This window comes from Macaca mulatta, chromosome X (genome assembly GCF_049350105.2).
Source record: "Macaca mulatta isolate MMU2019108-1 chromosome X, T2T-MMU8v2.0, whole genome shotgun sequence".
In the NCBI taxonomy this organism is placed as follows: Eukaryota; Metazoa; Chordata; class Mammalia; order Primates; family Cercopithecidae; genus Macaca; species Macaca mulatta.
In genome coordinates this window covers 127238007-127310095 of record NC_133426.1, presented here as the reverse complement: position 1 = coordinate 127310095, position 72089 = coordinate 127238007, and the positions used below count along the sequence as shown (strand labels likewise).

Genomic DNA, 72089 nt, shown 5'->3' with positions numbered 1-72089 from the left:
AAAACAGAATGATCTTTGCATAATTTTTTGATAAATATTATTAAATTTAATGTTGTTGATTTAATCTAAAAAGTTGCATCTTCTGAGATAATAAGATATCCACATATTTAACTCTAAAGTTTATAGCCTATTAAACCAGGCAAACACCTGATTAAATACATGGATAACCAAGTTTATAGCCTATTAAATCAGGTAATAGGCAATAAACTTGGTTAGTAAAAAAAACTTGAAATAAATACCTAGCTCCATCTAATATCTTAGTTTTCATAGGCAATCTATATATAATTGTTAAATTAGATAACTTTAAATGAAATAAATGTTTATAAATGGACTTTTCATGTAATTTAAAATCTTAAAGTTATGTTGTTTTAAATTGAAATATAATACTCATTAAATGTCTGGATCATTTACAATTAAGAAGGGAAATTTTATGTTATAATGAAACATGTTTCTAAAAATTATAAAATTGTTCTCATCTATAAAATACAAATGTATGACAGATAACTCCAAATTTCTTACTTCCTAGGTTTTCACTAAAATTTAAAGTTACCAAGTGTTGAAAATTCTAATTAATATATATAATTCTGTATGTAAAGTGTGCCAAAAAGAGATGTTTTTAAATGAAAAAAATATGACAGGAATAAAAATGTTCATTATTGAGAGAAAGAAAATTTTGTATAAGAAAAAATCTTGTGGTAAATATTTTTGTGTGGAAATTAAATGACTGGTTATTTAAGGAAGAGGAAATATGAGACAGAGCAATCTGACCATGTTTTCAAAGTTCTGAGTAACATCCTAGTAAGATTTGTGTAAAGAAAATTTATAAAAAGAATTTTGTATGTGATCAAGTTGGCTATAATTAAGATAATGTATAAAGTCTTTCTTTTTTTTTTTTTTTTTTTTTTTGAGACAGAGTCTCACTCTGTCTCCCAGGCTGGAGTGCAGTAGCATGTCCGCTCACTGCAAGCTCTGCCTCCCAGGTTCACGCCATTCTCCTGCCTCAGCCTCCCGAGTAGCTGGGACTACAGGTGCTGGCCACTATGCCCGGCTAATTTTTTTGTATTTTCAGTAGAGACAGGGTTTCACCGAGTTAGCCAGGATGGTCTCGATCTCCTGACCTCATGATCTGCCCGCCTCAACCTCCCAGTGCTGGGATTACAGGCATGAGCCACCACGCCCGGCCTGAAAATATGCATAAAATGCCTGACTTCAAGTATCCCCAGCCCTATAATAAATAAATAAATATTGTCACTTCCTGGAATGCTTGGGGACCTTAAGACTGTAAACAAAATCTAAAATCTGCATTGGTTTGGCTTCTTAGCCTCCAGACGCTTGTAAATCTGAGATTCCTATATGATTAATATAGGAAAAAGTTATGTTTCCAAAGAAAAACTATAATATACTTATTATTAGATTAAAACACTGTACATTGTTTTTGAGTTTTTGTTATATATCTATAGATTAGACTACATCCTAAATTTTTCTGGGTTACTCCAATCCAACATTCTTCCAAAGCATTACTGAAACGTAAACTGTTCTGTTTCTAAAGCCCTATAAGCTGAAATTAGATAAATTTTAAGGTGCTTGTCTTGTGCCTGATTTATAGGCCACACAAAAGGTTCACCAAGCTGCCAGAAGCCATATCAAGAGACATTCAAACTGAAAACAAGGATAAGAGGTTGATATTTTCCATGCTGTAAACAACTTTTCTTAAGACATCAGAACAAGACTCCATATCATAATGAGACTCTTACGCCTCTTAATGATGCCTATTTGACTTGGCAGAATAATTCTGTAGTTAAGATTTCACAGTCAGTAACCAATATAGGTAACTTGACAAAATCCAATCTAAGAAATCTTTTGAGTCCACCTAGTGGGTAACTGACAATATCGCTAACACAACTTTTTGTTCAAATTGTGCTGGTGACTCCTTTTGCAAAGCTTGCATTCTCTGCTTTAATTCAACCCAATCATAAAATACCACAGGTCTCAATGGGTCTCACCCAGTTTCCCCAGTGGTCTACTGATTTTTTAGTTTGTTGTCCTCGGACTTGATGCTTAGTTCAAAATCACTGTACAAACTAAATTTTTTATATTGTTAATTGTTTACATTACGATTTTTAAACTTCATTCTCATTGCCTGACTAATCTGTGTAAAGCCAATTCTCCTAACAGGATAATGTTAGCTCAACACTTCAAGATGTTTGCTGATGCCTATAGAAACTGATAAGATGGAATTCAGTGCTGGACTCCAAACAAACCTACCCTGAGACTTTTTCTTCTGGCTTCTTTGTTACTTAAATACGTCCAAGATCCCTGACATACACCTCCCATACCTTCCCCCTGACATGGGATAGAGACAATCAGGATAGGCCCATCCCAGAGCCAAGGGACGATTAAAACTAACTGCAAAATTGTTGATCATCAATGTTTTCACAGAAAGATCTTGATCAAAAGGGGGAAATGTGAAAGTCAATTATACAAATTGGGTCATTCTTATCATACCCAACTAAAACAGAGTTGAGAAGTCTGGGGAAGAAAGCACTCAGGGCACATAACATTGTTTGAAAAATATAATTATCTGCAAGTTGGCTGTTGAAACTGCCTGCTGTAACTTGAAACCAGTTTTATCTAACGGCTGCTGAAAAACCTTCTGCAACGTAAGACTTGGTTTGCTCATTGCCATCACTCCCAATCACAGCTTGTCAGCTCCCCCAAACCTTACCAATTGCAATGAACTTTCTTGAAGAGCAATATATAACATTGATCCTTTTTATAAAACCTCTAACCTTCTCTTTGTTCTTCAGATATACCAAAGACCATCCAATTTGTGAGTGTGCCCCAAATTGCAATTATTTCTCCCAAATAAAATGTTTTAATTTCTCCATATTTTATTTGACTGTGACACAACCAATGGGTCAAGTAAGGAACCACAAGGGAAATCAGAGAATACTTTTATAGAAATGAAAATGAAAACACAGCACACCAAAAACTTGTAGAAGGAAGTAAAAGCAGTGCTATATATAGCTCTAAATGTTACAATAGAATACATTACAATAGAAGCTGTATCTCAAAATCAGTTACCTAACGTTACATATTAAAGACTAGAAAAGTAAAAGTAAACTAAACCTAAAGCTAGTAGAATAAAGGAAATAAAGTTTGGAGAAGAAATAAATGAAGTAGAGAACAGAAAACAAAACAGAATCACTGAAACCAAAAAGTTGGTTCATTGAAAAAAGATCAACAAAACTGGTAAGCCTGTACCCAGATTATGGAAAAAAGAGAAGATGCAAATAACTAAAATCAGAAATGGAAGTGTGGTATTACTCCAAAACTTGCAGAAATCAAAAGGATTATAAAAGATTATGAACAATTTTATCTCTATAAATTGTCAAAGTAATAAAATGACCAAAAAGAAACAGAAAATCTGAATAGATCTATAACAAGTAAGGAAATAGAACTGTTAATCAAAAACCTCTCAGTGAAGAAAAGCTCAGAATCAATAGCTTCACTGGTAAATGCTGCCAAACATTTAAAGAATTAACAGTATCAGTATGCTCTTTACTCAAATATTATTGATCTTCTTTCAATTGTAAGAATGCTCAAAGTTCTTCTCTGTCATTCATTCCAATTCCTAGAATTCTCTTCTCAGATTTTTCAATATCTTATTTATATCTTATTTAAATATCTTGCATCTCATTCTTATCCTCAAACTTCAACTTAACTGTTTTTCCTTCATAGAGGCCTCCCCAAATCATGCTACCTAGTAATTTCCCTCTATTTTTTATCATAGGATGGTATTTATTTCAGAATGCTTATCCTGAAATTAACCTTATTTCTTTACCTTTTTGATCCTCTGTCTCCACCTTCCACACCCACTAGATTGAAATCCCATGAATGAAGAGTTCTTGTTCATCTAGTTTTCAGTAATATAACCACAGCCCAGCAAGGTACCTGACACAGAGTAGGCACTAAATACACTTAGTGAATTAATAAATAATGGAAAAAAACACTTTATAGAGCCTTATATCTAATTCAGTGACTGAAAATTTGGCACAGAAAATAACTAGGTTTCATGTTGCTATTTTGGCAAACTAAAATATACTTATCTGATCTCTTCCATCTTTCCCTACTGCAATCTTTTAAAAATATTTATCTTTAAATATTTTCCTAAAAACTTAAGACAAAGAATATTTTTTTAAACTATGGCTACATACAGTCATGTGATGCATAATGATGTTTTGGTCAACAGCAGGCCACATACATAACTCCATTGTAATAAGATTAGAATAGAGCTGAAAACTTCCTATTGCCTAGTGACTTGTAGCCATTATAATGTCATAGTACAATGCATTACTCATGTGTTTTTGGTGATATTGATGTAACTAAACCTATTGTGCTGCCAGTTATATAAAAGTATAGCACACACAATTATGTACAGTATGTAGTACCTGATAATTATAATAAAAAGCTAGGTTCTTTATGGATTTACCATAGTATACTTTTCATTATTATATTACAGTGTACTCCTTATACATATAAAAAATAAAATTTAACTGTAAAAAAAGCCTCAAGTAGGTCTTTCAGGAGGTATTCCTGAAGACGGTATTGTTACAGATGATAGCTCCATGCATTATATTGCCCATGAAGGCCTTCCAATGGGACGAGATGTAGAGGTAAAAGACAATGATATCTATGAGCCTGACCCTGTGTAGGCCTAGGCTAATATGGGTATTTGTCTCTTAGTTAACAAAAAAGTTTGAAAAGTATTTTAAAAAAGATTATAAAATAAGGATATAAAGAAATAAAATATTTGTGTGCAGCTGTAAAATGTGTTTGTGTTTTAAGCTGTTGTTACAAAAGAGTCAAAAGTTTAAAAAATTAAAAAGTTGGCTGGTGGCTGAGCATGGTGACTCACACCTGTAATCCCAGCACTTTGGGTGGCCATGGCAGGCAGATCACTTGAGGCAAGGAGTTTGAGGCCAGCCTGGCCAACATAGTGAAAACCTGTCTCTACTAAAATACAAAAATTAGCTGGGCATGATGGTGCACACCTGTAATCCCAGATACTCGCAAGGCTAAGGCAGGAGAATCTCTTAAACCCGGCAAGTGGAAGTTGCAGTGAGCCAAGATTGTGCCACTGTACTCCAGCCTGGGTGACAGAGTGAGACACTGTTTCAAAAAAAAAAAATTTAAGTTAATAAAATAAAAAAGTTATAGTAAGCTAAGTTTATTATTGAAGAAAGAAAAATATTGTACATTTGCTGTAAAAAATTAAAATAACAAATTTAGTGTAGCCTAAGTGTACAGTGTTTATAAAGTTTATAGTAGGGTGTAGTAATGTCCTAGGCCTTCACATTCACTCACTACTCACTGACCCACCCAAAGCAATGTCTAGTCCTGCAAGCTCCATCCATAGTAAATATCCCATATAGAAATACCATTTTTAAAATTTTTTATACTGCATTTTTACTGTACCTTACCTATCTAGACACACAAGTATCTATTTAGATACACAAATACCATTGTGTTACAACTGCCTATAAAGAAGTCAGTACATTAGCAAGCTGTACACGTTTGTAGCCTAGGAAAAATAGACTTGTACCACATAGCCTAGGTATGTAGTAGGCTATACAATCTATGTGTAAGTACACTCTGATGTTCACACAATAATGACAAATGCCTAATGATGCATTTCTCAAAACATATCCACATCATTAAGTGATGCATGACTGTACTATCCTCTGGCATTATTTTTCAGATAACCATCATATCCCCTTTAAGAAGGCTAAAAAATGATAAATATGCAATGTATTTTTGGATGTTAAGTTACAATGATAAGCAAAAGTCATTCCAGATGGTATTAATAAGTAGCAGTAAATAGGAATCAGTATTCCCTTAAGGGAGATTCTGAATAGTAAGATACTGATATACATAAGTACAGGCATATCAGCTCCAGATATATATTCTCAGTCTACAGTCTCACAAGAGACCCATATCAGAATGAGATGAGAGGGAAGGGTGACACCTTCATCTCAACCACATTTTCTATTTGGTTTGCCTGATTTTTTTTTACACCAGGTTAAATCCCTAAAATTATTACCTACCAATGGCCAGACTTTCTGGACAAATAAGTTCCTCACAATCCCACAAGTTTTCATAATAAAAATGAGCCCAAAATTTTGTTGAGGCACTTGTACTGCAATGAAGCACCTGAAAACTGAGACACTATCCAACTATATACTTATTCAGAGGTCAGAAGGGGAGAAAACAAGGGCCAATAAATACTGTCAGCAGCTGAGATCCATCCACATAACTACATGTGTTCTCCTGAAAAAATGTTTGTTATTTTAGCTAACGTGTATTGAATGCCTATAACGGGTCAGCTTTTTCTAGGGATTCATAATTTTAATTGCAGCTAAATCTCACAATAACTCTATGAGACAGGTGCTGCCAAGATGCTCAATTTACCACTGAAGAAACCAAGCCTCTGAAAAATTAGATAATTTGCCCCAAGTCTCACAAATAGTTAAATGACAAAGCTAGAAATTGAAGTCATGCAGTCTGATTCCAAGATTACAGTTCTTAACAGTTATAATGCTCAAGGGAAACAATTAAGTGAAAAAAAATGTATTGAGGAATACCATCGCAAACTCATTTATCTGTTTTAAATCACGTAATTTATAAGTCAGTTTATTAAGCCAAATATTAGACTCTCCTTATTCGTTGCCATTTAAATCTGAGAGTTCTCTCCATGGACTTTGACAGTATTAACTAAAGGATATGTGTACTGTATATCGTACACAATTAACATTTACTCAATAGGCTCAGTTAATTTGCATAACTCTAGGTAGGCTTCCTCTGTCTCTAGTCTTCTGACCTGAGTCTTCTGTCCCATTTCCAACTGAGAGTCCTGAGCAACAGAAGTTAAGAGCTGGTGGCAAAAGCTATCACTTCATGTTGAAAGAGAAGGGAGGAAAATTCCACAAACAATAGTGATTACTTTTCCAGAAAAGTGGCAAGTCATTTACCCATAGGTTACCTTGATGTAATCATAAATTCTGCCACTGAAGACATTATTTCAGTAACTTTTGTTGCCTTAGACTAAAATTTACTATCTATTGACTTCATGGCTAATCACTATCTCTGTCTCCACTCTAATGAAAGCCACTTCAGGGTAAGTATAAGAGCTAAGGATTCATTTGTTGCAAGAATAAATCAGATGCTACAGGCTCCCAACTTCTGTTTCTATTTCCACCTTGGTGTAAATGCCATCTCTTTTCTCCTCAGATAATCAGATGAGCCATTAATGGGCACTATCTAAGGAGGAACCAGAGAAAGATTCAACGGAAGGTCTCTTCTGCAAGTATAAGGGAACCCCGTTTATCTTAAGCAGTTCTGCTTTACTTCAGAGAGATAAAAGAACTTCCACTTCCAAGGAGGTCAGGGATAGCATGAAGTAAGAGGCAAAAATGATCTTGTGTTCACTACCTAGTAATAAAAGTATTCCCATGTTTTAACATAACTGTTCTGAAGTTATTCCAAAATAGCTGCATCAAAATGTCTCCAGTGCCTAAAATGGTAATATTTAAAAGAGGGAGGAGTAGATGCACTGCTTTACATTTCTCCCAACTACAATTAACAACTCTAGACATTATATACAAAAAAAACATGTGAAGATTCTAAAAGGTGGGAAAAAAGGGGAATGAGCAACTAGGGGACTTGGGACCTAAGGAATGTCATGGTATTAAATTCTGTGGTTTTATTCTTGCCTCATATATTTTTTAATTGGGTTATATAGAAGCCTGTAACCAGGAAACACCAATGAGTGCAGACTTAAAATGTTTCAAGAAAAACCTGCTCTGTCGAGCCAAAGGACCAGGAAAATGGCAGCCTGAGACAGAAAACTTTTAGAAAATAATCACCCTACTTCAGTGTCTTAGTTTATGTTTGCTACTACAACAGAATACCACATACTGGGTAATTTATAATAAACAGAAATTTATTGACTCACCGTTCTGGAAGCTGAGAAGTCTGAGATCAAGGTGCTGCCATCTGGTGAGGGCCTTCTTCTTGCATAATAATATGGCAGAAGGCATCACATAGTGGAAGGGCAAAGAGAAGATGACAGAGTGAGCAAGACTGAGCAAGAGAGTGAGCAAGAGGGGGCAAACCCGTTCCCATGATAATGGCATTACTCCATTCATGAGAGTGGAACCCCCATGACCTAAACACCTTTTAAAGGTCCCACTTCCCCTCATGCCTGTAATCTCAGAATTTGGGAAGGCCAAGGTGAGTGGATCACTTGAGCCCAGAAGTTCGAGACCAGTCTGGGCAACAAAGAGAGACTCTGTCTCTACAAAAATTAAAATAATTAGCTGGGTGTGGTGGCATGCACCTGCAGTCCAAGCTACTTGGGAAGCTGAGGCAGGAGGATCATTTGAACCTGGGAGTTCGAGGCTATGGTGAGCTATGATCACACAACTGCACTCCAGCCTGGGTGACAGAAAGAGACACCATCTCAAAAGAAAAAAAGGGTCCCATTTCCCAATGTGATCACAATCGAAATTAAATTTCAACATGAGTTTTGAAAGGGACAAACATTTAAACCATAGCATTCAGTCAAACACCATGGAAAAAAAATAAAAACCTATGGTCTCATCCCAACCCATGACAGCACAGGCCAAGTGGTAAACCTAGACTCCTACCTTCACAAAGTTGTAACAAGGCACCTCTTCCCCTCTCCCTCTCCACTGCCATGGTGGTGACAAAGAAGGCTGAATGGGTAGCCAGAACTTTCATTTTAACCTGGCTTAGTGGTAAGGAGGCCCTCTTCAAGGGTGATAGTGGAGGCCACGTGAAAAAGCATAGCAAAGCACCCTTTTCCCTCCCAGCCAGTATCTGCAGAGTACTACTGGGGACTTGAAATTCCATCCTTGCCCGGAAGTAATGAGGGTCTCCCCTTTCTAAGATGTCAAAGGAGACCTAGTGGGAAATAGGGATGGAACTTTCATTCACAACTAACAGTAATGAGGCAGTATACCATTCATTGTGCTGGTGTAGTAAATAGTCATTATCTACTCAATGATAAATACTGTATGCTTTAAAGAATAATCTTGGGTGTGGCTGGCAAGATGGCCGAATAAAAACAGCTCCAGTCTGCAGTTCCCAGAGAGATCAACGCAGAAAGCGGGTAATTTCTGCATTTCCAACTGAGGTACCCGGCTCATCTCACTGGGACTGGTAAGACAGTGTGTGCAACCCACAGAGGGTGAGCTGAAGCAGGGTGGGGTGTCACCTCACTCAGGAAGCACAGGAGGTTGGGAAACTCCCTCCCGTAGCCAAGGGAAGCAGTGAGGGACTGTGCTGTGAGGAATGGTGCATTCCAGCCCAGATACTACACTTTTCCCATGGTCTATGCAACCCCCAGACCAGGAGATTCCCTCGGGTGCCTACATCACCAGGGCCCTGGGTTTCAAACACAAAACTGGGTGGCTGTTTGGGCAGAAACCGAGCTGGCTGCACGAGTATTTTTTCAGACTCCAGTGGCGACTGGAACACCAGCGGGACAGAACCATTCACTCCCCTGGAAAGGGTGTTGTGGCCAGGGAGTCAAGTGGTCTAGCTCAGAGGATCTCACCCCTATGGAGGACAGCAAGCTAAGATCCACTGGCTTAAAATTCTTGCTGCCAGCACAGCAGTCTGAAGTGGACCTGGGATGCTCGAGCGTGGTGGGAGGAGGGACATCCACCATTACTGAGGCTTGAGTAGGCAGTTTTACCTCACAGTGTAAACAAAGCTGCCTTGAAGTTTGATCTAGACAGAGTCCACTGCAGCTCAGTAAAGCTGCTGTAGCCAGACTGCCCCTCTAGATTCCTCCTTTCTGGACAGGGCATCTCTGAAAGAAAGGCAGCAGCCCCAGTCAGGGACTTATAGATAAAACTCCCATCTCTCTGGGACAGAGCACCTGGGGGAAGGGGTGGCTGTAGGCACAGCTTCAGCAGACTTACATGTTCCTGCCTGCTGCCTCTGAAGACAGCAGTGAATCTCCCAGCACAGCGCTCAAGCTCTGCTAAGGGACAGACTGCCTCCTCAAGTGGGTCCCTGACCCCTGTGCCTCCTGACTGAGAGACACCTCCCAGCAAGGGTCGACAGACACCTCATACAGTAGAGCTCGGGCTGGCATGTGGCAGGTGCCGCTCTGGGACACCTGCTTCCAGAGAAAGTAACAGGCAGCAATCTTTGCTGGTCTGCAGCCTCTGCTTATGATACCCAGGCAAACAGGGTCGGGAGTGGACCTCCAGCAAACTCCAGCAGACCTGGAGAAGAGGGACCTGACTGTTAGAAGGAAAACTAACAAACAGAAAGGAATAGCATCAATATCAACAAAAGGACGTCCACGCCAAAACCCCATCTGAAGGTTACCAACATCAAAGACCAAAGGTAGATAAATCTATGAAGATGAGGAAAAACCAGTCCAAAAAGGCTGAAAACTCCAAAAACCAAAACACCTCTTCTCCTACAAAGGATCACAACTCCTCGCCAACAAGGGAACAAACTGGACAGAGAGTGAGTGTGACGAATTGACAGAAGTAGGCTTCAGAAGGTGGGTAATAACAAACTCCTCCGAGCTAAAGGAGCATGTTCTAACCCAATGCAAGGAAGCTAAGAACCTTGATAAAAGGCTAGAGGAATTGCTAACTAGAATAACTAGTTTAGAGAAGAACATAAATGACCTGATGGACCTGAAAAACACAGCACAAGAACTTTGTGAAGCATACACAAGTTATCAATAGCCGAATCAATCAAGTGGAAGAAAGGATATCAGAGATTAAAGATTAACTTAATGAAATAAAGCATGAAGACAAGATTAGAGAAAAAAGAACGAAAAGGAATGAACAAAACTTCCAAGAAATATGGGACTATGTGAAAAGACCAAATCTACGTGAATCTAAAGTGAAGACTTTAACTCACACGATGTAAGAAGACAGGAAGTTGGCTTACATGTGAATTATCTGACCTCCAAAAGTTGCAATTTGGCATGAGGTAATCACAAAACAAAACAAACACATTTAACGCTAGTATAAACCCCTCTATTCTTATATATACTGGCCCATTTTAATTGTTGTCAAATGAAAACAATTTATTTCCTCTGAAGTTACTTTATCAATCTAAAAACAGAGATGTCTAAGGAAATTACCAATACTTTACAGAAATTCAAAACAACCTTAATCTTACTAACCCATTGGAGGCTCATCCAATTCATAAACATGATCTTGCAACTTAACATTTGGTTTTGCACCTTGTACACCTTGAACAGTTAACCAATGTAGAGAAAACAGTCATCTAATAAGTGTTTATTTACTATGTTCCAGGCACTATTCTAGGTGTTTGGGTCAGTATCAGTGGAAACAGACAGTAATTCCTTTCCTTATGGCATCTAGAGTGGTGGTAGTAGGGATACAGGATAAAAACAAAGATAAAATTAGTTAAATTAGTACAAGGGCTAGAAAGGAAATAAAACAGGGTAGTGACATAATAGTGATTGGGGTGGAGGTAGGTGACAGTTTTAGTCAAGGTGGTCAGGGACAAACCCCATGAGAGCCCTTTGACTAAAACCTGAATGCCAAGGAGGCAGCCATTGGACAACCTGGGAGGAAGACCTATGAAAATAACTAAGAACATAAAAATGAGGGTGAAAACTTGCAGTAATACTTCTGGAAATGTCTTCTATACAAAGGGAAAGCAGGCAAAGGGGTTTCAGGACAAAGGGCAAACTCAGTGAATGATTCAATTACTAGATTCTGGAGTATTTGCCCTGCAGCTTCTAGTGGACAGCCCGGCCCTTTCAGGCCAAAGGGCAAACTCTTTAGAGAAGCATTAATTATTAATTGCCCCATCTGCTTTATTTTTCTATTTCTTTTATTCTTAATTTTTTAGGTACATAGTAGGTGTATTTATTTATGGGATACATGAGATGTTTTGGTACACATATGCAATGTGAAATAAGCATGTCATGGAGAATGGGGTATCCATCCCCTGCCCCATCTGCTTTAAAGGCCCATCTGCCACTCTGCCCAATGCTCCACCCATTTCATTGCCTTGGACCAATACGCACACACCCCTGCCATTATCCATGCAGCTTCCTTTACTTGCAATGACTTCCCCCCAATCTTTATTGCTGGTTGAACTCCTAGTTTCAGGACTCAGCTGAAATACCTCTTCTTGAGCACCTTCCCAGGCACCAACCCACTTTCCCCTCCATCCCCTCAACTTTAGCTAATCGTTCTCTCTCCTGAGATCCCATAGTACCTTGTGTTCATCCCTGTTATAGTTCTTGACACCTTGTGTCATCATCATCCAAATGTTCGTCTTCCCCTCTAGACCATGAACTAGATAGATCAAGCCATGGACCTTAAGCACCAATGCGTCCCCAGCCCTTGATATAACTCCAGACCTATAGTAGGTGCTCAACATATGCTCACCGGATGATTGAATGACTAGGGTCTGAAGTATTTGTCCTACAGCTTCAAGTGGACAGCCCAGCTCTTCATGACCTAGGAAGACACTTCTGTGGTTTTTGGTTTTGGTTTTTTGTTAACATGCTCCTCTAAAGTGACTAGTAATGGTCCTATTGAAAGTTGTGAAGCAAAAATGGATGGACATCGACAGAAAGAAGGGAAAAGAAAAAAAGTAGGAATACTATAAGTGTACAAAAACCATCTACCTGACTATATTTGTTTTCACTAAGAAAGAGTGGAGCCAGTCCTGGTGATAGCATTGTAGCAAGAACAGGGGTGCCCCACTGGACACCTTCCTCACCACAAGACTTCCATCAAATTCCCTATGTCTATTTTCTTGCCAGAGGCAATATCACTTCCTTCCCCAAATCCAAAGCTTAGAATATGTGGAAGTTTTGAACAAAGTGGGGATTTGCTCTAGATTACATGCTATCGGAAAGTCGGTGCAGTTCTGATTAGTATTTCAATAAATCTTATTTATAGAGAGGGGATATTAGAGCCAGGATAAAGCTGTAATTGGTAAAGAAGTGGTACTCATTTTAATCAAGAGAAGCTAAGTTTAATATTTTGTTTGGTATTTCGTGACTTCATTTTTCTCTGCTTGAATGAAATTATAAAGTAGCCTTGCTTTGTCTCTATTTATCATGGACACAGAGTGATCCTGTCTGATGTTGGTGTTCTATGCTATTGTTTATATCCAGTAGGAGAATAAGATGGCTTAGCTGTGAGTGCCAGGCCAGCTCTGAATGTCAGGTGCTGCTTTTTTACCTCCATTCTCAGTATACAATCCTTTCTCCCAAATAGACTGTGAGATTCTTGTGGCCAGAGGTGGTGGCACCTGCTTCTCTGTCCCCGGCAAGGTCTTACACAAGGCATTTAATGTAGGTGTTCAGTAAATATTTGCTGATTGATTCAGAGTCAGGAGGACAGGCTTGCCTGAATTTCAGAGACCCTCAACTCATAACCATTTATTTATTTGGGTAATTAACCTTGTGCTGTCAAATTACCCCTGAAGCTGTATGTACAATAAGCATGCCTGTCTCAATTTCAGATTAAATGTCAGAGGATGTTGGTTCTACTCCTGGCTCCTCCATTGAGTAGTATGACTTTGGAAAGCCAGTTAACTACTCCAGGCCTTAATTTTTCCACTTGAAAAAGAATAAACTTGGACTCAATAGCTAAAGACCATTTCATGCTCTGAGATTTAGGGAAAATGAGTTTTTTCTCTTGCATTTTTTCTACCTTTAGAGAAAGTGCTAAAGAGTACATGGCCACACATCAGTATACAGGGGAAGAGTTACTCAATAAGTGGTGGTATAGGTGAGCTGTTCAAAATAAAAATCATCTGAGACTTTAATCTCACACTATGCATTAAGGAGCTAAAGGTAAACATTAAGAAGATCCCCAAAAAGAAAATATAAAATAAAATTCTCCATACAAGAAGGCTTACAAATTTACAATGAAGTCAAAATGATTAAAAATAAAATATTGTTAGACTTTTGGAACACATAAATGAAAAACTAAATACTTGGAAACATTAATCAACTTAGAAGGTAAAATCAATCTGGGAAATATTTTCAACAAATAGTTAATATTGTAAATATAATCCCATCTCATTCCATCTACCTATCTCACTCAAATCTTGACTGAAGTCAGGGTATTAGCCAGGGGAGTATATAACACCATGTAGCTAGGAAAAAACTAATTCCTCTAAATCCAAATTAGAGGGTTCTCTGAAGGCCTGAGAGACTACAGTCACCCCTAGTTACCCATGGGGAACTTATTCCAAGACCTCCTGCAGATACCAAAATCTGCAGATGCCCAAGTTCCAGATATAAAATGGCATAGTATTTGCATATAACCTATGTACATTATCATGTATATTTTAAATCATCTCTAGATTATTTGTAATACCTAATACAATGTAAATGCTATCTAAATAGTTGTAATACTATATTGTTTAGGGAATAATGACATGAAGAAAGTCTGTATATGTTCAGTGCACATGCAATTTCTGAATATTTTTGATCCACAGTTAGTTGAATCCACACATGCAGAATCCATGGATACAGAGGGCCAAATATACCTGATAGCTTCACTCCAATAATTTAAGAACAGTGAAAAATTATTTTTGATGTAATCATATACATGTATAGTACTTTACAGTATGAAAAGGGTTTTCATCCCATTATTTTATTTGATTCTCAGATTAACCTTGGGAGGTAGCTAGAGAATCATTATCCTAATTTCACAAATGATAAAACTGAGGCATAGAAATAAGTAACTTTCGCAACTTCACATCAGGAAGCAAATATTAAAACCAACTCTAGACCTCACATTGGGATTCTGCCTAGGTTTTGCTGTTTTAATAGTAAGTATTTTGTATTAGAAATTTTCCACATTGCCTTCCAGATTTAAACCAATGACTTATGACAGCACGATGCCCCTTTTTTAGGTGAAACTAGAGAAAAACAGAAGCACGGAAATTTGATGAGGTGATGAAAGCTACAAAAACTACCTACTCGCCTTGAAAAGATTGAATGGTATTAGTATTCTTGAATTTAATACATGAAATATGCTACCTACAACTTTTTTCAAAGAGTAGTTGTAATGTGACCCAAAAAATTCATACAATGAATATAAAATAACAGTTGATTTCTCCAAAATGTTCAGAAATAATTACTACTTGAACCTTCATTAAGTAGGTCTTGAAATCAACAAAAAGTCCTGGGTTATTGCTTGAAATAGCCTAGGAAGCCTGTCCGTTGGGTGTTTTTATTTCTTTATCTTTTTTTTGAGACTGAGTCTCGCTCTGTCACCCACGCTAGAGTGCTGTGGCAACATCTCAGTTCCCTGCAAACTCCGCCTCCCGGGTTCCAGCAATTCTCCTGCCTCACCCTCCCGAGTAGCTGGGACTACAGGCGTACACCACCACACCCAGCTAATTTTTTGTTATTTTAGTAGAGACAGGGTTTTACCATGTTGGTCAGGCTGGTCTCAAACTACTGACCTCAGGTGATCTGCCTGCCTCGGGCTCCCAAAGTGCTGGATTACAGGCGTGAGCCACCGCGCCCAGGCCCATTTGGTGTTCTTTATGCTTACATCATATGAGATAAAGTGGTCCTTTTTAAAAAGGATCTTTTTTTGATTCAATATTTGGAGGTTTGAAGTGAATTTGGCAGGATTCATTAAACACCGTGACAGTGTCTGTCATTTACCACCTCAGCATTCAGTGATGACTGCATCCATGTCAACTCTGCACGTTCTTTTCTAAGTAGGTTTAACTACATTAAATGATTGAAATTCTTATGTCTCTTGTTGGGAGGTTTTCACAACTGCTAAGGTCTGAACTAGGTAACAGTTTCATGACACTATCTCTACTGGCATGAGCCATTACTAGGTGGAAATAAGTGAACTCTGTGAACATATTGCATTTCCCATGCTCCAGAATGCCTCCACATTGGACTACTATAGTGTTGCTAATAATCCTAAAATTAAAGGCCAGGACTTGTTCAGACATAAAGGGTAGGCCTGGACACTAAGGCCTCAAAGAAAAGTTAGAGCTCAGAGGGGCACAGGAGTTCAGGACTGTAAATGCAGCACTTTGGGAGGCCAAGGCAGGTGGATCACAAGGTCATGAGATCAAGACCATCCTGACCAAAGTGGTGAAACCCTGTCTCTACTAAAAATAGAAAAACTAGCCGGGCGTGGTAGCCCATGCCTGCAGTCCCAGCTACTGAGGAGGCTGAGGCAGGAGAATCACTGGAACCCAGGAGGTGGGGATTGCAGTGAGCCGAGGGCATGCCACTGTACTCCAGCCTGGGTGACCGATCAAGACTCCGGTCCCAAAAAAAAAAAAAAAACTCTGGATTCTTGAGTTGTCCTAGAGCTAAAGGGCCTTGATCATTCATTGGACACAGAACATGTCAATCTGAAGTTTTCAGCAAATGGGCTTAGAGCTCGCTGAGAGCCACTCATTGACGCTTCCGGTCCCGCCCCCTGTCGCCTGCCAACCGGAATCTTTCCCGCCTTGTCTAAGTCCTCTCAGGCCAGCCTTGGTGGGAGGCTCCTGGGATTCGCTCCTTGCCCTTCCCACCGTAGGGTGTCCTCTGAGACAGACTCTTATTCCCTCAATAAGGAGACAGACTCTTACTCCCTCAGCAGCCAAACCCTCGCCTCCCCTCAGCCGTAGCCACCTCAGTGGCCACCATCTTCACCGCAGTCACCTCAGCCTGCTCGCAACCGCAGTTGAGGTACTGACCGGTGTCATGTCTGCCACAGGGGACCGACACCCGACCGAAGGGGACCAGGAGGCCCCGGTAAGCCAGGAGGGAGCGCAGGCCGAGGCGGCCGGAGCTTGTAACCCGGAGGGCGGCGACTCCGGCCCCCACAGTAGCGACATGGTGCCTGCGACCGAGGTGGTCGGAGTCGCAGGGCCCATGGAAGGCCTCAGGGAGGAGGAGGGTGAGCAGGCAGCAGGCCTGGCCACAGTCCCCGGGGGCGGGAGCGCAGAAGAGGACCCGGACGTCGGGTCCACGGCAGAGGAAGAGGAGGAGGAGGAGGAGGAAGAGAGGAACGTGGCGGGCAACCTCGACCTGGCGGAGGTCACCCGTCGCTTCCCTGCGGCGGGCATTCGCTTTGTGTTCCTGGATCTGGTCCACTCCCTTCTCCGCCGCCTCTATCACAACGACCACATCCTGATAGCGACCCGTCACCACAGCCGCCTGATGGTGGGGCCCCGTGCTGCTGCACCCAACCGCAGGGTCGAGCCCTCCCTGCTGCTGCTGCTCCAGAGGCTGGGCGCGGGGGCCGCAGCCCTGGAAGGCCAGGGCCTGGGCCTGATCCAGGAGGCCGCGTCGGTCCCAGAGCCTGCAGTGCCAGGCTACCTGGCCGAGATGGCCAGGGAGCCCACAGAGGAGGCCGCAGAGGAGCCGGTGGAGGAGGCCACAGAGGAGGAGGCTGCGGAGAAGGCCACAGAGGAACCGGCCACAGAGAACCTGGCCGCAGAGGAGACCACAGAGGAGGAGGCTGCAGAGGAGGCCACAGAGGAGGAGGCTGCAGAGGAGACCACAGAGGAGGAGGCTGCAGAGGAGACCACAGAGGAGAAGCCCACAGAGGAGGCCACAGAGGAACCAGCCACAGAGAAACCGGCTGCAGAGGAGGCCACGGCCCCTGAGGGTGAGGAACGGGCTAGCGGCAGCAGTGGGGAGGCGGGGACCCGTGTGTCCAAGGGCTCTGGGCAGGGCCGTGGTGCGGACACAGCTGGTGAAGTGGGTGGCGAACGCCAGGGCCATGGAACTGTTGTGAAAACCAGTAGGAAGGTGCCCAGCTGTTCCTTCCTTAGTTAACTCTATCTTGCTTCTCCTGAGGGTGGGGTACGGGATGCCGCTGCTAGTTGTAAATTGGGCTGTATTTTCTGTGAATGTCTGGTCCCAAGTGTGTATTTTTCTTCACTAAAGAAGTCACTAAATCTCAGCCTGAAAAGTGGGATGAAGAGGCCCAAGATGATGCAGGCGAGGAAGAGAAAGAACAAGAAAAAGAGAAGGATGCAGAAAACAAGGTGAAGAACTCCAAGGGGACCTAGATGCAGCAGAGGGGAAGCCGAGAAAATCCAGGTATCTGTGTATAGCTTTGAGAATCACTCGACTATTCCTGGCATTTACCTGTTGCTGACAGTTTTATTTAACAACAAAAAAGATTCCCAGTAAATTAATTAAGAAAATGTTTAAAAGTAGTTTAAAAATTCAATTTAGCTTATGTAAAATATTACTAGAATATTCATGTATCTAGTAATATGAACTGCAGTGTGCTCTGAAATATACTTCATGGCTACTCATTTGTTCATGTTTGAGGTGTTTTGTCTTCTAGCTGCAAGACTACTAACAAGTGGTAAATGTATCAGACCTACTACCAAGACCAATATTTGTGTAGAAAACAGTTGCCAGACACAGCCACTAACTTGGCTGGGCCACACACATTAGTGGGGCCGTCATTACTTGACTACAGAAATGCACGATCCCATAGTAACTAGGAGACAACTCAATGCCTTTTACAAAGTGACAACTAGCAAAAAGCTAAGAATTTCAAGTAGGAACACATTTAATGACTAATACCTAAATATTTACTTAGCTATATATTTTTGTATTTTATGTCACAGTCAGATGAAAAGAATGTGTGTTTATCACTGAACTGGTAAATAAGTCTTAAGGTATATCTGTCTTTGAGTATATTTAAATGGTTAACATTTTTCTTTCTTATTTATTTATTTATTTGCGTTTTCACAGCCGTGCATTTCTTAATAGCTTCTTTCCCACATGGTAGATAGGAAACCAAGGGTCTGGGACGGTAAGGGAGGTTCATTTGTGGAACCAGCACAGGCTGTTGAAGCTTGAGAGATTTATTTAAATCTCAGAATGGCCCCTCATGTAGAAAGAAAAGCAACAAGCTTTTGTAGTGCTAGGCACACAAGGTTGGTGTGACCCTTTGACTGAAACCTCCAGTTCCACAAGCACCCTGATATCCAAGCTTGTGAGTTACAAAAGGAAAAGGTAGTTTTCTCTACTTGTTTAGCGTATAGCACACAAATCTTGCAGATATACACAGAGCTGGCCATTTTCTTCTATTTAGAAAGTCACTGGTGCTGGTTAATGTTGTGCTGTTGTTTATTTTCTCTCATTTCATCCTGCAGTTGGGAAGAATAGAAAGAAGTCTCTGTTGTTCATTGTTTTCATTTTCTTTTGCAGATGCCTGTGGGAATTTTAACACACGTCATTACAAAGTTGGTTACATCAAAAGTGATATCCAGTGACATCTAACTTTCATGCATGTATTTGACAGTGTTTGTTCAAGTTAAAAATAAAAGTTTGTTTTAAATGAATAAACCGAAACATGGGAAGATTTCTCAATAAATAATGCTAACTCAAATCTCTCCTTTACCTCTTTGTTTTGGCCCACCATACCTTCATTGAAAGGTATTACTTTCCACCATTTGGTAAGATTGTTTGAAATTCTTTTACTGCAGCCAAAAATCAAGTAAAATGTCAAGTTTAAAACCATTTTTGGAAAGAGAGAGATGGGGCTCCTCTTTAGATCTGTGTGTTGTGGCCACTGAGCACTTGTCATATGGCTAGCCTGATTTAATACGTGCTGTAAGTGTGAAAAAATTATTCCATGTCTTACTATTATTATTACTATTTTTTTTTTTTAAATGAGACTGAGTCTCGCTCTGTCACCCAGGCTGGAGTGCTGTGGCACCATCTCGGTTCACTGCAACCTCCACCTCCCGGGTTCCAGCAATTCTGCTGCCTCACCCTCCTGAGTAGCTGGGACTACAGGCGTGCACCACCACACCCAGCTAATTTTTTGTGTTTTTAGTAGAGACAGGGTTTTACCATGTTGGTCAGGCTGGTCTCAAACTACTGACCTCAGGTGATCTGCCTGCCTCGGCCTCCCAAAGTGCTGGATTACAGGCATGAGCCACCACGCCCAGGCCCTATTGGTGTTTTTTCTGCTTAGCTCTTTTGAGTCCCTTTAAAACAGTATCTATTTTTTTTCATTATTTGGAGGTTTGAAGTGAATTTGGCAGGATTCATTAAACACCTTCCAGTGTCTGTCATTTACCACATCAGCACTCGGTGATGACTGCATCCATTTCAATTCTGCACATTCTTTTCTAAGTAGCATTGACTACATTAAATCATTGAAATTCTACGTCTCTTCTTGGGAGGTTTTCACAACTGCTTAGGTCTGAACTAGGTAACATTTTTATGACACTATCTCTACTGGCATGAGCCATTACTAGGTGGAAATAAGTGGACTCTGTGAACATCTTGCAGTTCCCATACTCCAGGGTGCCTCCACATTGGACTACTATAGTGTTGCTAATCCTAAAATTAAAAGCGCAAGACTTGTGTGGACCAAAAGGGTAGCCCTGGACACTAAGGCCTCAAAGAAAAGGTAGAGTTCGGCCGTGGACGGTGGCTCAGGCCTATAACCCCAGCACTTTGGGAGGCCAAGGCAGGTGGATCACAAGGTCATGAGATCAAGACCATCCTGGCCAATGTGGTGAAACGCTGTCTCTACTAAAACTAGAAAAACTAGCGGAGGGTGGTAGCCTGTGCCTGTAGTCCCAGCTACTGAGGAGGCTGAGGCAGGAGAATCACTGCAACCCAGGAGGCGGGGACTGCAGTGAGCCGAGATCGTGGCACTGCACTCCAGCCTGGGTGACCGAGCAAGAATCCGGTCCCAAAAAAAAAAAAAAAAAAAAAAAACAACCCTGGATTCTGAGATGTCCTAGAGCTAAAGGGCCTTGATCATTCATTGGACACAGAATATGTCAATCTGAAGTTTTCGGCAAATGGGCTTACAGCTCGCTGAGAGCCCATCATTGATGCTTCCCGTCCCGCCCCCTGTTGCCTGCCAACCGGAATCTTTCCCGCCTTGTCTAAGTCCTCTCAGGCCAGCCTTGGTGGGAGGCTCCTGGGATTCGCTCCTTGCCCTTCCCACCGTAGGGTGTCCTCTGAGACAGACTCTTATTCCCTCAATAAGGAGACAGACTCTTACTCCCTCAGCGGCCAAACCCTTGCCTCCCCTCAGCCGTAGCCACCTCAGTGGCCACCATCTTCACCGCGGTCACCAGCCTGCTCGCCACCCCAGTTGAGGTACTGACCGGTGTCATGTCTGCCACAGGGGACCGACACCCGACCGAAGGGGACCAGGAGGCCCCGGTAAGCCAGGAGGGAGCGCAGGCCGAGGTGGCCGGAGCTGGTAACCCGGAGGGTGGCGACTCCGGCCCCCACAGTAGCGACATGGTGCCTGCGACCGAGGTGGTCGGAGTCGCAGGGCCCATGGAAGGCCTCAGGGAGGAGGAGGGTGAGCAGGCGGCAGGCCTGGCCACAGTCCCCGGGGGCGGGAGCACCGAGGAGGACCCGGACATCGGGCCCGCGGCGGAGGAAGAGGAGGAGGAGGAGGAGGAAGAGAGGAACGTGGCGGGCAACCTCGACCTGGCGGAGGTCACCCGTCGCTTCCCTGCGGCGGGCATTCGCTTTGTGTTCCTGGATCTGGTCCACTCCCTTCTCCGCCGCCTCTATCACAACGACCACATCCTGATAGCGACCCGTCACCACAGCCGCCTGATGGTGGGGCCCCGTGCTGCTGCACCCAACCGCAGGGTCGAGCCCTCCCTGCTGCTGCTGCTCCAGAGGCTGGGCGCGGGGGCCGCAGCCCTGGAAGGCCAGGGCCTGGGCCTGATCCAGGAGGCCGCGTCGGTCCCAGAGCCTGCAGTGCCAGGCTACCTGGCCGAGATGGCCAGGGAGCCCACAGAGGAGGCCGCAGAGGAGCCGGTGGAGGAGGCCACAGAGGAGGAGGCTGCAGAGGAGGCCACAGAGGAGGAGGCCACAGAGGAGAAGCCCGCAGAGGAGGCCACAGAGGAACCGGCCGCAGAGGAGGCCACGGCCCCTGAGGGTGAGGAACGGGCTAGCGGCAGCAGTGGGGAGGCGGGGACCCGTGTGTCCAAGGGCTCTGGGCAGGGCCGTGGTGTGGACACAGCTGGTGAAGCGGGTGGTGAAGGGATAGTCGGGGCCTCGGGTGATGAAGCAGCAGTCGGGGCCCTCCTGAAACTTAAGGCCGAATGTTTCCCAATGAGTCGAAACCCAATTCTCTAACGACCGCTATGGTTTTGAGAAAACTTGCCGCCCTCTACCAACCTGTATTTGATAGGAGATCTGAGATCATCGATGCCATTTGTGAGCCCACAGATGAATGGCCGGGCAGACAGGGGTTCAGGAGGGAGCTCCGCAGGAAACAGAGGGGATACCGGCACGAAGAGAACAGGCAAATGGCAGGCACCCTTTTGGATTCATGGCTTTTCAAAGTGCAAAGATTCATAGAAAGATGATCCCTCAAATGAGGAAGTGATACAGGAGCCCTTGGTAAAACTGACACAATTTAGGGAGGTGAGGTACCAATGAGCTTCACCATAAAATTTGTTTTTTGAGGCAAACAAATATTTTCCCAACAAAGTTCTGACCAAAACACCGTAGAATGAGACCAGACCCGATGATTCAGTTCTCTTCTCCAAAAACGAGAAATAATCAGCAGCTTTGGGTGGGAGATTTACTAGAAAAAAGGGAGATAGTGTCCCTGTGGAAATGATCAAGCGGGAGCAACGCCAGGGCCATGGAACTGTTGTGAAAACCAGTAGGAAGGTGCCCAGCTGTTCCTTCCTTAGTTAACTCTATCTTGCTTCTCCTGAGGGTGGGGTACGGGATGCCGCTGCTAGTTGTAAATTGGGCTGTATTTTCTGTGAATGTCTGGTCCCAAGTGTGTATTTTTCTTCACTAAAGAAGTCACTAAATCTCAGCCTGAAAAGTGGGATGAAGAGGCCCAAGATGCTGCAGGCGAGGAAGAGAAAGAACAAGAAAAAGAGAAGGATGCAGAAAACAAGGTGAAGAACTCCAAGGGGACCTAGATGCAGCAGAGGGGAAGCCGAGAAAATCCAGGTATCTGTGTATAGCTTTGAGAATCACTCGACTATTCCTGGCATTTACCTGTTGCTGACAGTTTTATTTAACAACAAAAAAGATTCCCAGTAAATTAATTAAGAAAATGTTTAAAAGTAGTTTAAAAATTCAATTTAGCTTATGTAAAATATTACTAGAATATTCATGTATCTAGTAATATGAACTGCAGTGTGCTCTGAAATATACTTCATGGCTACTCATTTGTTCATGTTTGAGGTGTTTTGTCTAAGTGGTAAATGTATCAGACCTACTACCAAGACCAATATTTGTGTAGAAAACAGTCGCCAGACACAGCCACTAACTTGGCTGGGCCACACACATTAGTGGGGCCGTCATTACTTGACCACAGAAATGCAGGATACCATAGTAACTAGGAGACAACTCAATGCCTTTTACAAAGTGACAACTAGCAAAAAGCCAAGAATTTCAAGTAGGAACACATTTAATGACTAATACCTAAATATTTACTTAGCTATATATTTTTGTATTTTATGTCACAGTCAGATGAAAAGAATGTGTGTTTATCACTGAACTGGTAAATAAGTCTTAAGGTATATCTGTCTTTGAGTATATTTAAATGGTTAACATTTTTCTTTCTTATTTATTTATTTATTTGCATTTTCACAGCCGTGTGTTTCATAATAGCTTCTTTCCCGCATGGTAGATATGGAAACCAAGGGTCTGGGAGGGTAAGGGAGTATCATTTATGGAACGAGCACAGGCTGTTGAAGCTTGAGAGATTTATTTAAATCTCAGAATGGCCCCTCATGTAGAAAGAAAAGCAACAAACTTTTGTAGTGCTAGGCACACAAGGTTGGTGTGACCCTTTGACTGAAACCTCCAGTTTCACAAGGACCCTGATATCCAAGCTTGTGAGTTACAAAAGGAAAAGGTAGTTTTCTCTACTTGTTTAGCATTTAGCACACAAATCTTGCAGATATACACAGAGCTGGCCATTTTCTTCTATTTAGAAAGTCACTGGTGCTGGTTAATGTTGTGCTATTGTTTATTTTCTCTCATTTCATCCTGCAGTTGGGAAGAATAGAAAGAAGTCTCTGTTGTTCATTGTTTTTATTTTCTTTTGCAGATGCCTGTGGGAATTTTAACACACGTCATTGCAAAGTTGGTTACATCTAAAGTGATATCCAGTGACATCTAACTTTCATGCATGTATTTGACAGTGTTTGTTCAAGTTAAAAATAAAAGTTTGTTTTAAATGAATAAACCGAAACATGGGAAGATTTCTCAATAAATAATGCTAACTCAAATCTCTCCTTTACCTCTTTGTTTTGGCCCACCATACCTTCATTGAAAGGTATTACTTTCCACCATTTGGTAAGATTGTTTGAAATTCTTTTACTGCAGCCAAAAATCAAGTAAAATGTCAAGTTTAAAACCATTTTTGGAAAGAGAGAGATGGGGCTCCTCTTTAGATCTGTGTGTTGTGGCCACTGAGCACTTGTCATATGGCTAGCCTGATTTAATACGTGCTGTAAGTGCGAAAAAATTATTGCATTTATTATTATTATTATTATTATTATTTTTGAGACTGAGTCTCGCTCCGTCACCCAGGCTGGAGTGCTGTGGCACCATCTCGGTTCACTGCAACCTCCACCTCCTGGGTTCCAGCAATTCTGCTGCCTCACCCTCCTGAGTAGCTGGGACTACAGGCGTGCACCACCACACCCAGCTAATTTTTTGTGTTTTTAGTAGAGACAGGGTTTTACCATGTTGGTCAGGCTGGTCTCAAACTACTGACCTCAGGTGATCTGCCTGCCTCGGCCTCCCAAAGTGCTGGATTACAGGCATGAGCCAGTACTCCCAGGCCCTTTTGGTGTTTTTACTGCTTAGCTCTTTTGAGTCCCTTTAAAACAGTATCTATTTTTTTTCATTATTTGGAGGTTTAAAGTGAATATGGCAGGATTCATTAAACACCTTCCAGTGTCTGTCATTTACCACATCAGCACTCGGTGATGACTGCATCCATTTCAACTCTGCACATTCTTTTCTAAGTAGCATTGACTACATTAAATCATTGAAATTCTACGTCTCTTCTTGGGAGGTTTTCACAACTGCTTAGGTCTGAACTAGGTAACATTTTTATGACACTATCTCTACTGGCATGAGCCATTACTAGGTGGAAATAAGTGGACTCTGTGAACATCTTGCAGTTCCCATACTCCAGGGTGCCTCCACATTGGACTACTATAGTGTTGCTAATCCTAAAATTAAAAGCGCAAGACTTGTGTGGACCAAAAGGGTAGCCCTGGACACTAAGGCCTCAAAGAAAAGGTAGAGTTCGGCCGTGGACGGTGGCTCAGGTCTGTAACCCCAGCACTTTGGGAGGCCAAGGCAGGTGGATCACAAGGTCATGAGATCGAGACCATCCTGGCCAATGTGGTGAAACGCTGTCTCTACTAAAACTAGAAAAACTAGCGGAGGGTGGTAGCCTGTGCCTGTAGTCCCAGCTACTGAGGAGGCTGAGGCAGGAGAATCACTGCAACCCAGGAGGCGGGGATTGCAGTGAGCCGAGATCGTGGCACTGCACTCCAGCCTGGGTGACCGATCAAGACTCGGGTCCCAAAAAAAAAAAAAAAAAACCCTGGATTCTGAGTTATCCTAGAGCTAAAGGGCCTTGATCATTCATTGGACACAGAACATGTCAATCTGAAGTTTTCAGCAAATGGGCTTAGAGCTCACTGAGAGCCCTTCATTGACGTTTCCGGTCCCGCCCCCTGTCGCTTGCCAACCGGAATCTTTCCCGCCTTGTCTAAGTCCTCTCAGGCCAGCCTTGGTGGGAGGCTCCTGGGATTCGCTCCTTGCCCTTCCCACCGTAGGGTGTCCTCTGAGACAGACTCTTATTCCCTCAATAAGGAGACAGACTCTTACTCCCTCAGCGGCCAAACCCTCGCCTCCCCTCAGCGGTAGCCACCTCAGTGGCCACCGTCTTCACCGCGGTCACCACAGCCTGCTTGCCACCCCAGTTGAGGTACTGACTGGTGTCATGTCTGCCACAGGGGACCGACACCCGACCGAAGGGGACCAGGAGGCCCCGGTGAGCCAGGAGGGAGCGCAGGCCGAGGCAGCCGGAGCTGGTAACCCGGAGGGCGGCGACTCCGGCCCCCACAGTAGCGACATGGTGCCTGCGACCGAGGTGGTCGGAGTCGCAGGGCCCATGGAAGGCCTCAGGGAGGAGGAGGGTGAGCAGGCGGCAGGCCTGGCCACAGTCGCCGGGGGCGGGAGCGCTGAGGAGGACCCGGACATCGGGCCCGCGGCGGAGGAAGAGGAGGAGGAGGAGGAGGAAGAAGAAGAGAGGAACGTGGCGGGCAACCTCGACCTGGCGGAGGTCACCCGTCGCTTCCCTGCGGCGGGCATTCGCTTTGTGTTCCTGGATCTGGTCCACTCCCTTCTCCGCCGCCTCTATCACAACGACCACATCCTGATAGCGACCCGTCACCACAGCCGCCTGATGGTGGGGCCCCGTGCTGCTGCACCCAACCGCAGGGTCGAGCCCTCCCTGCTGCTGCTGCTCCAGAGGCTGGGCGCGGGGGCCGCAGCCCTGGAAGGCCAGGGCCTGGGCCTGATCCAGGAGGCCGCGTCGGTCCCAGAGCCTGCAGTGCCAGGCTACCTGGCCGAGATGGCCAGGGAGCCCACAGAGGAGGCCGCAGAGGAGCCGGTGGAGGAGGCCACAGAGGAGGAGGCTGCAGAGGAGGCCACAGAGGAGAAGCCCGCAGAGGAGGCCACAGAGGAACCGGCCGCAGAGGAGGCCACGGCCCCTGAGGGTGAGGAACGGGCTAGCGGCAGCAGTGGGGAGGCGGGGACCCGTGTGTCCAAGGGCTCTGGGCAGGGCCGTGGTGTGGACACAGCTGGTGAAGCGGGTGGTGAAGGGATAGTCGGGGTCTCGGGTGATGAAGCAGCAGTCGGGGCCCTCCTGAAACTTAAGGCCGAATGTTTCCCAATGAGTCGAAACCCAATTCTCTAACGACCGCTATGGTTTTGAGAAAACTTGCCGCCCTCTACCAACCTGTATTTGATAGGAGATCTGAGATCATCGATGCCATTTGTGAGCGCGCAGATGAATGGCCTGGTAGATAGGGGTTCAGGAGGGAGCTCCGCAGGAAACAGAAGGGATACCGGCACGAAGAGAACAGGCAAATGGCAGGCATCCTTTTGGATTCATGGCTTTTCAAAGTGCAAAGATTCATAGAAAGATGATCCCTCAAATGAGGAAGTGATACAGGAGCCCTTGGTAAAACTGACACAATTTAGGGAGGTGAGGTACCAATGAGCTTCACCATAAAATTTGTTTTTTGAGGCAAACAAATATTTTCCCAACAAAGTTCTGACCAAAACACCGTAGAATGAGACCAGACCTGATGATTCAGATCTCTTCTCCAAAAACGAGAAATAATCAGCAGCTTTGGGTGGGAGATTTACTAGAAAAAAGGGAGATAGTGTCCCTGTGGAAATGATCAAGCGGGAGCAACGCCAGGGCCATGGAACTGTTGTGAAAACCAGTAGGAAGGTGCCCAGCTGTTCCTTCCTTAGTTAACTCTATCCTGCTTCTCCTGAGGGTGGGGTACGGGATGCCGCTGCTAGTTGTATATTGGGCTGTATTTTCTGTGAATGTCTGGTCCCAAGTGTGTATTTTTCTTCACTAAAGAAGTCACTAAATCTCAGCCTGAAAAGTGGGATGAAGAGGCCCAAGATGCTGCAGGCGAGGAAGAGAAAGAACAAGAAAATGAGAAGGATGCAGAAAACAAGGCGAAGAACTCCAAGGGGACCTAGATGCAGCAGAGGGGAAGCCGAGAAAATCCAGGTATCTGTGTATAGCTTTGAGAATCACTCAACTATTCCTGGCATTTACCTGTTGCTGACAGTTTTATTTAACAACAAAAAAGATTCCCAGTAAATTAATTAAGAAAATGTTTAAAAGTAGTTTAAAAATTCAATTTAGCTTATGTAAAATATTACTAGAATATTCATGTATCTAGTAATATGAACTGCAGTGTGTTCTGAAATATACTTCATGGCTACTCATTTGTTCATGTTTGAGGTGTTTTGTCTTCTAGCTGCAAGACTACTAACAAGTGGTAAGTGTATCAGACCTACTACCAAGACCAATATTTGTGTAGAAAACAGTCGCCAGACACAGCCACTAACTTGGCTGGGCCACACGCATTAGTTGGGCTGTCATTACTTGACCACAGAAATGCAGGCTCCCATAGTAACTAGGAGACAATGCATTTTACAAAGTGACTACTTACAACTAGCAAAAAGCTAAGAATTTCAAGTAGGAACACATTTAATGACTAATACATAAATATTTACTTAGCTATATATTTTTGTATTTTATGTCACAGTCAGATGAAAAGAATGTGTGTTTATCACTGAATTGGTAATTAAGTCTTAAAGTATATCTGTCTTTGAGTATATTTAAGTGTTTAACATTTTTCTTTCTTATTTATTTATTTATTTGCATTTTCACAGCCATGTATTTCATAATAGCTTCTTTCCCGCATGGTAGATATGGAAACCAAGGGTCTGGGAGGGTAAGGGAGGTTCATTTATGGAACGAGCACAGGCTGTTGAAGCTTGAGAGATTTATTTAAATCTCAGAATGGCCCCTCATGTAGAAAGAAAAGCAACAAGCTTTTGTAGTGCTAGGCACACAAGGTTGGTGTGACCCTTTGACTGAAACCTCCAGTTCCACAAGCACCCTGATATCCAAGCTTGTGAGTTACAAAAGGAAAAGGTAGTTTTCTCTACTTGTTTAGCATATAGCACACAAATCTTGCAGATATACACAGAGCTGGCCATTTTCTTCTATTTAGAAAGTCACTGGTGCTGGTTAATGTTGTGCTGTTGTTTATTTTCTCTCATTTCATCCTGCAGTTGGGAAGAATAGAAAGAAGTCTCTGTTGTTCATTGTTTTCATTTTCTTTTGCAGATGCCTGTGGGAATTTTAACACACGTCATTGCAAAGTTGGTTACATCTAAAGTGATATCCAGTGACATCTAACTTTCATGCATGTATTTGACAGTGTTTGTTCAAGTTAAAAATAAAAGTTTGTTTTAAATGAATAAACCGAAACATGGGAAGATTTCTCAATAAATAATGCTAACTCAAATCTCTCCTTTACCTCTTTGTTTTGGCCCACCATACCTTCATTGAAAGGTATTACTTTCCACCATTTGGTAAGATTGTTTGAAATTCTTTTACTGCAGCCAAAAATCAAGTAAAATGTCAAGTTTAAAACAATTTTTGGAAAGAGAGAGATGGGGCACATCTTTAGATCTGTGTGTTGTGGCTACCGAGCACTTTTAATGTGGCTAGTCTGATTTAATATGTACTGTAAGTATGAAATAATATTGTATATTTTACTTTTTTTTTTTTTTCGAGACTGAGTCTCGCTGTGTTACCCAGGCTGGAGTGCAGTGGCGCGGTCTCAGCTCACTGCAACCTCTGCCTCCCGGGTTCTAGCAATTCTGCCTCACCCTCCCAAGTATGTGGGACTACAGGCGCCTGCCACCACACCCAGCTAATTTTTTGTATTTTTAGTAGAGACAGGGTTTCGCCGTGTTAGCCAGGATGGTCTCGATCTCTTGATCTCGTGATCTGCCCATCTCAGCCTCCCAAAGTGCTGGGATTTCAGGTGTGAGCCACCGCGCCCAGCCTTACTAATGTTTTTTATACTGATTACACATTGAAATAATACTTGAATTAAAATATTAAAGTTTTTGTTGGTTTCTTTTTTTTTTTAATGAGGTTACTAGAACATTTAGAATTACCCATGTAGATCACTTATATGTCTGTTGGACAATACTGCTGTAGAGCATGGTTCTGAAGGAAACTTCATGAATGGCCCAGGTTGCCTTGAAGCCACATGTTATTACTGAGCTTGGGCCCAGCTTTTGATCTGAAGCAGTGGTTCTCAAAGTTTGGTCCCCAAACAGCATCATCAGCATTACCTGGGAATTCTCAGACTATACCCAGGAACTACAGAATCGGAACTCTGGGGGTAGGGGCAGCAATCTGTGTTTTAACACGACCCCTAAGAGCTTTTGATGAACACTAAGGTTTGAGAACCACTGGTTTCAAGCAACAGAGGAAGAAGCTGAGCTTCACCTCCTGTCACACCAGCCTTAATTCACTAGCTTGGGTTTGTTTCAGGTAAACTGAAAGGGACAGCAAGGGCTGGGCTGGGGAGGAGAGTAGAACTCACAGGGGCTGAGGCCTAGAGGGGAAAAATGCATAAAGGAAAAAGTCGGGTCCAAAAGGATGCAAACATGATACCATGTATATGACTTCTAGGAAAACATACAAATGACCACCATAAATTGATTGTGGGTAAGTCATGTGCATGTAAGAGATGCATACAAATGTAGCATACAGAATACAGAGAGGTGTGCATTCGAAAGACAAGCATATTTGTGGCTGGGCGCAGTGGCTCACCCCTGTAATCCCATGCATACAAATGTAGCATACAGAATACAGAGAGGTGTGCATTCGAAAGACAAGCATATTTGTGGCTGGGAGCAGTGGCTCACCCGTGTAATCCCAGCACTCTGGGAGTCCAAGGCGGGCAGATCATCTGAGGTCAGGAGCTTGAGACAAGCCTGGCCAACATGGTGAAACCCCGTCTCTACTAAAAATACAAAAATTAGCCAGGCGTGGTGGTGCACACCTATAATCCCAGCTGCTCAGGAGGCTGAGGCAGGAGAATCGCTTGAACCTGGGAGGCGGAGGCAGCAGTGAGCCAAGATCGCGCCACTGCACTCCAGCCTGGGCAACAAGAGCAAAACTGCATCTCATAAAAACAAAAACAAAAGAAGAACATTTGAGATGATGGTTACCTCTCAGGGAAAGAAAGGGAGGGGCATTCTAGTAGAGAAGGCTCCACAGCAGACATCAACTGTATTTGTAATATTTCTTAAGCTGAATAGTAGACACATGGGTGTTTATAGTAATGTTTTCTACAATTTTATGTAGGTCTGAAATATTTCTAAAGCGGGAGGGGGAAGCATAGCAGTTCTTCCCACACCACTGGGCAGGACTTAGAGGAGTCTGAGAATTCTAGAACCCAACCTGGCCTTTGAGGTCATTATGAAGGTACATTTGTCATGGAAGGAGATAAACCATTAAATAAAACATGCTGTATTCGTTGAGCTAAACATTTCAAATATTTAGGCATATGGTATGTGGATCCCAAGTTGAACTCTTGTTCTAAACCCCGAAAATGTTACAGGTGAGCCAGGCTCAATATCTGGCCTGTAACCCCTTTTCCTTCCTCCCTCCATGCCACTTTGTTACCTGAGCATAGTGGGGCCCCTTGCTTCTGAAAAGCACTTGTTCCAGTAGCCCATCTTCCTATAGGACTTGGACTTTGTCCCTGACCCAGGCTAGAGTGCAACCACCAACCACCTTGTCTCTTCTGCTCGCCCCCAACCACACCCCTCTTTGCTCTCTAGGTGTTCAAATGCAAAACCTCTGCAATGGCCCTTCTCCCACATACCAAATATCAATGCACACCTGAAAGCCATCACTTTGGTCAGGCACACCTGCGTGGACGCCCTTTATTCGCAGCCCCACCTCTTAAGAACAGTTTATTTCTCTGACAACCTTCAGCTCTGAGTTGTCTCTCCTATTTGATTTCCTTCCCCGTTACAGACAGGGAAGGACTACAGAACAGGTTCCATTGTATTTGTTATGTAGGGAAGATCAAGGAAGCTACAAAGGAGCTGAAAACTTGTCAGAATGAGCCTCTGGGTATTTAAAAATGAAATAAGAAAACCTCTTCATTTAAAAACAGAGCTTTGCTCTCGCCTGCCTACCCTCTCCCTTTCTTGCTCACGATTTTGCTCGCCCTCTCCTCGAGGATCAAGGGGGCTCTGACCACAGCCTGTGGCTGGGAAGGGAGACAGGCGGTGGCTCAGGGAAAACGAGGCTGCAGTGATGGTGGTAGGAAGATGTCCGGCAAGGACAAGCAGCAGGAGCAAACTATCACCAAGGACCTGGTCGTGACCAAGTATAAGATGGGGGAACGACATAGCCAACCAGGTACTTCAGTCCTTGGTAGAAGCATCTAGCTCAGGCGTATCGGTACTGAGCCTGTGTGAGAAAGATGATGCCATGATTATGGAAGAAATAGGGAAAATCTTCAAGAAAAAAATAGAAATGAAAAAAGGTATTGCTTTTCCCACCAGCATTTCAGTAAATAACTGTGTATGTCACTTCTCCCCTTTGAAGAGCAACCAGGATTATATTCTCAAGGAAGGTGACTTGGTAAAACTTGACCTCGGGGTCCATGTGGATGGCTTCATCGCTAATGTAGCTCATAGTTTTGTAGTTGATGTAGCTCAGGGACCCAAGTAACAGGAAGGAAAGCAGATGTTATTAAGGCAATTCACTTTTGTGATGCAGCTGTCCTATGCCTGGTCAAACCTGGAAACCAGAACACACAAGTGACAGAAACCCTGAACAAAGCTGCCCACTCACTTACCTGCATGCCAATAGAAGGCATGCTGTCACATCAGTTGAAGGAGCATGTCGTCGATGGAGGAAAAACCATTATCCAGAATCCCACAGACCAGCAGAAGAAGGACCATAAAAAAGCAGAATTGGCGGTACATGAAGTATATGCTGTGGATGTTCTCATCAGCTCAGAAGAGGGCAAGGCCAAGGATGCAGGACAGAGAACCATTAGTTACAAATGAGACCCCTCTAAACAGCACGGACTGAAAATGAAAACTTCACGTGCCTTATTCAGTGAGGTGGAAAGGCGTTTTGATGCTATGCCATTTACTTTAAGAACATTTGAAGATGAGAAGAAGGCTCAGATGGGTGTGGCACAGTGCACCAAGCATGAACTGCTGCAACTATTTAATGTTCTCTATAAGAAGGAAGGCGAATTTCTTGCCCAGTTTAAATGTACAGTTCTGCTCATGCCCATTGGCCTTACGCAGATAACCAGTGGTCCCTTTGAGCCTGACCTCTACAAGTCTGAGATGGAGGTCCAGGATGCAGAGCTAAAGGCTCTCCTCCAGAGTTCTGCAAGTCAAAAAACCCAGAAAAAGAAAAAGAAAAAAAAAAGGCCTGCAAGACTGCAGAGAAAGCCACCAGTGGGGAAACATTAGAAGAAAATGAAGCTGGGGACTAGGTGGGTCCCATCTCCCCAGCTTGTTGCTCCTACCTTATCCCCTTCCCACCACACCCCAGGCTCTGTGAAGTATAGTTCTTCTTCTCCACCTAGGACCACCAGCAGAGCAGGGGTCTCCCTGCCCCCATCCCATTTCCCCAACCCACTCCCTTCCAACAACCAGCTCCAACTGAATGGTCTTGGGAGGCGTGGCTTCCCAACCACAAAAGACTAAATGAAAAAAAAAAGAAATTGAATAATAAAATCAGGAGTCAAAAAATAAAATAAAAACAGAGCTTTGATTCCAAGTCTTTGCTATCGTGAATAGTGCCGCAATAAACTTACGTGTGCATGTGTCTTTATAGCAGCATGATTTATAATCCTTTGGGTATATACCCAGTAATGGGATGGCTGGGTCATATGGTACATCTAGTTCTAGATCCTTGAGGAATCGCCATACTGTTTTCCACAATGGTTGAACTAGTTTACAATCCCACCAACAGTGTAAAAGTGTTCCTATTTCTCCACATCCTCTCCAGCACCTGTTGTTTCCTGACTTTTTAATGATTGCCATTCTAACTGGTGTGAGATGGTATCTCATTGTGGTTTTGATTTGCATTTCTCTGATGGCCAGTGATGATGAGCATTTTTTCATGTGTCTGTTGGCTGTATGAATGTCTTCTTTTGAGAAATGTCTGTTCATATCCTTTGCCCACTTTTTGATGGGGTTGTTTGTTTTTTCTTGTAAATTTGAGTTCTTTGTAGGTTCTGGATATTAGCCCTTTGTCAGATGAGTAGATTGCAAAAATTTTCTCCCATTCCGTAGGTTGCCTGTTCACTCTGATGGTAGTTTCTTTTGCTGTGCAGAAGCTCTTTAGTTTAATTAGATCCCATTTGTCAATTTTGGCTTTTCCTGCCGTTGCTTTTGGTGTTTTAGACATGAAGTCTTTGTCCATGCCTATGTCCTGAATGGTACTACCTAGGTTTTCCTCTAGGGTTTTTATGGTATTAGGTCTAACATTTAAGTCTCTAATCCATCTTGAATTAATTTTCGTATAAGGAGTAAGGAAAGGATCCAGTTTCAGCTTTCTACTTATGGCTAGCCAATTTTCCCAGCACCATTTATTAAATAGGGAATCCTTTCCCCATTTCTTGTTTCTCTCAGGTTTGTCAAAGATCAGATGGCTGTAGATGTGTGGTATTATTTCTGAGGACTCTGTTCTGTTCCATTGGTCTATATCTCTGTTTTGGTACCAGTACCATGCTGTTTTGGTTACTGTAGCCTTGTAGTATAGTTTGAAGTCAGGTAGTGTGATGCCTCCAGCTTTGTTCTTTTGACTTAGGATTGTCTTGGAGATGCGGGCTCTTTTTTGGTTCCATATGAACTTTAAAGCAGTTTTTTCCAATTCTGTGAAGAAACTCATTGGTAGCTTGATGGGGATGGCATTGAATCTATAAATAACCTTGGGCAGTATGGCCATTTTCAAGATATTGATTCTTCCTATCCATGAGCATGGTATGTTCTTCCATTTGTTTGTGTCCTCTTTTATTTCACTGAGCATTGGTTTGTAGTTCTCCTTGAACCCAAATGTCCATCAGTGACAGACTGGATTAAGAAAATGTGGCACATATACACCATGGAATACTATGCAGCCATAAAATGTGGCACATATACACCATGCAATACTATGCAGCCATAAAAAAGGATGAGTTTGTGTCCTTTGTAGGGACATGGATGCAGCTGGAAACCATCATTCTTAGCAAACTATCACAAGAACAGAAAACCAAACACCGCATGTTCTCACTCATAGGTGGGAACTGAACAATGAGATCACTTGGACTCGGGAAGGGGAACATCACACACCGGGGCCTATCATGGGGAGGGGGGAGGGGGGAGGGATTGCATTGGGAGTTATACCTGATGTAAATGACAAGTTGATGGGTGCTGACGAGTTGATGGTTGCAGCACACCAACATGGCACAAGTATACATATGTAACAAACCTGCACGTTATGCACATGTACCCTAGAACTCAAAGTATAATAATAATAAAAAAAAAAAAGTAAAAAAACAAAAAACAAAAAACAGAGCTTTGTTGTTAACTGTGGAAAAGAAATTCTTAATGGAGATTTATAAGACTGATAATTACCTAATAGAGATCCACTGTGAGAAAAGGGAGGAAGGAGTGAAATAGCTATGAGGATTACCTGGATAAGGGGCATCTACCTACATGAACTGTTTGCTTTGGGAATGCAAAACAAATCAAATCCAGTCAATTGAAAACCTACCATTATCAACAAGGCAGATACCATTATCAGAAAAAAAAAAAAAAAAAGATGTTTTACGGCTGGGTGCAGTGGCTCACACCTGTAATCTCAGCACTTTGGGAGGCCAATGAGGGAAGATCTCTTGAGTCCTTGAGTATAGAGTATAGTGTAGTGTTAGTAGAGTAGAGTATAGTGTTAGTCCACTGTTTCTTTGTTGACTTTCTGTCTTGATGACCTGTCTAGTGCTATCGTTGGAATACTGAAGTCCTATAGTATTATTGCATCACTGTCTCATTTCTTAGGTCTAGTAGTAATTGTTTTATAAATCTGGGAGCTCCAGTGTTAGGTGCATATATATTTAGAACTGTGATATTTTCCTGTTGACTAGTCCATTTATCATGGATTTGTGAGACCCCTGTCTCTACAACAACAACAACAAAAAAAAAATTAATTAGCTGGGCATGATGAGGCACAGCTGTAATCCCAGCTACTCAGAAGGCTGAGGCAGGAGAATCGCTTGAACCTGGGAGGCAAAGGTTATAGTGAGCCGAGATCACCCCACTGCACTCCAGCCTGGGTGACCGAGTGAGACTCCATCTCAAAAAAAAAAAAAAAAAAAAAAAAAAAGTACATTGTACAAACATAAAGGTTTTTTGTCTACAGCAGTGTATCCAGCATCATGGATGGCCCTTAAATGAGAGCAGAAACTTCATAGGCCATGATGAGGATTCAAGGAAAAAGGGATGTGAAGGCCCTATATAGACAGTCAAGACCTAGGCATGTAGGAAAAAAAATAACATTAATGGTAACAGTTATTCCAAAACCCATGGGATTTATTTAACAAACATTTACCAAACACCTGCCTTGTGACAGACACCATGGGTGTTAGAAACTAGAGGAAGGCCTGGACATTCCCCTTAAGGGGCCTATGCTTTCGGTGGAGCTAAACAATGTCTACACATATCACTGTAAATTCAAGATAGCCTCTAGTGAACGTAGTGATGTGGGGAGATATAGAAAAGAAGGCTTCTTGGAGGTGATGAATTTTGAGCCAGACTGTAAAGGAGAATTTTAGACATTTTTTTCAGGGGTGTTCTCTGCTACTTCCAAAATTAAATGGTAATCTCTTCAGGTTGTATGGCCTTGGGTCCCTCCCCCATCCCACCCTGTCCCTAGTGATGAGTTTGCAAAGAGAAAGGACTTGGCCACTTTTCTTGACTGACAGAGGAAGTCTGGTGGAGAAAGAAAACACATTTCCCCAAGCAAATCTGAAATTCTGGATTGTGCCAACTTCCTTGTTTGGAGAAGATCAGATATCACAGGTGGGATAGCTAGGGATAAATATAGGCACCAACTATACACCAGAGATAGAGAATGTGACATCCTGGTTGGGTTTGCATCTACAGGCAGCAGGCTCAGGCAGATAACCAAGGATATGGAGACTACTATTCCATAGAATTCTGAATCATGTACTTGCCATGAAGAGAGCCCCAATGTGGGAGCTAGGAGGAGACTCTTTCTCAGTTTTACTTCAGGTATTTCTTGAAAATACACCTGCTCAGATTTTTTTTCCTCCTTTGTTTGCTGATGCCAACCAGTTCCCCTCCCAGAGACTTGGAGCCAGTTCCAAGCACCTGGTGAGATAGTGTGCTGCCACTACAACAGAACCATCTCCAGGATCCACTTCACTTCTTTACAACAGCTTGCTCTATGACAAGTCCAGTGCCCAATCCTACCTCCCTGCACAAAGAAGAAGATTCAGGTGCACACTTCTTTGCCAAAAACTTTAATATTGGCAGTAGTCTTTATGTTGTGTTTCAGTCCCACTGATAAGTCCAGGAGGCAACTGGAGAAGAAATGATTGCATATAAGCTACAGTCTTGGCAAATATATCAGAATATCAACACTATATATAGCTGGAAGGCATTGGCTTCCAGAAGTCTTGGCCAAATCCCCTAGAGGGGCACAGGAATGATGGCAGGGAGGCACTAGGATGGGGACCATGGAGAGTTCTGCTCTCTTTGGGTTCCGCATGTCAAACAATCACCAGCTACAAATGACAGTTCCAAAAGACTCAGCATTGGTACATTAGAAAATACCCAATAAATGTGGTAAACATAAATCCATGACTTAATAAATGAAGTGAACAAGTTTACATAAAAAGTAAAGACAAAGGAGGGCACTGATTAGGAAAGAGGAAGAGAATGGTGGCAGAAAGTAGTATCTGTTTGTCCTGGGAGTCAGATCTAGTTTACAGGGTAAAGAACAAACTCCCTAGCATTGTATTGTATTCATGACCCCAATATGATTTTCAGACCCATTTGCTACTCTGCCCAGTAATCGAGCCCTTTCCTTAAACACACACACACACACACACACACACACACACACGCACACACACCTCTACCACCGTTCATACTGTTTCCTTTACTTGCAGTGATCTCTCTGCTTTCCCCACCCCTTTACTCCTAGTGATCTTTCAGGAAGTGAAATGCTTCCTCTTGAGCACCTCCCCAAGTACCAACAAACCTTCCTCCTTTCTTCCTCCTAACTTACCACTCTTTCTCCTGATATCCATAGCACCTTTTGCTTATCCCCGTTTTGGAACTTGACATCTTATGTCATCCTTGTACAAACATCTATCTTCCCCTCTAGACCATGAACTAGATAGATCAAGGCACCATGAGTATCCAGCTTCTAACATAACAACAAACATATAGTAGGTGCTCAATACATGCTGAGTAAATGACTGAATGACCAGGGTCTGAAGTGTCTCTCCTGCAGCTTCAAGTAGACAGCTCAGCTCTTCACAACCTGAGAAGACACTTGTCTGGTGTGGTGGGGGTGGAGTGTGTGTGTGTGTGTGCGTGTGTGTGTGTGTCATAATATCCTAGGTCATCTAAAATGAATAGTAATGGTCCAGTTGCAAGCAGTGGAGCAAAAATGAATGGACAATATTCCCATGTAAAAGAAGTGAATTTAGCCACAGACCTTACACCCTTCACAGAAATTAATTTAAAAAGGGTCATAGACTTAAATGTGAAACACAAAACTATACAAATACTAGAAGATAACTCAGGAGAAAATCTAGATGACCTTGAGTTTGGACATGGCTTTTTAGATACAACACCAAAGGCATAATCTATGAAAGAAATAATTGATAAGCTGGACTTCATTAAAATTAAAAATTCCTGCTTTGTGTAAGAAACTGTCAGAGAACTAAAAGACAAGCCTCAGACTGGAAAAAAATGTTTGCAAAAGATAACTGATAAAAGACTGTTATTCAAAATATGCAAAAGATAACTGATAAAAGACTGTTATTCAAAATATGCAAAAAAACTCTTAAAACTCAGCAATAAGAAAACTACTAACAACTCAAGGAAAAAACTACAAGTACAAAATTACAGTTAGGATGTATTAGTCCATTTTTATACTGCTATAAAGAACTGCCTGAGACTGGGTAATTTATAATTCATAAAGGAAGAGGTTTAATTGAATCACAGTTCAGCACGGCTGGGGAGGCCTCAGGAAACTTACAATCATGGTGGAAGGTGAAGGGGAAGCAAAGCACCTTCTTCACAAGGTGCAGGAAGGAGAAGTACTGAGTGAAGGGGGAAGAGCCCCATATAAAACCATTAAATCTCATGATAACTCACTATCACCAGAACAGCATGGGGGAAACCGCCCCCATGATTCAATTACCTTCACCTTGTCTCCCCTTGACATATGGGGATTATGGGGATTACAATTCAAGTTGAGATTTGGGTGAGAACACAAAGCCTAACCATATCACAGGAAGAATAAGTTCTGCTATTTTAATGCACAGTAAAGTAACTAGAGCAAATAACAATGTAGTGCATATTTCAATATTGCTAGAAGAGATTTTTAGTGTCATCACCAAAAAGAAATAATAAATGTTTAAAGTAGTGAATATACAACTAAAAGAAATAGAGAACCAAGAGCAAACCAATCCCAAAGCTAGCAGAAGACAAGAAATAACCAAAATCAAAGATGAACTGAAGGGGACTGAGATGAAAAAAAACATTCAAAAGATCAACAAATCTGAGAGTTGGTTTTTTGAAAAAATTAATAAAATACCTAGGCCACCATCTAGACTAATAAAGAAGAAAATAGATCCAATGAAACACAATTAGAAATGACAAAGGGTATACTACCACTGGCCCCAAAGAAATACAACCATCAGAGAATATTATGAACACCTCTATACACACAAACTAGAAAATCTAGAAGAAATGGATAAATTATTGGACACATACACCCTCCACAGACTGAACCAGGAAGAAACTGAATCCTTGAATAGAACAATAATGAGCTCCAACATTGAATCAGTAATAAGTAGCCTACCAACCCCAAAAAAACCCAGGACCAGACTGATTCACAACTGAATTCTAACAGATGTACAAAGAAGAGCTGGTGTGATTCCTACTGAAACTATTTCCAAAATTTGAGAAGAGACTCCTCCCTAACTCATTCTATGAGACCAGCATCATTCTGATACCAAAACCTAGCAGATACAACAAAAAAAGAAAACTTCAGACCAGTATTCTTGATGAACATCAACAAAATAATGGCAAACTGAACTCAGCAGCACATCAAAAACCATATCCACCATGATTGAGTAGGCTTTATCCCTGGATGCAAGCTTGGTTTAACATACACAAATCAATAAATGTGATTCATCACATAAACAGAACTAAAGAGAAGAACCACGTTATTATCTCAATAGATGCAGAAATGGCTTTCAATCAAATTCAATACCCCTTCATGTTAAAAACTCTCAATAAAATAGATCTTGAAGGAAGATACATCAAAATAATATGAGCCATATACCTCAAATCCACAGCCAATATCAGAATGAATGGGCAAAAGCTGGTGCATTCCCCTTGAAAATCGGCACAAGAAAAGGATGCCCTCCCTTCAACATAGTATTAGAAGTTCTGGCCATAGCAATCAAGCAAGAGAAAGAAAGAAGGGGCATCCAAAATGGGAAGAGAGAAAGCGAAACTATCCCTGTTTTCAGACAATATGATCTTATATCTAGGAAACCCCACAGTCTCAGCCCAAAAGCCCCTTCAGCTGATAAAAACTTTAGCAAAGTCTCAGGATACAAAATTAATGTACAAAAATCACTAGAATTCCTATACACCAACAGCAGTCAAGCTGAGAGTCAAATCAGGAATGCAATCCCATTCACAATTGACACAAAAAGAATAAAATATTATACCTAGGAATACAGTTAACCAGGAAGGTGAAATCTCTACAAGGAGAACTACAAAACACTGCTCACAGAAATCAGAGATGACATAAACGGAAAAACATGCCATGCTTATGGATAGGAAAAATCAATATTGTTAAAATGGTCAGTCATACTGCCCAAAGCAAATTATAGAGTCAATGCTATTTCTATCAAACTACCAGTGACATTCTTCACAGAACTAGAAAAAACTATTTTAAAATTCATTTGGAACCAAAAAAGCCTAAATAGCCAAGGCAATCCTAAGCAAAAAGAACACAGCTGGAGGCATCATGCTCTCCAACTTCAATCTATACTACAGGGCTATGGTAACCAAAACAGCATGGTACTGATACAAAAACAGACATGTAGACCAATGGAACAGAATAGAGAGCCCAGAAATAAGGCTGCACATCTACAACTATCAGATTTTTGACAAAGCTGACAAAAAATAAGCAATGGGGAAAGCATTTCCTATTCAATAAGTAGTGCTGGGAGAACTGGCTAGCCATATGCAGAAGATTGAAACTAGACCCCTTTCTGGCCGGGCACAGTGGCTCACGCATGTAATCCCAGCACTTTGGGAGGCCAAGGCAGGCAAATCACAAGGACAGGAGATCGAGACCATCCTGGCTAACATGGTGAAACCCATCTCTACTAAAGCGTTTCTTGTGGAGTTGATTTCCAGTTTTATTCCACTGTGGTCTGAGAAAGTACTTGATGTGATTTTGATTTTCTTAAATTTACTGAGACTTGTTTTGTAGGCTATCATATGGTCTATCTTGGAGAATGTTCCATGTGCTGATGAACAAAATGTGTATTCTGCAGTTGTTGGGCATAATGTTCTATAGATAGCTGTTAAGCCCATTTGCTGTAGAGTATAGTGTTAGTCCACTGTTTCTTTGTTGACTTTCTGTCTTGATGACCTGTCTAGTGCTATCGTTGGAATACTGAAGTCCCATAGTATTATTGCATCACTGTCTCATTTCTTAGGTCTAGTAGTAATTGTTTTATAAATTTGGGAGCTCCAGTGTTAGGTGCATATATATTTAGAACTGTGATATTTTCCTGTTGACTAGTCCATTTATCATTATGTAATGTCCCTCTTTGTTTCTTTTTAACTGCTGTTGCTTTAATGTTTGTTGTGTCTGATATAAGAATAGCTATTCCTGCTCTCTTTCGATATCCATTTGCATGGAATATCTTTTCCCACCTTAAGTTTATGTGAGTCCTTATATGTTAGGTGAGTCTCCTGAAGAAGGCAGGAGAATTGTTGGTTGAATTCTTATCTATTCCGTTATTCTGTATCTTTTAAGTGGAGCATTTAGTCCATTTACATTCAATGTTAGTATTGAGATGTGACGTACTATTCTATTCATCATGCTATTTGTTGCTTGAACACATTGTTTTTTAAATTGTGTTTTTGTTATATAAGTCTTGTGAGATTTATGCTTTAAGGAGGTTCTATTTCGGTGTATCTTGAAGATTTGTTTCAAGATTTAGAGCCCCTTTTCGCAGTTCTTGTAGTGTTGGCTTGGTAGTGGTGAATTCTCTCATCATTTGTTTGTCTGGAAAAGACTGTATCTTTCCTTCATTTATGAGGCTTACTTTCACTGAATACAAAATTCTTCACTGATAATTGTTTTGTTTAAGGCAGCTAAATATAGGACCCCAATCCCTTCTAGGTTATAGGGTTTCTGCTGAGAAATCTGCTGTTAATCTGATAGGCCTTCCTTTATATGTTACCTGATGCTTTTGCCTCACAGCTTTTAAGTTTCTTTCCTTCATCTTGACTTTAGGTAACGTGATTACTATGTGCCCAGGCAATGATATTTTTACCATGAATCCCCCAGGTGTGCTTTGAGCTTCTTGTATTTGGATGTCTAGATCTCTAGCAAGGCCAGTGTTAGTCCATTTTCATGCTGCTGATAAAGACATACCCGAGACAGGGCAATTAAAAAATGGACTTACAGTTCCATGTGGCTGGCGAAGCTTCACAATCATGGTGGAAGGCTAGGTGGAGCAAGTCATGTCTTACATGGATGGCAGTAGGCATAGAGAACTTGTGCAGGGTAACTCTTCTTTATAAAACCATCAGATCTCATGAGCCTCATTCACTATCACAAGAACAGCATAAGAAAGACTTGCCCCCATGATTCAGTTACCTCTCACCTGGTCTCTCCCACAACACCTGGGAATTCAAGATGAGATTTTGATGGGGACATAGCTGAACCATATCAGCCAGGGAAGTTTTCCTCAATTATATCCTCAAATATGTTTTCCAAACATTTGGATTTTTCTTCTTCCTCAGAAATACCAATTATTCTTAGATTTGGACGTTTAACATAGTCCCAAAGTTCTTGGAGGCTTTGTTCATTTTCTTAAATTCTTTTTTCTTTGTCTTTGACAGTTTGGGTTAATTCAAAAGCCTTGTCTTCAAGTTCTGAAGTCCTTTCTTCTGCTTGTTTGATTCTACTGCTGAGACCTTCCAGTGCATTTTGCATTTCTCTAAGTGTGTCCTTCATTTCCAGAAGTTGTGACTGTTTTTTATTTATGCTCTCTATTTCACTGAAGAATTTTCCTTTCATATCCTGTATCATGTTTTTGATTTCTTTAAGTTGGAATTCGCCTTTCTCTGGTGCCTCCTTGATTAGCTTAAAAATTGACCTTCTGAATTATTGTTTTCCTGGCAATTCAGAGATTTCATCTTGGTTTGGATCCATTGCTAGTGAGCTGGTATGATCTTTTCAGGGAGTTAAAGAACCTTGTTTTGTCATATTACCAGAATTGTTTTTCTGGTTCCTTCTCATTTGGGTAGACTGTGTCAGATGGAAGATCTGGTATTCAAGGGCTGCTGTTCAAATTCTTTTATCCCACAGGATGCTCCCTTGATGTGGTGGTCTCACTCTTCCCATAGGAATGGGGATTCCTGAGAGCTCAACTGTAGTGATTGTCTTTCTTTTTCTGGGTCTAGTCACCCAGTGGACCTACCAGGCTCTTGGCTGGTACTGGGGAGTGTCTAAGAAGTATCCTGTGATGTGATCCATCTTCAGGTCTTGCAGCCATGGATACCATCACCTGCTCCAGTGGAGGGAGCAGGGGAGTGAAGTAGACTCTGTGAGGTTCTTTGGTTGTGTTTTTGTTTCATGCACTGGTTTTGTATTGGCTGGCCTTTAGCCAGGAGGTGGCGCTTTCAACAGTGCATCAGTTGCAGTCCTATAAGGACGCAAACTTGCCCTAGCAACAACTGGTTAAGTGTTCAGGTTTCTCAGGTGGTGGGCAGGGCCATAGAGCTCCCAAGAGATTATGACTTTCGTCTTTGGCTACCAGGACAGGTAGAGAATGACCACCAGGTGGGGTTGGGGATTGATGTGTCTGAGCTCAGCCTCTCCTTGGGCAGGGCTTGCTGAGGCTGCTGTGGGGGATGGAAGTTTAGTTCCCAGTCCAATGGAGTTATATTCCCAGGGGGATTATGGCTGCCTCTGCTGAGTCATATAGGTCACCAAGGAAGTGGAGGAAAGTCAGCAGTCACAGGCCTCACCCCACTCCCTCACAGCCTGCAGTCCTAAAGGCGAGTCTCACTCCCACTGTGCCTCGCCAACAACACTGAGCCTATTTTCAGGCAGCCGATGACCAGGACTGAGTACTTTCCCAGGACCACGAGCCTCCTCATTGAGAAGGCAAGCAGACTTATAGTTTTTCAGCATCTCAGGGAGCTTGTAGCTTTGATCCAGTTCCGTCAAAGGGTCTGTGGATTCTCTCACCTCTCCTGGTATGTTCCTGTGGTAGTTCTTGGAGCAAAAGTTCACGATGTGAGTCTCCACATGCTGCTCTCTCTGTCCAAGCAGGAGCTACAAGCTAGTCCTGCCTCCTGTCTGCCATGTTAATCCAACAGTTATCTTTTATCTTTTTGATAATTGCTATTCTGATCGGTGTGAAGTGTTATCTCATTGTAGTTTAATTTGCAATGAAAACCAAAAGTAAATAAATAGGATTACATCAAATTTAAAAAGCTTCTGCACAACAAAGGAAACAATTAACAGAATGAAGAGGTAACCTAAAGACTGAACAAGAAATATTTCAAAGCCATACATCTGATAAGGATATATAACAAACTCAAAACAACTCAATAGCAAGAAAACAAATAACCCAATTAAAAATGGGCAAAGGATCTGAATAGAAATTCCTCAAAAGACATAAATAGCCAACAAATATATGAAAGAAATGCTTAACATCACCAATCATGAGGAAGACTATCTTGACTGTGGAGACAAAACACTGGACTAAATGATCAAAATACTCTGTAAAGCCGTTGAAGAAGAGATAAGATGACTACTTATCTTAAATAGACTAAATATTTACCTGCCTGTATGCAGGAGCTGTGTCAGAAGATATCTTCAGATTCCATCAGCCTCATGACTCCATTATTTCTAATGCCCATTTTAATAGTTTCCTCCTAATGCACATGGGGTGTGTATATAACACAGAAAATCTGGGGAAAAATAGTTGAATCCACAGGGAAGAAACACACACACACTACAAAAATCAGGTTGTTTAACTGGATCTTTCACTTTTAGTCACGTGAACATTATGTGAGTGCAGCATATAAATGTGTTTTGGTCAGAAAAGGACACAGAACTTATAAAAGACCAGAAAGTATGAAGAGATATAACCATAGTATCAGGAGGAAGATAAAATTTTAACAAATAATTATTACAGGAGTTGTGGGGAAAGAATACTTTTTAGTCAGAATTTTCAATGCTAAGTACAAAGGTGAATGAGCACATTAAAAAACAATGCATTTCTCTAAATGTGTCCTTCATTTCCAGAAGTTGTGACTGTTTTTTATTTATGCTCTCTATTTCACTGAAGAATTTTCCTTTCATATCCTGTATCATGTTTTTGATTTCTTTTTTTTTTAATTTATTTATTATTATTATACTTTAAGTTGTAGGGTACATGTGCATAACGTGCAGGTTTGTTACATATGTATACTTGTGCCATGTTGGTGTGCTGCACCCATCAACTCGTCATTTACATCAGGTATAACTCCCAATGCAATCCCTCCCCCCTCCCCCCTCCCCATGATAGGCCCCAAATGTCCATCAGTGACAGATTGGATTAAGAAAATGTGGCACATATACACCATGGAATACTATGCAGCCATAAAAAAGGATGAGTTTGTGTCCTTTGTAGGGACATGGATGCAGCTGGAAACCATCATTCTTAGCAAACTATCACAAGAACAGAAAACCAAACACCGCATGTTCTCACTCATATAGGTGGGAACTGAACAATGAGATCACTTGGACTCAGGAAGGGGAACATCACACATGTTTTTGATTTCTTTAAGTTGGAATTCGCCTTTCTCTGGTGCCTCCTTGATTAGCTTAAAAATTGACCTTCTGAATTATTTTATCCTTTGCCCACATTCTGGACATCTTTAAGCCAAAAAATAACCATTTCCTTTCTTAAAGCTGTACTATATTAACATAATCTTGAATGTGGCCCTAAAAAGGCAAACAGGTGGAGCCACATCATTGTAAAACAGGACAACCTCGACCAATTTGTCAAATTGATATCACTTCAAAAGAAAGAGACAAGAATACAGGACTATCACGGGAATCACAGAGACCATGCTGCTGTGATTCAATAGGACTTTCATCTCCAAATTCAGAAGGCTCCATTAATCTCCTAACCATCTATCTAGGCGTTAAGGAGAAGGAAATGAAGAGTTTTGAACACAAATTTTCTGCTCCTACCTATTGCTCCCAGTGACCCAGGAGACAGAAATAAACATTCTTGCAGAAGACCCAGAAGAAACTCCCCACGCCAATAGAATAGGAGTGGGGAAAGGTTGAGTTTACACCGCGTCAGGCATATGAATGTGAGATATCTCTGAATCAAGGTTATTGGATAGTCCCTGAGCCTCTGTTTTCTGTGATGTGTGAATGGCAATATTAGGCCGTGTCCTCTGCATCCCGTTTGTAAAATTTCTTGCCCACAAATCTAGTTGGTTTCTAAGTAATTTACATGTGTAATGTGTTTGCTTGTAAAATTCAACATTGATGACTTACCTACAATTTATCACTCTTCTTTATGGTCATGTTCAGCCTAATCAACTGACCACCCAGCGGTGTATACTATACATTTACCAAGCGCTTCGCCCTGGACCTAATGAGCTCTAGGAGCTAGAAGAGCTCAGGTGAGAAACTGAAGGCCCCTGGTTCACTCTACAGTTTTTGCCAATGGGCTTTCTCTATTTGGGTCTGTGACTGGTTATCTAAGTAAAATGGAGTTCCAAGGTAGTAGAGCTAATTTTTGTAATATATAGTTAAGAGTTTTGCCCTGCTCCTGGGTGCCATGCTTAAAATGGACACCAGTGGTCCAAAGACGTTAAGAAAGAAAAGGCAATAGTGTTGGAATTGTTCACAGTGTAATCTCAGGCCCACCTGCATCACAATCACAATCAGAGGTGAATATTAAACCTACAGATTCCTGGATTCCACCCCAGACCTGCTGAATCAGAATCTACAGATTGGAGTCCAGGTATCTGAATGACAATAAACTCCACCAAGTGATTTTGACACTCACCAACATTCAAGAATCACTAGCTTAGTGAAAACTCATCCCCACAGCTAGGAAACAACTTGTAAGTGTGCACAGCATTCTAGCATGGAATCTCCTCAGCGGGACCTCCAGATCTCAATCAATGAACTAAAAAGTATTTCACTGCCCAAATACATACATGATTCTCTCAGTGAACCTCAATTTCCTTTCTCTAAAACAAAGATAATAATAGCACATACCTCTTACAGGCTGTGGAGAAAATTAAATGATGTACATGTACAAAGCTTCACACACTGCCTAGCACATGATAAATCATTCAATACATCTTAGTAATTCTAATAAGAAAATATTCAAGTTCCTTAGTGAAACCTTTCCAGTTTGTATGTACCCACATTATTTCATTTCCTGCCACAATCTCCTACCTAAGAATTTATACTCCAGACAAACAAAACCAACTGGAGTTTCCTCATACACTATGCTACCTTTTTTTTTTTTTTTTTTTTTTTCTGAGATGGAGTCTCATTCTGTCACCCAGGTTGGAGTGCAGTGTTGTGATCTCGGCTCACTGCAACGTCTGCCTCCCAGGTTCACACCATTCTCCTGCCTCAGTCTCCCAAGTAGCTGGGAATACAAGCACCCGCCACCACACCCGGCTAATTTTTTTTGTATTTTTAGTAGAGACGGGTTTTCACTGTGTTAGCCAGGATGGTCTCCATCTCCTGACCTCGTTATCTGCCCACCTCGGCCTCCCAAAATGCTGGGATTACAGGCATGAGCCACCGTGCCCAGCCACAATATGCTACTTTTTATCTCCACACTGTTGCTTATGCTCCTTCTTTAGCCTGGATGCAGCTCCTTGACTTAGAAAGCTCATACTTGATCTTCAAGGCCTAAATCATTGGCATATTCTCTGGGAAGCATTTATTAGACCCCTAAGCCTAAGTTAGGAGACTCTCTTCCTTGTTCTCTCAGGACTCTTTACCTCTTTATGCCCATCTTTCCCCTATTAGAGAGGAAGCTCTTTAAAGTCATGGACGATGGGTATTTTCAGTTGTTTCTCTAGATGTTCTTTTTGTTGCCATTAATTTTAACACATCCAGAAAAGTACAGAGAATAATAAAACAATCACCCATTTTTCTAACTTTCACAAGTAACTACTATTAACCTTTTGGCACTTTTACTTCCAGTTTTTCCAATTTATTTCATTTAAAAATAACTTATAAAAACACTGTTCATTATTCCAGAATAGAATATTATAGATAAAGCCAAAAGCACCCTTGATCTCCACCCCCATGCTCTATCCCTTCACTGCTTTTCCAAAGGTAACCAAACAGTAATATGAGTTTGATGGTTAGCCTTCCAATCTTTTTGTATACATCTACAGACATAACCTGTATCCATATAAAATATACAGTATTGATTTGCACATTTTCCCAAATATCATGTGGCTGTGTACATCATTCTGCCACTTGCTTCTTTCACTCAAAAGTATTTATGAAATATATCCATGATGATAGATATAGCTAGGTAATTCATTTTAATTGCTTTCCATCATATGGATGTATCCCCATTGTAACCATTTTTGTCCATATTGATGGACATTTAGATCATTTCCAAGATCTTGCTATTACAAAAAATTTATCATGAAATTTATGATGAAGTGCTTTACTACGTTCCTATGTGTCTACATGTGTGTTACTCTAGTAAAAAAGACTTAGAAGTGAAACTGCTGGATTATAGGGTATGTGCATATTTTAAAGAGACACTGACAAATTGTCCTACAATGTGGCTGTACTGACTTTTACTCTCATCAGCATTGTTTGAGAGTTGTCGTTTCCCTATCTCCTTACCAACACTTGCTGTTGTCAGCCTTTTAAATTTGTCAATATTATCACAGAAAAGAGTTATTTCATTACTGTTTTTAACCATTTGATTAACTTCTGTGTCCTCAGCTCCTAGCAAGTATTTGGCACATGTTGATTGCTTGGTAAATATTTGCTCATCTCTACTTTTGATAATGTCACATGTGGGTACCAGCTCTGGTCTGCTGATACTTCAGAACACAACTAAGTGTCTCCTTTCAGCAAGAACCAGAGGGAGATCCCAGTTTCCTTACTTCTAAGCAAACCTGTGAGGAAAAGATAACATGAAAAAATGTAGGTGATACAACTTTCTTTAGCAGTTTATCATTAGCTGATATGGTTTGAATGTTTTGTCCCCTCCAAATCTGATGTTGATATGTGACCTCCAATGTTGTTGGTGGGCCTGGTGGGAGGTGTTTGGGTCATAGGGACAGGTCTCTCATGAATGGCTTAGTACCATCTTCTTGGTGATGAGTGAGTTCTTTCACAGGTATTTAACACAAGGTCTGGTTGTTTAAAATAATCTGTGACCCACCCCCTTTCTCTCTTGCTCCCTCACTTGCCATGTGATATATCTACTCCTTCTTTACCTTCTGCCATGATTGTAAGCTTCCTGAGGCCCTCAGCAGAAATGAATGCCATCACCATGCTTCCTGTACAGCCTACAGAACTGGGAACCAAAGTAAACCTCTTTTCTTTATAAATTACCCAGTCTCGGGTATTCCTTTATAGCAACGTAAATGGACGAATATGTTACCTAACATGGCATCCACTAAATGATTCTTGATCTCTGGATCAATCATCTTTCACAATCAGTCAGGTTAGTGTCTAGCTCCTTCCACCTAGAAGTTAAAGACACATCAGAAAAGACAACAGGAGTGGGAAGCAGTGGCTCTGTTGCGCCAGTGAAAGGGAAACAGTTAGAAGGAATGGTTTAGCTTTCTAGTGGTTGCTCCAAAGTTAATTATTATAGATACTATCTGTTCATGAAAACCTGTTTCCTTTTCCTTGGAATGGCCATATATCTGAACCATATTTGCCAGTATCCCCTATAGTTAGCTATATTCATGTGATCAATTTTTGCCCAATGGATTATGAACCAAAGTGATATGTATCATCTCCAATCCTGCTCTCCTATATAATATTCTCCATGTTCTTTTTTTCCTTCTAGTTTACTGGAATGGAAACAGAGCCTAGAATGCCATGATAAAGATGGCATTGCCATAAGATGAAAGGAGTTTCAGTCCCTGAATCATTATTTGAAGAAGTGATATGCCTAGCATTTACTCTAACTAACACAGTAATATCACTAGACTGGCAAATCTTTTCAGAAACACGAATAATCCAGCATTTACTATCTCCAAGTAAGGGTAGTTCATATTCTTTTGGGACAAGAGATAGAACTGGCAATGTCACCGTTAGGGTAATTCTTAGCTAGTTTTACAACATGGAAAACAACAAAGCACAATTGTTATCTCTACCAGTGCAAATGCTATACAACAACCATTTTTAAATTACCAAAAGATTTCAGGGCCGAAATAAGCATCATTCTTGTAGGGAAAATAAAAACTGATCTAATCAGCCCTGGTGCCTAGTCAGGTTAAAATAAATGAAAGAGGAAGACACTATTAGCAAGTCTCCAGTACAACCGGTAGGCAAGAATTTAGTTTGATAGTGTCATAAGTGAACAGTACTCAATGAGAGCCTACACTGCATTTCTCAGCAGAAAGCCTTCAGGCTACTGAAGTACCTAGAGACTCTCAGGGGATCATGGCATATGGGATGCAGGACTAGATTGCAGCTCCAATTCGGATGGACAGAGCAGCATGCAGAGGCTCACATCATGAGTTTTTGCTCCAGAACAATTGCAGGAACAAATTGGGAAGCTTGAGAGGAGCTACAGACCCCCTGAAAGAAGCAGATTGCTCCTGCAGGACCTGGGAGACAACCCAAATACTGTGAGTGCTCAAACTGAAGAGGTGGGAAAGGGAGATTGTCCACCCCTGAACACATACCCCAACTGGGGAAACAGAAGGCCTAGATTTTGACCTAGAAAAGATTTTGATCTTACCTGTAACTGAGTCAATTTAGGGAGCCGAGCGAAATACAGAGGTAGAGGAAGCAGCAGGAAAAACCCTGGGAGCTCACTGGGTTCCCTAGCAAGCCGTTTTTGTCTGGCCTCACAGAGGCCCTTCAAGAGGGTTGCCAGAGGCACAGGAAAAAGGCCACAGGGAGAAGAAAATCCCCAGCTAAACTTTGTAACAATTTGAACTGTTTGAGAAACCTCCTGGCCAGAACTCAAGGGAGGGCATGAATCCAGTGTACAGACTTCACAGACAAGGAAGAAGGAAAGACATATTTGCTTTCACAGCTGGGAGGACGGTAGCCTGGGGCAAGTTCTCAGCCCTGCTTGCCCACTGCCTGGAAACAGACTTGGTGCTGTTGGGCGGGGGGCAGGCACGGTGGAAGTGAGACCAGCCCTTCGGATTGTGTGGGAGCTGAGTGAGGCCTGTGACTGCCAGCTTTCCCCCACTTCCCTGACAACCTGCATGACACAGTAGAGACAGTCATAATCCTCCTAGAAACATAATTCCATTGACCTGAGAACCTCACTCTCATCCCCCACAGCAGCCACAGCAAGATCCGCCCAAGGAGAGTCTGAGCTCAGACAACACCTAGCACTGCCCCAACCCAGTGGTCCTTCCCTACCCACCCTGGTAACTGAAGAAAAAAGACATATTCTCTTGGGAGTAATAGGGCCTACCACCTGTTCCTTCCCATACTACCACAGCTCATGCTCTCTGGAAAGCACCACCTCTTGGCAGGAGGTCAACCAGCACAAAAATAGTGCATTAAACCACCAAAGCTAAGAATCCTCACAGAGTCCATTTCACACCCCTGCCACCTCCACCGAAACAGGTGCTGGTATCCATGGCTGAGAGACCACAGGACTCTGTGCAGACAACCCTTAGTACCAGCCTGGAGCCTGGTAGACTTGCTGGGTGGCTAAATCCAGAAGAGAGATAATAATCACTACAGCTCAGCTCTCAGAAAGCCACAACCATAGGAAAAGGGGGAGATTACAACATTAAGGGAACACCCCATGGGACAAAAGAATCTGAATAACAGCCTTTAGCCCTAGACCTTTCCTCTGACCGAGCCTACCCAAATGAGAAGGAACCAGAAAACCAACTCTGGTAATATGACAAAACAAGGCTCTTTAACACTCCCAAAAAATCATACTGGCTCACCAGCAATGGACCCAAACCAAGAAGAAATCCCTGATTTACCTGAAAAAGAATTCAGGGGTTAGTTATTAAGCTAATCAGGGAGGCACCAGAGAAAGGCAGAGCCCAATGTAAGGAAATCCAAAAAATGATACAAGAAATGAAGGGAGAAATATTCAAGGAAATAGAAAGCATAAATAAAAAACCATCAAAATTTCAGGAAACAATGGGCACACTTATAGAAAGGCAAAATGCTCTGGAAAGTCTCAGCAATAGAATTGAACAAGTAGAAGAAAGAAATCCAGAGCTCGAAGACAAGGTCTTCAAATTAACTGAACCCGATGAAGACAAAGGAAAAAGAATAAGAAAATAGGAACAAAGCTTCTGAGAAATCTGGGATTATGTTAAATGATCAAACCTAAGAATAATCAGTGTTCCTGAGGAAGAAGAGAAATCTAAAAGTCTGGAAAACATATTTGGGGGGAATAATTGAGGAAACGTTCCTGGCCTTGCTAAAGACCTAGACATCCAAATACAAAAAGCACAAAGAACACCAACACCTGGGAAATTCATTGCAAAAAGATCATCTCCTATGAACATTGTCATCAGGTTACCTAAAATTATGATGAAGGAAAGAATCTTAAGAGCTGTGAGACAAAAGCACTGGGCAACCTATAAAGGAAAACCTATCAGATTTACAGCAGATTTATCAGCAGAAACCCTACAAGCTAGAAGGGATATCTTCAGCCTCCTCAAATGAAACAATTATCAGCCAAGAATTTTGTATCCAGTGAAACTAAGCTTCATATACAAAGGAAAGTCTTTTTCAGACATACAAATGCCAAGAGAATTTGCCACTACCAAGTTACCACTGCAAGAACTGCTAAAAGGAGCTCTAAATCTTGAAAGAAATCCTGGAAATACATCAAAACAGTACCTCTTTAAAGCATAAATCTCATAGGACCTATAAAACAAAAATGCAATTCAAAAAACAAAAACCTGAAACAAAAAAACCAAGGTATACAGGCAACAAATTGCACGATGAATGGAATGGTACCTCACATCTCAATGCTAACATTAAAGGTAAATGGCCTAAATGCTCCACTCAAAAGATGCAGAAATGGCTGGGCATGGTGGCTCACTCCTGTAATCTCAGCACTTTGGGAGGCCGAGGCAGGCGGATCACTAGGTCAGGAAATCAAGACCATCCTTGCCAACGTGGTGAAATCCCCTCTCTACTAAAAATACAAAAATTAGCCAGGCATGGCAGCATGCACCTGTAGTCCCAGCTACTCAGGAGGCTGAGGCAGGAGAATTGCTTGAACCTGGGAGGCGGAGGTTGCAGTGAGCCAAGATCGTGCCAGTGCACTCCAGCCTGGGCAAGAGAGCGAGACTCCATCTCAAAAGAAAAAGGATACAGAATTGCAGAATGGATAAGAATTCACCAACCAACTATCTGCTTCCTTCAAGAGACTCACCTAACACATAAGGACTCACACAAACTTAAGGTACAGGGGTGGAAAAAGGCATTTCAGGCAAATAGATACCAAAAGCAAGCAGAAGTAGCCATTCTTATATCAGACAAAACAAACTTTAAAGCAACAGCAGTTAAAACACAAAACAAAGAGGGACATTATACAATGATAAAAGGACTATTTCATCAGGAAAATATCACAATTCTAAATATATGTGCACCTAACACTGGAGCTCCCAAAGTTATAAAACAATTACTAATAGACCTAAAAAATGAGACAGACAGCAACACAATAATAGTGGGGGATTTCAATACTCCACTGACAGCACTAGACAGATAATCAAGAGAGAACGTCAATAAAGAAACAATGGATTTAAACTATACCCTGGAACAAATGGACTTAACAGATACATACAGAACATTCCATCCAACAACTGCAGAATATACATTCTATTCAACAGTGCATGGAGCTTTCTCCAAGAAAGAATATATGATAGGCCACAAAACAACCCTCAATAAATTTAAGAAAATCGAAATTAGATCAAGCAATCTCTCAGACCACAGTGGAATATAACTAGAAATCAAACTCCAAAAGGAACCTTCAAAACCATGCAAATTCATATAACCTGGAAATTAAATAACCTGCTCCTGAATAATTGGGTAAAAAATGAAATCAACTTCATCCATGTCCCTGCAAAGTACATGAATTCATCCTTTTTTATGGTTGCATAGTATTACACGGTGTATATGTGCCACATTTTCTTAATCCAGTCTATCGTTGATGGAGATTTAGTTTGGTTCCAAGTCTTTGCTATTGAAGCTGGAAACCATCATTCTATGCAAACTATCACAAGGACCAAAAGCCAAACACCACATGTTCTCACTCATAGGTGGGAGTTGAACAATGAGAACACATGGACACGGGGCGGGGAACATCACACACTGGGGGAGGGATAGCATTAGGAGAAATACCTAATGTAAATGAGGAGTTGATGGGTGCAGCACACCAATACGGTATATGCATACCTATGTAACAAACCTGCATATTGTGTACGTGTACCCTAGAACTTAAAGTATAATAATAAAAAAAAGAAAGTAAAACAAAAAAAAAATGAAATCAAGATGAAAATTAAGAATTTTTTGGAACTGAACAATAATAGTGACACAACCTATCTAAACCTCTGGGATATAGCAAAGCTGGTGCTAAATGGAAAGTTCATAACCCGAAATGCCTACATCAAAAAGTCTGAAAGAGCACAAACAGACAATCTAAGGTCACATCTCAAGGAACTAGAGAAACAAGAACAAAGCAAACCCAAACCCAGCAGAATAAAGGAAACAACAAAGATCAAGCAGAACTAAACGAAATTAAAACAAAAAAATACAAAAGATAAATGAAACAAAAAGCTGGTTCTTAGGAAAGATAAATAAAATTGATAGACCATGAGCAAGATTAACCAAGAAAAGAAGAGAGAAAATCCAAATAAGAAACAACATGGAAGATATACAACTGACACCACAGAAATACAAAAGATCATTCAAGGTGACTATGAACACCTTTACATACATAAACTAGAAAACCTCAAAGAGATGGATACATTCCTGGAAATATACAACCCTCCTAGATTAAATCAGGAAGAATTAGATACCATGAACAGACCAATAACAAGCAGCAAGATTGAAATGGTAAATTAAAAATTATCATTAAAAAAGTCCAGGGCCAGACAGATTCACAGCAGAATTCTACTAGACATTCAAATAAGAATTGGAACCAATCCTACTGACACTATTTCAAAAGATAGAGAAAGAGTGAACCCTACCTAAATCATTCTGTGAAGCCAGTATAATGCTAATATTAAAACCAGGGAAGGACATAACCAAAAAAGAAAACTACAGACCAATAACCCTGATGAACATAGATGCTAAAATCCTTAACAAAATACTAGCTAACTGAATCCAACAACATATCAAAAAGACAATACAACATGATCAAGTGGGTTTCATACCAGGGATGCAGGGATGGTTTAACATACACAAATCAATAAATGTGATATACCACATAAACAGAATTAAAAACAAAAATCACATGATGATCTCAATAGATGCAGAAAAAGCATTCAACAAAATCCCCATCCCATTATGATTAAAACTCTCAACAAAATCAGCATACGAGGGACATACCTCAAAATAATAAAAGCCATCTATGACAAACTCACAGCCAACATAATACTGAATGGGGAAAAACTGAAAGGATTTCTTCTGACAACTGGAAAAAGACAAGGATTCCCACTCTCACCACTCCTCTTCAACATAGTACTGGAAGTCCTAGTCAGACCAATCAGACAAGAGAAAGAAATAAAGGGCATCCAAATTGGTAAAGAGCAAGTCATACTGTCACTGTTTGCTGATGGTATGATCATTTCCCAAGAAAACCCTAAAGACTCCTGCAGAAAGCTCCCAGAACTGATAAAAAGAATTCAGCAAAGTTTCCAGACACAAAATTAATGTACACAAATCAGTAGCTCTTCCATACACCAACAGAGACCAAGCTAAGAATCACATCAAGAACGCAACCCCTTCTACAATAGCTGCAAAAAATAAAATAAAATACTTAGCAATATACCTAATCAAGGAGGTGAAAGACCTCTCCAAGGAAAACTACAAAATACTGCTGAAAGAAATCATAGATGACACAAACAAATGGAAACACATCCCATGCTCATGCATAGGTAGAATCGACATTGTGAAAAATGACCATAGTGTCAAAAGCAATCTACAAATTCAATGCAATTCTCATCAAAATACCACTATCATTCTTCAAAGAATTAGAAAAAACAATTCTAAAATTCATATGGAACCAAAAAAGAGCCTGTATAGCCAAAGCAAGACTAAGCAAAAAGAACAAATCTGGAGGCATCACATTACCTGATTTCAAACTATACTATAAGGCCATAGTCACCAAAACAGCATGGTACTGCTATTAAAAAAAAAAAAAAAAAAAAAAAAAAAAAAAAAAAAAGGCGCATAGACCAATGGAACAGAATAGAGAACCCAGAAATAAACCCAAATACTTACAGCCAACTGATCTTCAGCAAAGCAAACAAAAACATAAAGAGGGGAAAGGACACGCTTTTCAACAAATAGTGCTGGGATAATTCCTCATCTCTCACCTTACACAAAAATCAACTCTGGTGTCTCACGCCTGTAATCCCAGCACTTTGGGAGGCCAAGGGGGGTGGATCACCTGAGGTCAGGAGTTCAAGACCAGACTGGCCAACATGGTGAAACCCTGTCTCTACTAAAAATACAAAAATTAGCCAGGTGCAGTGGCAGACACCTGTAATCCCAGCTACTTGGGAGGCTGAGGCAGGAGGATTGCTTGAGCCTGGGAGGAGGTTGCATTGAGCCAAGAATGTGCCACTGCAGTCCAGTCTGGGTGACAAACCGAGAGTCTGTCGCAAAAAAGAAAAAAAAAAATCAACTCAAGATGGATCAAGGACTTAAATCTGAGACCTGAAACGAAAAATTCTGGAAGATAACATTGGAAAAACCTTTCTAGACATTGGCTTAGGTTAGGATTTCATGGCCAAGAACCCAAAAGCAAATGCAATAAAAACAAAGATAAATTGCTAGGACTTAATTAAACTAAAGAACTTTTGCACAGCAAAAGGAACAATCAGCAGAGTAAACAGACAACCCACTGAGTGGGAGACAATGTACACAATCTATACATCTGACAAAGGACTAATATCCAGAATCTACAAGGAACTCAAATAAATTAGCAGGAAAAAAAACAAACAATCCCATCAAAAAGTAGGCTAAGGACATGAATAGACAATTCTCAGAAGAAGATATGCAAATGACCAATAATCATATGAAAAAATGCTCAACATCACTAATGATCAGGGAAATGCAAATCAAAACCACAGTGTGATACCACCTTACTCCTGCAAGAATGCCCATAATCAAAAAATCAAAAAATCAAAAAACAGTAGATGTTGCTGTGGATGTGGTGAACAGGGAACACTTCTACACTGCTGGTAGAAATGTAAACTAGTACAACCACTATGGAAAACAATGTGGAGATTCCTTAGAGAACTAAAATTAGAACTACCATTTGATCCAGCAATGCCACTACCGGGTATCTACCCAAAGGAAAAGGAGTCATTACGTGAAGAAGACACTTGCACACGCATGTTTATAGCAGCACAATTCACAATTGCAAAAAGTGGAACCAACCCAAATGCCCATCAATCAACAAATGGATAAAAAAGCTGTGATCTTTCTGCACATGTATCCCAGAACTTAAAGTATAATAATAAAAAAACACAGACAACAGACATGCCCACCAATGCCATGACACTTTACCATCGCTGTGGCAACACCCAGAAGTTACCACCCCTTTTCTAGAAATTTCTAAATTTCTAGAAAATTAGAAATTTAGAAGTTAGAGAATTAGAAATTACATGCCCCTTAACTTGCATGTAATTAAAAGTCAAGGGGAAGGTGCAATGTCTCACATCTATAATCTCAGCACTGTGGGAGGCTGAGGTGGGCAGATCACTTGAGGTCAGGAGTTTGATACCAGCCTGGCCAACATGGTGAAACCCCGTCTTAAAATAAATAAATAATAAATAAAATAAAAGTGGGTATAAATATGAATGCAGAACTGCCCCCGAGTTGCTAATCTGGGCACACTACCTATGGGTTAGCCCTGCTCTGCGAGGAGCAGTACCTCTGCTGCTGCTGTACACTGCTACTTCATAAAAGTTGCTGTCTAACACCATAAAAAAAAAAGAAGAAACTGTGCTATGTACAACAGAATACTACTCATCCATAAAAAGGAATGAGTTAATGGCATTCGCAGCAACCTAGAGAAGATTGGAGTTATTATTTTAAGTGCAGTAACTCTGGAATGGAAAACCAAACATTGTATGTTCTCACTCGTAAGTGGGAGCTAAGCTATGAGGATGCAAAGGCATAAGAATGACACAATGGACTTTGGGGACTCAGGCAGAAATGACGGGAAGGGAGTGGGGAATAAAAGACTGCAAATAGGGTGCAGTGTATACTGCTCAGGTGATGGGTGCACCAAAATCTCACAAATCACCACTAAAGAACTTACTCATGTAATCAAACGCCACCTGCTCCCCAATAACCTACGGAAATATAAATTTTTTTAAAGTACCTAGAGGCTGCAACACTGTAGCCTTTAATATGAAGGCTGAAGACACACAGAAGATAGCCAGATATATAAAAACAGTCAGGAATGGGGTACATGGAAAAAAGAATGGAGAAGAGGAAAATCTCAAGTGTGTAGCATTAAACTATCTGATTTAGAATTGAAGTTCCCATATATGCTCTAAGATTTTGCTCTCGTTTCATAGTGACATTGTTTTAGTTCTGAAGGTTCCTCATCAACAAAAGCTTTTCTGACAAGGAAGGATCTGTCCAATTTATCTCTGTATAGTGTAGGCATATATTAGGTTCTCAAATAATAGAGATGGAAAGTATGACAAAGACAAAGTATTTATCCAAATGCTGGGGGAAGTACATTTCTAAGGTGCCCCACAAGGCCGTAGGTAGGAGATTGTGACATAATATTTGAATCTTTGCAACAATAAAGTCTTCCATACATCCATCAAGCAAATATTTATTTTGTACTTCCTTTGTGTGGTCACTGCATCAGAAAACAACCATACAGTCCCTACCCTTAAGGGTGTTACAGCAGAGATACAAGTCACTTGGCAGGTAGAATACAGTGTAATCAGTACTCTGTACTGTGATTGATGAAAGGAAATGTTGGGTGCTATGGGAGTAGAGAAGAAAGACCCCAACCCAGTTTGGAAACTCAGAATAGGTTTTTTGAAGAGATTCATTGAACACCCACTGTTTGTCAGGCCCTGTGCTAGATGCTGGAGTTAACAGAGATGCCTGAGACACTTGCTCCTATTCTAGAAACTCTCTAAGAGCTTGTGGAGGACACGAGAGAGACACACATCCACCCAATAACCCTAAGGCAGTGGGAAATGTGCTAAACAGAATATGTGCTATAGGAGCACAAAGGAAGCTGCTGTCTCTGAATGTCGCCCAGCCTATCTCTCCTAACTCGACTCCATTTACACTACAACTACAACAGAACAAGCAGCATCACGTGGCAATGCCTCAACATGCCCAGGATGAGGGCTCCTTCTTCCCAAGACTTCCTAGAGATGATGTTATTCAGTCTCAGAAGGAAACCGCAGTGACTTCTGAGTTCCTGTTCATCTCAATGGTGCTGGACTTAGACATTCCCCTTGGAATGCCATTCCCTAAGGAATCTAATCCACACCATTAAGCTCCAAATGCTTTTTCCTTTTCCTTCAAAACTGGGTTATTTGTTCTTCATTTAGCAAACCAAGTTTATGGTTAGGGGTCTAAAATAATTAGTTCTGTTTACTGTATCTTACAGCTCATAGGCAAAAAAAAGCTCAAAAAGACTCATTGTTTGTGTCAATACAGGTACCAAATACCTGTTGGACTAGTCTCTGGGGGACTCAATGATGCCTTCCACTGGACATGAAGAAGACTCATGAATTTAGATCCAGAAAGCCGGAGAGCCAGAGAGCTTGAAGGAGTCTTAGAAATCTATAATTTATGCCAACTCCTTAATTTTACAGATGAGCAAAGTAAAGAAAAGGGAACCGCTCAAGACCCAACAGGTTCTCAGTGAGAGGATTGGAACTGTATTACAGGCTTCTCAACTACTTTTGAAAACATAGTAATCACGCCAGTATAGGAGTAGCAGGCCCATTAAGAGCATAAAAGATATACTAAGAGAAAGAAAATTGAGAGCTCTAAGATCAAAGCTGGCTCTCCCACCCCACATGGAAATCCTCCCTCCATTGCTAACTCTGAAAAATAAATGGGTTAGATTTCATTAAAGGAACTTTCAGATTTCCTTACATTCCTCCTTCATCTTTTCCCTTCCACCCCACTCCCACTCCCTCTCAAATTAACAACCACCAATACCTCCAGCTTGGAGGAAAAACAAAACAACGACATTGGATTGCTCTCTTTGAGAGTAACCCTATTTACTTACACTATAGCATGGCATATAAGGAATGAGAGCGGCCCTAAAGTTAAGAGAAGCAGTCTTTCTTTTAGGAATATCCTCCTGGCTGTATTGCCCATACAGCAGCAAATGCACACTGATGCACTGAGTTCCTCCAGAGGAATTAACAAATACAATTCCCAAGTGCTTCTCTTACTTCAGAGAGGCAGTATTTCACAATGGAATGAATAGGGAAATGTTGACTCATCAGGGACAGCAGTGGGAGAGAAGTAGACGGCACCCTGTGGGCAACAGACAGCTCTTGCAGTGGGCAAACAAAATAGTGCAGTGATGAGGAATAGCCTGATCCTCCTCCTGTCAGCCCCAGCCACTCTTTGGAAGTTGTCAGAAAATGGAGAGAAGAAACCAGAGGACAATTTCAGACCTGAAAAATGAAAGTGCAAGACCATTGCATCAATATTTCTCCTCTTTCCCTTTTCAGTCCCTGAAATAAAAAATGCCTAGGCCTAGATACCTAGAATTATATTTCTAAGACACGGAACAATTGCCACATTGAAATGATGGAGCCCCAGAGAAATCTAAACAGATAAATTCTGTCAAACATGGCTTTAAAACCAACAGTTATCACTAGCCAAACTCTTCTAAAAAAACTTTGCAAGAATCCCAGTTGAGTATTGCTCTTATCTCAAGAGTTATCCATTCAACCAGAAGAATTACAGGTCTCTTATTGATACCCCTGTTCTACTTCCAAATTCAGCTAGTATCAAACAAGGGAAAAGATGAGAGGGTAGGGAGCAATGAGAGAATAATTTGTCTCCACAAAACCAAGGTCTTATAGGACCCTTTAGAACACAATTTACACAGATGCTTTTGCCTTGAAACTCAAATTGCACTTGGGATTCTTTTTCACCTAGATGAGAGAAATTATTTTGAAAGTGCTAAGCTTAATTGATTTGCAGCCACATCAACTCAGACCCCCAAAGACTCCAATTATATATTCCATGATACCCAGGGCCCACAGGAAGCAGACTTTCCCCTGAGATTGGTAGATGGGCTTCACAGTCAAGTGTTATGATTAACCCAAAATTCTTTTTTCAATACAGATGAAGGACATCACAATACTCTCATCCTTATTCAGGCTTAAAGGCTATTAGAAATGTGATACCACAGCCTTACTTACACAAAAGTGAGTGGAATTCTAGAAAAGTCAAATGACTTGATAAAATGCTTTACTGTTTGAGCTTATTTATGCCAGTATGCTAATGAAGCAAAAGATGGGAGGTCATATTTTCTTTTCTACAGGCTAGAAGTTAATGACTTTGAAGCACCAGGGATAGGCTCAGATAGACCACTTACACAAGGTTGTGTATCCATTTTTAGGAGCCTGGAAAGCTATAAGCACTCTCAAGTGCTTTCAAGCACATTTGTTCTGCTTTACACAAAGCATAATAAGCCTGGTTGATGGTAGAGAAATAATAATGTTGTTAATCCAAGCAGCTTAGAGGTGAATCATCTACTCCGACAATCCAGATTGATTTAATGCCCTTTGGACAGTACGACTCAGTTCTTTCTTGGAGGGCTAATAGACAATCACCATCTCATTTAGGCCCCATTCATACTCTTTTCTGATTCTGCATGAACAAAACAGGCCAATGGTTTCCTGGGATGCAGCCTGAAATACTGGCCTTAAGTAATTGTGCCTCAGTGGGAAGAATTCAGCTATTATGCAAAACTCAGGCCTACACACCTTTTCTTCCTGAATTTATCAGCTCTCTTTGATAATTGATATTACCTAGAGAAGATGGTAAAGATGAGGTCAGTGTCAACCAAGGAAAAATCCAAATCATAAGACAATTTAAAAGAAACAAGTTTTATTACTCTCAAATAAAAATAACTCAAACTGGACTCAAAATGCTTTAAGGAAGTATTGTCCCAGAATGTCCCTAAGAGACCTATTTAATGAATAATTGGAATTATTTGTAATTGGTAAGTCAATTACAAATTGAAGGGGAGCTTCTAAACTAAAATAGTTTAAAAATGTAAAGGCACCAAACAATCCTATGGGAGACCAAGATTAAAATTCCAATGAAGAAAAGCTTTGCTAATATTGGCAAAATGGTAATAAATGTTGAAGCTGGATGATGGGTGTATGGAGGTTCATTATACTATTCTATTTCTGTGTATGTTTAACTGTTTCTCTAATAGTTCTTTTTGAAGACCTTTTCTGAACAAAGGTAACTTTTAGGTCAGCCCTCTGAATTATGGCAAATTTGAAATTACTAGGATTAATATTAGAGCTTTGACTCTATTAAAAATTTTTATCAAAGCTCTCAGACCCTTGAACTTCCCTGTCCCAAACTCAGCCTGCCTATATTCAAGCTACAGGCAAGGGTAATTGGGATCCTACAGAGGCATACCTTGTTCTGCTCCTAGTGAAAATATCAAGGGAAGCATGACAGAAGGGAAAAAAGGAGATACTGGGCCAGGAGATGAAGGGCTAGCTTTGAAAGCCAAAGCCTGTTTTGATGGCATCACCTGCTGTCCATTTTCCACTTTCAGAGAGATTTGTTATGGAGAGAAATTGTCCTACATTCTCTCTCTCTCTTGCTTTGATTCTGTCAACTACCATAATAAGTAGGCCACTTTCTCCTGGCCGGGATAAGCTCAGCTAGATGGAGAACCCATGGGGGACTATGCCTTCAGTCCATTGCTTTACACTAATGAGGGAAAGACTTCAGGCTCTGGAGTGCCTCCCACACTGGGGCCATTCTTAGTCAAGCACATTTCTCATCTCACATTTCTCATCTGCCATTGTTCCACTAAACATATTCTTGAGGTAGCTTGGAGGGGCTAGGTAGTGAAGCTTGGAAACCTCCCGCCTGTAAATTTTTCATTTTACCAAGAGACTATTTCCAGGCAAGAAGCCATAACTTCTATAAGCAAACTTCACTCTTCCAATGACAAAGTAAACTAAATTCAAGAAAGAAGGTATCCTACACAGTGAATTCTATGCAAGTCACAGTACAGTAGGCTTTTTCAAGACTTCTGAACTGTAAAAAAGAAAAAAAGGAAAGAAAGAAATACTGGATAAACTGCTGCAGTTAGTTACTTGCAATAACTAGCACACTCACAAACCTACCCTTGTTGTGTCAGCGACAAAATAGTGTCGAATCCTAATTATCAAGGTGCTTTTGAGAATGCCCATGCATTCTTTGGGTGTTGGTTTACCCATCTGTTGAAAAACGTTAGTGATACATGTTTTCTCTTTATTACCAAGAAGTTTCTTACAAAAATTAACTCAAGATGGAGACAGCTAGGCCTAGCAACTACCTAAATATTAAACTACAAGGTATTACAGATAAGTGTCAGGGGGCCTGGGGGAATACTGTAGGTAAAAAGAGAAACATAACAGGAAAGACCAAATAACATATGTATTACCCAATTCACACCTACAAGTTAAGGTTTAGATCTAAAACCATCTCAGATATAATTCTACCACTCAGGAATAGGGCACTTGTTGTCTAGATTCTGGATATTAGTTCTTTGTCAGATGTGTATATTGTGAAGATTTTGTCCCACTCTGTGGGTTGTCTGTTTACTCTGCTGACTGTTCCTTTTGCTGTGCAAAAGCTCTTTAGTTTAATTAGGTCCAAGCTATTTATCTTTGTTTTTATTGCATTTGCTTTTGGGTTCTTGGTCAATAAATCCTTGCCTAAGCCAATGTCTAGAAGGGTTTTTCCTACAACGAACTCAAACAAATCAGTAAGAAAAAAAACAAACAATCTCATCAAAAAGTGGGCTAAGGACATGAATAGACAATTCTCAAAATAAGGTATACAAATGGCCAATAATCATATGAAAAAATGCTCAACATCACTAATCAGGGAAATGCAAATCAAAACCACAATGTGATACCATCTTACTCATGCAAGGATGGCCATAATCAAAAAATAGTAGATGTTGGCATGGATGCAGTGAAAAAGGTACACTTCTACACTGCTGGTAGTAATGTAAACTAATATAGCCACTATGGAAAACAGTGTGGAGATTCCTTAAAGAACCAAGAGTAGAACTACCATTTGATCCAGCAATCCCACTACTGAGTATCTACCCTGAGGAAAAGAAGTCATTATTTGAAAAAGACACTTGCACACGCATGTTTATAGCAGCACAATTCACAATTGCAAAATCATGGAACCAATTCAAATGTCCATCAATCAATGAGTAGATAAAGAAAATGTGGTCTAAAACCACATTAGATCTAAAACCTTAAGAAAAAGAAGTTTCTTACAAAAATTAAGTCAAGATGGATTAAAGACTTAAATATTAAACCCAAAACTATAAAACCCTGGAAGACAACCTAGGCAACACCATTCTGGACATAGGAATAAGGAATAAGCAAAGATTTCATAACAAAGACGACAAAAGCAACTACAACAAAAGCAAAAATTGACAAATAGGATCTAATTAAACTAAAGAGCACAGCAAAAGAAACTATAAACAGTGTAAACCGACAACCTACAGAATGGGAGAAAATTTTTGCAAACTAAGCATCTGACAAAGATCTAATATCCAGCATCTATAAGGAACTTAAATAAATTTACAAGAAAAAAACAAACAGCCCCATTAACAGGTGGGCAAAGGACATGAACAGACACTTTTCAAAAGACATACATGCAGCCAATGAGCATATGAAAGAAAGCTCAACATCACTGATCATTAGAGAAATGCAAATCAAAACCACAATGAGATACCACCTCACAACAGTCAGAATGGCTATTACTAAAAAGTCAAAAAATAACAGCTGCTGGTGAGGTTGCAGAGAAAGGGAATGCTTATATACCACTGGGAATGTAAATTAGTTCAACCATTGTGGAAAGTGGTGTGGCGATTTCTCAAAAAACTTAAAATATAAATACCATTTGACCCAGCAATCCCATTATTTGGTATATCCCCAAAGGAATACAAATCATTTTATCGTAAAGACACATGTACTTATACATTCACTTCAGTATTATAAATAAGAGCAAAGTCATGGAATCAACCTAAATGCCCATCAATGGTAGACTGAATAAAGTAAATGTGGTACATACATACCATGGAATTTTATGCAGCCGTAAAAAAGAATGAGATCAGAGATGGTTGGCAAGATGGCCAAATAGGAAGAGCTCTAGCCTGCAGCTCCCAGTGAGATCAACACAGAAGATGGGTGATTTCTGCATTTCCAACTGAGGTACCTGGCTCATCTCATTGGGACTGGTTAGACAGTGGATGCAGCCTATGCAAGGCAAGCTGAAGCAGGGTGGGGTGTCGCCTCACCCAGGAAGTGCAAGAGGTCAGGGAACTCCCTCCCCTAGCCAAGGGAAGCTGTGATGGACTGTACCGTAAGGAATGGTGCATTCCAGCCCAGATACTATGCTTTTCCCACAGTCTTCGCGACCTGCAGACCAGGAGATTCCCTCAGGTGCCTACATCACCAGGGCCCTGGGTTTTTCAAGCACAAAACTGGGCTACCATCTAGGCACACAAAAAGCTAGCTGCAGGAGTTTTTTTCATACCCCAGTGGCACCTGGAACACCAGTGAGACAGAACCATTCACTCCTCTGGAAAGCGGGCTGTGGCCAGGGAGCCAAGTGGTCTAGCTCAGCGGATCCCACCTCAAGGAGCCCAGCAAGCTAAGATCCTCTGGCTTGAAATTCTTGCTGCCAGCACAGCAGCCTGAAGTGGACCTGGGATGCTCAAGCCTGGTGGGGGGAGGGGCATCCACCATTACTGAGGCTTGAGTAGGCATGTTTTCCCCTCACAGTGTAAACAAAGCCTCTAGGAAGTTCGAACTGGGCGGAGTCCACTGCAGCATGGCAAAGCCAGTATAGCTAGACTTCCTCTCTAGATTCCTCCTCTCTGGGCAAGGCATCTTTGAAAGAAAGGCAGCAGCCCCACTCAGGGGCTTATAGATAAAACTCCCATCTCTCTGGGACAAAACACCTAGGCGAAGGGGTGGCTGTGGGCGCAGCTTCAGCAGAGTTAAATGTTCCTGCCTGCTGCTTCTGAAGAGAGCAGCAGATCTCTCATCACAGCGCTCGAGCTCTGCTAAGGGACACACTGCCTCCTCAAGTGGGTCCCTGACACCCGTGCCTCCTGACTCGGAGACACCTCCCAGCAGGGGTCGAAAGACACCTCATACAGGAGAGCTCTAGCTGGCATCTGGCTGGTGCCCCTCTGGGACAAAGCTTCCAGAGGAAGACACAGTCAGCAATCTTTGCTGTTCTGCAGCCTCTGATGGTGATACCCAGGCAAACAGCGTCTGGAGTGGACCTCCAGCAAACTCCAGCAGACCTGCAGCAGAGGGGACTGACTGGTATAAGGAAAACTAACAAACAGAATGAAATAAAATTAACATCAACAAAAAGGATGTCCACTCAAAAAACCCATCCAAAGGTCACCAACATCAAAGACCAAAGGTATATAAATCCATGAAGACGAAAAAACAGCACAAAAGGCTGAAAATTCCAAAAACCAGAATGCCTCTTCTCCTCCAAAGGATCACAACTCCTTGCCAGCAAGGGAGCAAAACTGGATGGAGAATGAGTTTGACAAATTGACAGAAGTAGGCTTCAGAAGGTGGGTAATAACAAACTCCTCCGAGCTAAAGGAGCATGTTCTAACCCAATGCAAGGAAGCTAAGAACCCTTTTTTTTTTTTTTATGTCAAAAAGAATCTTTATTACTTTTTTTGATTGCCACTTATGCTTTCTTGCCAGATGCCTTTGGAGCAGGTGCTTTCTGGGCTGGAGCTTTCTGACCCTTCTGAGCTTTTGGAGCAGGCGCAGCCTTCTGGCCTGTGGCTTTCTGGGCAAGAATCTTCTGGGCTGGAGCCTTTTTACTCGCGGTAGTCATCTCTTTTGCTGGAACTTTAGCAGCAGCTGCAGCAGCTGCAGCAGCTGTAGCAGCAGCAGCAGTACCCTTAGTACCAGGGTGCTTTTTTGGGAGAAGCTTTCAGGAGAGCTGCCTTTTGAAGCTTCTTAACTTCATTCTTGATTATTCTGTTCCTCATTTTCTTTGCCTTCATAACTTTAAAGTGATCAAAATCTGTCATCTAGGCTTTCCTTTCTCTGGCTTCAATCTTCTTGGCCCATCGTGTGGCTGCCCATTTTGTATTGATGTCTGCCTTCTGCCAGGCTTGTCGGACATACTTCTAGAGGGCACCATGTGAAAACTTGAGGATGAAATCAGTGAGCTGCATGCACTTGAAAGGCATGGCCTGTCTCCTCACTTGAGTGCAAGGTCCATCAACCAAAGCCCTGTTCTGATCAATAACATCTGCAATCGCAACCAATTTTCTGGCATGAGATCCAAAGGAGATGTAGGCCACCCGGCCAACCTCCACGAAGCACCTGAACACCATGTTGGCAGCATTAGGTGAGAACGAAGCTAAGAACCTTGATAAAAGGTTACAGGAATTGCTAACTAGAATAACCAGTTTAGAGAAGAACATAAATGACCTGGTGGAGTGGAAAAACACAGCACAAGAACTTTGTGAAGCATACACAAGTGTCAATAGCTGAATTGATCAAGTGGAAGAAAGGATATCAGAGATTGAAGACCAACTTAATGAAATAAAGTGTGAAGACAAGATTAGCGGAAAAAGAATGACAAGGAATGAACAAAGCCTCCAAGAAATATAGGACTATGCGAAAAAAACAAACCTACGTTTGATTGGTGTACTTGAAACTGATGGGGAGAATGGAACCAAGTTGGAAAACACTCTTCAGGATATTATCCAGGAGAACTTCCCCAACCCAGCAAGACCGACCAACATCCAAATTCAGGAAATACAGAGAACACCACAAAGATACTCCTCGAGAAGAGTAACCCCAAGACACATAATCGTCAGGAACACAAAGGTTGAAATGAAGGAAAAAATGTTAAGGGCAGCCAGAGAGAAAGGTCAGGTTACTCACAAAGGGAAGCCCATCAAACTAACAGCAGATCTCTCTGCAGAAAACCTACAAGCCAGAAGACAGTGGGGGCCAATATTCAAAATTCTTAAAGAAAAGAATTTTCAGCCCAGAATTTCATATCCAGCCAAACTAAGCTTCATAATTGAAGGAGAAATAAAATCCTTTATAGACAAGCAAATGCTGAGAGATTTTGTCACCACCAGGCCTACCTTGCAAGAGCTCCTGAAGGAAGCACTAAATATGGAAAGGAAAAACTGTTAACAGCCACTGCAAAAACACCAAATTTTAAAGACCCTCAACAATATGAAGACACCACATCAACTAATGGGCAAAATAACCAGCTAGCATCATAATGACAGGATCAAATTCACACATAACAATATTAACCTTAAATGTAAATGGGCTAAATCCCCCAATCAAAAGACACAGACTGGCAAATTGGATAAAGAGTCAAGACCCATTGGTGTGCTGTATTCAGGAGACCCATCTCACTTTCAGACACACATAGGCTCAAAGAAAAGGGATGGAAGAATATTCACCAAGCAAATGGAAAGTGAGAAAAAGCAGGAGTTGCAATCCTAGTCTCTGATAAACAGACTTTAAACCAACAAAGATCAAAAAAGACAAAGAAGGGAATTACATAATGGTAAAGGGATCAATGCAACAAGAGCTAACTATCCTAAATATATATGCACCCAATACACGAGCACCCAGATTCATAAAGCAAGCTCTTAGAGACCTACAAAGAGACTTAGACTCCCACACAATAAAATTGGGAGACTTTAACACTCCACTGTCAATATTAGACAGATCAACAAGACAGAAAATTAAGAAGGATATTCAGGACTTGAACTCAGCTCTGGACCAAACAGACCTAATAGACATCTACAGAACTCTTCACTCCAAATCAACAGAATATACATTCTTCTTAGCACCACATCACGCTTATTCTAAAATTGACCACATAATTGAAGGTAAAACACTCCTCAGCAAATGCAAAACAATGGAAATCATAAAAAACAGTCTCTCAGACCACAGTGCAATCAAATTAGAACTCAGGATTAAGAAACTCACTCAAAACTGCACAACTACATGGAAACTGAACAACCTGCTCCTGAATGACTACTTGTAAATAACGAAATTAAGGCAGAAATAAATACGTTCTTTGAAACCAATGAGAACAAAGACACAAAGTAGAAGGATCTCCAGGACACATTTAAAGCAGTGTGTAGAGGGAAATTTATAGTACTAAATGCCCTCAGGAGAAAGCCAGATAGATCTAAACTTGACAACCTAACATCACAATTAAAAAAAACTAGAGAAGCAAGAGCAAACAAATTCAAAAGAAATAATTAAGATCAGAGCAGAACTGAATGAGATACAGACATGAAAAACCCTTCAAACAATCAGTGAATCCAGGAGCTGGTTTTTTGAAAAGATTAACAAAACAGGTAGACCACTAGCCAGACTAATAAAGAGGAAAACAGAGAAGAATCAAATAGACACAGTAAAAAATGATAAAGGGCATATCGCCACTGATCCCACAGAAATACAAACTGCCATGAGAGAATACTATGAACACCTCTATGCAAATAAACTAGAAAATCTAGAAGAAATGGATAAATTCCTGGACACATACTTTCTCCCAAGAGTAAACCAGGAAGAACTTGAGTCCCTGAATAGACCAATAACAGGCTCTGAAATTGAGGCAATAATTAGTAGCCTACCAACCAAAAAAAGTCCAGGACCAGACGGATTCACAGCCGAATTCTACCACAGGTACAAAGAGGAGCTGGTACCCTTCCTTCTGAAACTATTCCAATCAATAGAAAAAGAGGGAATCCTCCCTAACTCATTTTATGAGGCCAGCATAATCCTGATGTGAAAACCTGGCAGAGACACAACAAAAAAAGAAACTTTCAGGCCAATATTCCTAATGAACATTGACACGAAAATCCTCAATAAAATACGGGCAAATCAAATCCAGCAGCACATCAAAAAGCTTATCCACCACGATCAAGTTGGCTTCATCCCTGGGATGTAAGGCTGGTTCAACACATGCAAATCAATAAATGTAATCCATCACATAAACAAAACCAATGACAAAAACCACATGATTATCTCAATAGATGCAGAAAAGGCCTTCAACAAAATTCAACAGCCCTTCATACTAAAAACTCTAAATAAACTAGCTATTAATGGAACGTATCTCAAAATAATAAGAGCTATTTATGACAAACCCACAGCCAATATCATACTGAATGGGCAAAAGCTGGAAGCATTCCCTTTGAAAACTGGCACAAGACAATGATGCCCTCTCTCACCACTTTTATTCAACATAATATTGAAGTTCTGGCCAGGGCAATCAGGCAACAGAAAGCAATAAAGGGTATTCAAATAGGAAGAGAGGAAGTCAAATTGTCTCTGTTTGCAGATAACATGATTGTATATTTAGAAAACCCCAAGGTCTTATCCTAAAATCTCCTTAAGGTGATAAGCAACTTCAGCAAAGTCTCAGGATACAAAATCAGTGTGCAAAAATCACAAGCATTCCTATATACCAATAATAGACAAACAGAGAGAGAGCCAAAACATGAGTGAACTCCCGTTCACAATTGCTACAAAGAGAATAAAATACCTAGGAATACAATTTACAAGGGATGTGAAGGATCTCTTCAAGGAGAACTATAAACCACTGCTCAAAGAAATAAGAGAGGACACAAACAAATGGAAAAACATTGCATGCTCACGGATAGGAAGAATCAATATCGTGAAAATGGCCATACTACCCATTTCCTCATCAAGCTACCATGGACTTTCTTCACAGAATTTAAAAAACTACTTTAAACTTCATCTGGAACCAAAAAAGAGCCCATATAGCCAAGACAATCCTACATAAAAGGAAAAAAGCTGGAGGCGTCACGCTACCTGACTTCAAACTATACTACTACAAGGCTACAGTAACCAAAAAAGCATGGTACTGGTACCAAAACAGATATATAGACCAATGGAACAGAACAGAGGCCTCAGAATTAACACCACACATCTACAATCATCTGATCTTGGTAAACCTGACAAAAAACAAGCAATGGGGAAAGGATTCCCTATTTAACAAATGGTGTTGGGAAAACTAGCTAGCCATATGCAGAAAACTGAAACTGGATCCTTTCCTTACACCTTATACAAAAATTAACTCAAGACAGATTAAAGACTTAAATGTAGACCTAAAACCATAAAAACC

The 72089-nt window shown here is 41.4% G+C and overlaps 3 protein-coding genes and 2 pseudogenes across 3 annotated transcripts; 4 read left to right on the top strand and 1 right to left on the bottom strand.

The window, feature by feature from the left end:
• Window positions 1–16528: 16528 nt before the first annotated feature.
• LOC696321 (cancer/testis antigen family 47 member B1) lies at window positions 16529–19416 on the top strand. Its single transcript, XM_015128116.3, has 3 exons — window positions 16529–17699; window positions 17981–18136; window positions 19265–19416. Exons 1-2 carry the CDS (start codon window positions 16790–16792, stop codon window positions 18103–18105), a joined length of 1035 nt encoding a protein of 344 aa, XP_014983602.3. The 5' UTR covers window positions 16529–16789; the 3' UTR covers window positions 18106–18136; window positions 19265–19416.
• Window positions 19417–20937: 1521 nt separating this feature from the next.
• Window positions 20938–24272, top strand: LOC697148 (cancer/testis antigen family 47 member B1). Its single transcript, XM_028841934.2, has 3 exons — window positions 20938–21983; window positions 22865–23020; window positions 24129–24272. Exons 1-2 carry the CDS (start codon window positions 21197–21199, stop codon window positions 22987–22989), a joined length of 912 nt encoding a protein of 303 aa, XP_028697767.2. The 5' UTR covers window positions 20938–21196; the 3' UTR covers window positions 22990–23020; window positions 24129–24272.
• A 1526-nt stretch (window positions 24273–25798) lies between these two features.
• Window positions 25799–27854, top strand: LOC106995312 (cancer/testis antigen family 47 member B1). The gene is made up of 2 exons (XM_028841936.2): window positions 25799–26823; window positions 27705–27854. The coding sequence occupies exons 1-2, from the start codon at window positions 26046–26048 to the stop codon at window positions 27827–27829; spliced, it is 903 nt and encodes a 300-aa protein (XP_028697769.2). The 5' UTR covers window positions 25799–26045; the 3' UTR covers window positions 27830–27854.
• A 4157-nt stretch (window positions 27855–32011) lies between these two features.
• On the top strand, window positions 32012–33201 carry LOC697027 (proliferation-associated protein 2G4 pseudogene; annotated as a pseudogene).
• A 34377-nt stretch (window positions 33202–67578) lies between these two features.
• LOC696901 (large ribosomal subunit protein eL14 pseudogene) lies at window positions 67579–68318 on the bottom strand (annotated as a pseudogene).
• Window positions 68319–72089: the final 3771 nt, after the last annotated feature.

Bases quoted from the DNA above. Each gene is read 5' to 3' on its own strand.
- LOC106995312 (XM_028841936.2), top strand. From the start codon at position 26,046: ATGTCTGCCACAGGGGACCGACACCCGACCGAAGGGGACCAGGAGGCC. The intron at 26,824-27,704 runs GTGAGGAACGGG...TCTTCACTAAAG, and splicing joins GGAGGCCACGGCCCCTGAGG to AAGTCACTAAATCTCAGCCT.
- LOC696321 (XM_015128116.3), top strand. From the start codon at position 16,790: ATGTCTGCCACAGGGGACCGACACCCGACCGAAGGGGACCAGGAGGCC. The intron at 17,700-17,980 runs GTGAGGAACGGG...TCTTCACTAAAG, and splicing joins GGAGGCCACGGCCCCTGAGG to AAGTCACTAAATCTCAGCCT.
- LOC697148 (XM_028841934.2), top strand. From the start codon at position 21,197: ATGTCTGCCACAGGGGACCGACACCCGACCGAAGGGGACCAGGAGGCC. The intron at 21,984-22,864 runs GTGAGGAACGGG...TCTTCACTAAAG, and splicing joins GGAGGCCACGGCCCCTGAGG to AAGTCACTAAATCTCAGCCT.